The 72,089-nt window shown below is 37.6% G+C and overlaps 2 protein-coding genes across 3 annotated transcripts; one reads left to right on the top strand and one right to left on the bottom strand.

The window, feature by feature from the left end:
* Positions 1 to 40,646: 40,646 nt before the first annotated feature.
* Positions 40,647 to 51,559, top strand: LOC107822828 (hyperosmolality-gated Ca2+ permeable channel 1.2-like). 2 transcript variants are annotated; one of them, XM_016649399.2, is made up of 12 exons: positions 40,647 to 41,102; positions 41,926 to 42,246; positions 42,619 to 42,765; positions 43,713 to 43,848; positions 44,796 to 44,897; positions 45,643 to 45,762; positions 45,987 to 46,067; positions 47,426 to 47,766; positions 48,047 to 48,292; positions 49,307 to 49,631; positions 50,187 to 50,420; positions 50,939 to 51,559. In XM_016649399.2, exons 2-12 carry the CDS (start codon positions 41,933 to 41,935, stop codon positions 51,194 to 51,196), a joined length of 2,304 nt encoding a protein of 767 aa, XP_016504885.1. In that variant the 5' UTR covers positions 40,647 to 41,102; positions 41,926 to 41,932; the 3' UTR covers positions 51,197 to 51,559. The 2 variants fall into 2 exon arrangements, with proteins under 2 accessions (XP_016504885.1, XP_075106479.1); XM_075250378.1 differs by having other exon boundaries at positions 40,672 to 41,102; positions 41,767 to 42,246.
* Positions 51,560 to 65,816: 14,257 nt separating this feature from the next.
* On the bottom strand, positions 65,817 to 66,548 carry LOC142178547 (uncharacterized). Its single transcript, XM_075248306.1, has one exon. The coding sequence runs from the start codon at positions 66,546 to 66,548 to the stop codon at positions 65,817 to 65,819; it is 732 nt and encodes a 243-aa protein (XP_075104407.1).
* Between the last annotated feature and the right edge of the window lie 5,541 nt (positions 66,549 to 72,089).

Here is a 72,089-nt window from a genome sequence, read left to right as displayed (position 1 = left end):
TCAATTGCCAGGTGCATTCACTAACCTACCAAGGATGTCTAAGTCACATATTCCAGCTGCTAATGCTCCAATTCGAGTTGATATTCCGACAGAATAATTAATTAAAGCAAATGAGTCTAAGCCATGCTTGAAACGTGGTAGACCAATCGGTTATAAAGATAAAAAATCCTCGAAGAAGAAAAGGAGCAAGTGATCAAAGTGAACATAACACAGAGGTAGTGGCTCAAGAAGAGCCCCAAGACGTAACAAATGATAAGACCTTAGGGAAGGTCCAGGTACCTAAAAATAATGAAAATAAAGAGATATCAATAAGTTACGTCTCAACCGAGAAAAGATGGAACCGAAATAATATTGTTATCGATAACATTTTTGCTTATAATGTTGCTGTTGAAATAATGCAACAAGATGAGGATCTTGAACCAAAATCTATCAATGAATGTAGACAGAGAAATGATTGGCCAAAATGGAAAGACGCTATCCAGGCAGAGTTAACTTCACTTGGAAAACGTGAAGTCTTCGGACCCATAGTTCGAACACCTGAAGGCATAAAGCCAGTAGGGTATAAATGGGTTTTTGTGCGAAAACGAAATGATAAAAATGAAGTCGTTAGATATAAAGCACGACTTGTGGCACAAGGGTTTTCCCAGAGGCCTGGAATTGATTATATGGAGACATATTCTCCTGTAGTGGATGCTATCACCTTCAGGTATCTCATAAATATGGCAGTACAAGAAAAACTTGATATGCATCTAATGGATGTTGTTACAGCCTATTTGTATGGATTATTAGACAACGAAATTTTTATGAAAGTACCTGAGGGATTTAAAGTGTCAGAAGCATATAAAAATTTTCGAGAAACTTGTTCAATAAAGTTTCAGAAATCTTTATACGAATTGAAACAATCAGGACGTATGTGGTACAATCGCCTGAGTGAATACCTATTGAAAGAAGGGTACAAGAATGATCTAATTTGTCCCTGTGTCTTTATAAAAAAGTCTGGATCTAAATTTGTTATAATCGTCGTGTATGTTGATGATTTAAATATCATTGGAACTCCTGGGGAGCTTTCAAAAACAGTAGACTGTTTGAAGAAAGAATTTGAAATGAAAGATTTTGGAAAGACAAAATTTTGTCTTGGTCTACAAATTGAATATATGAAAGATGGAATATATGTCCATCAATCGACATACACCGAAAAGATTTTAAAGCGATTCTATATGGATAAAGCACATTCATTGAGTACCCCGATGGTTGTGAGATCACTTGATATAAAAAAAGATCCATTCCGACCTCATGAAAATGATGAAGAACTTCTTGGTGCCGAAGTACCATATCTTAGTGCAATTGGGGCATTAATGTATCTTGCTAATAATTCCCGACCAGATATAGCTTTCTCAGTAAGTTTATTAGCAAGATTTAATACTTCGCCAACACAAAGTCATTGGAATGGTATTAAACATATATTTAGATACCTCCAAGGGACCATTGATATGAGTTTATTTTATTCAAATGAATCCAAGCCATCATTGATTGGTTATGCAGATGCAGGATATTTGTCTGATCCACACAAAGGTCGATCTCAGACAGGCTATTTATTTACAAGTGGAGGTACATCTATATCATGGCGTTCGACAAAACAAACTATGGTTGCTACTTCTTCAAATCATGTAGAGATAATAGCCATTCACGAAGCAAGTCGAGAATGCGTTTGGTTAAGATCTATAACTCAACACATTCAGCAAACATGTGGTCTTTCTTCAAAAGAGAATATTCCAACAATATTGTATGAAGACAATGTTGTATGCATAGCTCAATTGAAAGGAGGATATATCAAAGGAGATAGAACAAAACACATTTCACCGAAATTCTTTTTCACTCATGATCTTCAGAAGAATGGTGAAATAGATATACAACAAGTTCGTTCAAGTGATAATTTGGCTGATCTGTTCACTAAGGCATTACCAACCTCAATATTTGAAAAGCTGATATATAAGATTGGAATGCGTCGTCTTCGAGACATTAAGTGATTTTTCATCAGGGGGAGTAACTACACGCTGCACTCTTTTCCTTAACCAAGGTTTTGTCCCACTGGGTTTTCCTGGTAAGGTTTTTAATGAGGCAGCAAGCAATGCATATTATAAATAATTATGTACATCCCAATATTTTTTTGTAAGTTTTTAATGAGGCACATTATCTTATATGGACATCCAAGGGGGAGTGTTATGAATAGTTTGTACATTGGATACTATATTGGATACTACTTTGGATACTATATTGGATACTACATTGGATGCTACATTGGATGCCCATATTGTGAATAACTTAAAGATTAAATTTCCTATTTTATGTCCATCATCTTTACTTTTTATGCCTATAAAAGGCCATATAATTGCAATGAAAAATTATACCAAAGTGAAAGAAGAAAACACTTCTCCATTCTCTCTATCTCTTCTTGTTTACATTTTACTGCATTGCTTTTATTTCATAACACTAACCACCTTATCCAACTAATTAAAAGATATCTCATTCCAGTCCAAACTATATGTATTCATTGATAGAAAAGAAAGGAAAAGATCTAGTACAAGGGAATATTACTTTTTGGGATGCTTAGAGTAGTTAAAAGCTCAACCTATCTTCTCCCTCATGCTGTCTCTTGAAGAATTATTATTTTCTATTTTTTTTAATAAAAAACCTATAACTGAAAAAGGTCCATTAATTCGATTAAGTTGGAGTTGTGTAACATTGGAAGTGTTTTTTCCTTTCTCTGATTATATTTTCACAAAATGCAAAATACTATAATTAAATTGAGAAAGCAGTGGAAACATGATGTTGAAGACCATAATGATTTCAATTTCCCATTGAAATGATATATGTTGTGTCTAGCGACTTATAAACAGTGATTGGTTAATGCGACATATGCCAAATACGACTTATAAATGGCTATTAAAAAAAATGAGACTCATAAACGCAATTAAAAATACGATCTATAAATCGCAATTAACGAATATGTCTTATAGGTTATAAGTATGTGACTTACTTATAATTGCCATTCGTGATTGCGACTTATTCCTCCAATAACAATTCTTTCCTAGCAACTGTCGCAGACATTACTTCACTCTTCCTAAGTCGCAATTGCCAAATCTGACTGATAAATGGATATAAATGCAACTTATCAATCGCAATTGGTAAATCGACTTGTAAATCACAGATATAAGCGAATGTGATTTATAAATTGTAATTGACTAACAGCTCACCGAATGAGATTTATAAATCGCACTTGATTAACAACTTGTTTGGATGATTGTTATATATCCTTTTATAATGTACCATATGTATTGTACCGTATCGTTTTGATGTATACAATGTTTGGATAGATTATATTGTTTGTCGTTGTTTCATGATGCCATATATCAACAAATATGAAAAATAAACATGTAATATTATAAAGAAAAAATAAAGTACGAAAGATAGGGTAAAAGATAAAATAGGATTATTTAATAATAAGGGAGGACAATATGAGAAAAAATAAGGTAAATACTTGACCACCATCCAAACAAGTTGTAATATGACTTATAAATTGCAATTCATCGTTGCGGCTTAAATTGAGAAAGCAGTGGAAAGTGGAAACATGTTCGATGCTGAAGACCAGAATGATTTTGCTGACCATGCATGCTTGTTGCTTAATCCCCAATTTCCCATTGAATAGTCTCAAGAATGTTTGTCTTCAACATAAAGCAATTTTAATCACACATTCACACTGTTTCTTATTCTTATATATAATATACAAGGACCACAATTATAGGAAGAAAAAGAGGAAAAATAAAAGGAAAACGAAACAAAATTCTAATCAATGGCATGTCTTCGACTCAAGGCCAAAGAATAACTCAGAGAAACTCGATTGAGGTGATACTACTGTATGCGGTCGAAATTAGGTATGCTCGATTTTTCAGACTCGAGGGGTTGCTCTAAGCCCGAGTTTGAGCTCGATGGTCCAGACTCGAGCTCGAAGAAAAAATGCAATGGCCGAGGATCGAAGTACATGAGGAACATCAGAGCCAATCATGACCGACTCCGAGAATAGTGCCGGTGTGAGTTTGTTACGGAAGGACAAGATTCTCGCCATGTCCCCAAGATCATGGCGTGAATTCCGGAATAGATTTGTACGAATTAGTACAAATCCATACCAGACGGTTATACAACTGTCCAAATAAGATTCCTTACTGTAAATGGAAATGTGCCTTATTTAGGGCTCCCCTCCTATATAAAGGGGACCCCAATCGTTTGTAAAAATTGTCTAATCATTGGCAAAGAATATACTATCCTACTTTTCTCTCTTATTGTTCATCAGAATCACCCTTTATATTTATTGTTCTAACTTTATTGCTCTTAGTTCATCTCGAGGCTACTAGACTCGAGGTCACCACTGCTGAGTAACATTGGTTTGTTCACTTATTTTTTCATTCCTACTTCATATTTCTTGATTATTAATTGGTATTGAACTAAATCACATATCTTTAAAACCACAAATCAAATTTAATTGTTACTCGTATTTTCGAGGTAAACAATTTGGCCCCCACCGTGGGGCTAAAGATAATAGTGATTATTTCATTACTGATACTCATAACACACATTATTTTTACACTTTTTCTTGTCAAGAATTTTTACTCAAGCTGAAACATGTCTAGCACCAAACGCACATGTTCATGACAACGAAGGTCTTGGAGAAAACAACAACATAGGGGTCGGTGTACCACCAATAAACCCTGGGGAAGTGCCAAATATGGAACCAGTTGATGTTAGCTCGCACATTGCTCTAAACGCGGATTTAGGCACAGACCCCGGAGGGAGAGTGTGCAGGAAAGCCTGATCTGGTGGTCAAGGAGCACAAGGAATAGGAGATGGGGGAATCAGCCTCCAAGTGATATTCGAGATGCTGCAAGCTCAACAAATTGTCATCGCTCAACTTCAAAGTCAGAATAAAACTCCGAGAATAGATGAGCCAGAAAACACTCGGCGTGCTGAACCAGCGCAAGAGAGGTCGAATGGAAATGATTCGGGGAGTGACCCCACCATTATGAGAATGCTCGAAGAGCTCACTAAGAGTATCGAGTCCGGGGAAAAGAAGATTGAAGGCAATGACAAAAAGGTGGAAACTTATAACTCCCGTGTTGATCAAATACTGAGGGCACCTTCGGTCTTGAAAGGTTTAGATGCCAAAAAGTTCATACAAAAACCACTCCCTCCGATTGCGGCTCTGATGCCCATTCCCAAGAAGTTTTGCATGACCGATATACCCAAATTCAATGGGACAACTGACCCTAACGAGCATATTACTTCATACACTTGCGGGATCAAAGGAAATGACTTGAATGATGATGAGATCAAATCAGTTTTGTTGAAAAAGTGGAGAAACACTGTCGAAAAGAGCTATGATTTGGTACCACAACTTGCCTCCTAACTCTATTGATTCGTTTGCTATGTTAGTAGACGCCTCCGTGAAAGCACACGTCGGGGCCATAAAGGTGGCAACGAGGAAATCGGACGTCTTCAAGATAAAACAAAGGAACAACGAGATGTTGAGGGAGTTCGTGTCCAGATTTAATATGGAAAAAATGGAATTACCACCGGTCTCCGATGACTGGGTAGTACAGGCCTTTATGTAGGGTTCGAACGCACGGAGTTCGATAGCGTCTCGACAATTAAAGCAGAACTTGATCGAGTATCCGGCTGTGACATAGTCAGATGTGCATAACCGTTACCAGTCCAAGATTAGGGTCGAGGACGACTAGTTGGGATCCCCCGGGCTTAGTCCATCCTAACAGGTTGGCGGCTAAGCCCCTGAGGGATATAGACAGGGAATCAAGGTTCAACAAAGAACAATATCAGCCATATGTCGATAGGAGAAACAACGGCTTGGGTCGTAACACTCCTCGGAATGATCGGAGAAATGATCGAGGTCAAAGTTCTTGGGGACTCATGAGTAAAAATGGGTTTGATAAACATACTTACCCCGTGGAGGCACCTCGATTGTCAGAGTATAATTTCAGTGTAGATGAATCAGGGATCGTGTCAGCTATTAGAAGTATAAAGGATACCAAGTGGCCTAGACCTATACAAACTGATCCTTCTCAAAGGAATCCAAACTTAATGTGTAAGTATCATGGCACACACGGCCATAGAAACAAAGACTGCATGCAACTAAGGGAGGAGGCAGCTCGGTTGTTCAACGAGGGTCACCTTCGAGAATTTCTTAATGATCAAGCTAAGAATCACTTCAGGGAGAGAGATGCAAGAAAAAATGAGCAGGAAGAACCACAATATGTGATCCACATGATCGTTGGAGGTGTTGATGTCCCACAAAGACCTATATTCAAATGCACCAAAGTGTCGATCACCAGAGAAAAATGGACTCGGAGCTATGTGCCCGAGGACGCCCTATCATTCTATGATGAAGAAGCAGAAGGCATATCTCAGCTGCACAACGACACCCTGGTAATTTCTATTCGTTTAAATAAAATTCAAGTTAAACGTGTGCTAGTGGATCCAGGTAGCTCAGCGAATGTCACACCTCCTTTTTCACCGCGCCCGCAGGGATATAAAGGGAGTTTTTCCAATTAAAGGACAATCGAAACGGGATTTATTATTTAATTCAGAGTCGCCACTTGGGAGATTTATGGTGTCCCAAGTCACCGGTTGAATCTCGAATCGAGGAAAAGATTGACTCTGTATTATAGTCCGCGAACCAGAAATCTAAGTAAGGAATTTTGTTAACCGGGAGAAGGTGTTAGGCATTCTCAAGTTCCGTGGTTCTAGCACGGTCGCTCAACTGTTATATTTGGCTTGAATTATCTGATTTTAACAATTATGAACTTATGTGCAAATTTTTAACTCTTACCGCTTTTATTATTATTATTATTTTAAAAGAGAATTGCAATGTTATTAAAACACGTTTTGAACCACGTCATATCAATGCACCCATAATTTTGGACACGTTTTAACATCGTTGAGATTTGAATTAGGGTCGCATAAATGTGCACCTGAGTTTAGGTAAGTAATGTTATTAAAAGCGTGCCTGCAGTGACTAACGCGTTATTATTTTGGGGAAGGCCGTAAAATTTGCTAAACGGCCCATCCCGAATTCTATGTATTCATTATAACCAGTTATTGAGGGCCCCGCAGCTTGTGCGTTTTATTTGGCGAGGCTCGTCTCATTTTTTATTTAAAAGGGTAAGCCTAAAGCAACTATAATTTTGCTATTTTTATTGTCTCTAAAGTAAAAGAAGAAGTCCTAATTAATTTGTTTTAAGAGCTACTTCCCCTTTAAGAAAGAAACTTATAATTAATCCGCATCGGGCCTCCAAGGCCTACCCGTGGGACAGCCGGCTTTCATCTCCAAATCCATGCACAACTTTCCTGATCAGTTAACTAATTAACAATGATTACAATTATTAGCTTAATAACACATTACCATTAATTTCCAATCTCGTTTTAACTATTGACAATTGTCTATTACTATCAGATTGAAAACATGTACCATAACATTATTATTACAACTAAAATATATTACTTGTCTAAACTACAACACTCACTAATGACAATATTGTCTAAAACTTACATAGATATACGCATTATAAAATATATAAAAGAGAATTTTATAAGAATACATAGATACAAGTTTAATTCTTAACAAAATATGAATAACGAATGCACTCTTAATAAATAACCACATTTAAACACATACTTACTGATTTCAGCTCAATTTTATTAGTACAAGTGAAATTCATGAATTCCAAAAACACTTTCCTGTTTCAGCTTACAGCTTGCTTCTAATTTCAAAAATTATACTACAAAACAAAACTAAACCAATATGACTATTACATAATCACATTCCAAAATCCAAACAGTCCCGGAATCAACCAGCCCAAACAACTTATAAATAGTCCTAATTATACAGTCGTCTATTATTCATGTAATATAAAACAGTCCTAGTTCAAATCCATGCAGTCCATATCATGTTAACAATACAACTGGTTAAAAACTAAATAAGTACAACATTTAACTGACTATAACTACAAATATTCAAATGAACTCGACTCTGGCATAAAACTACATTTTTCACTCCAATGTTGAACTTACATCAAGGGAATTCGAAGCATGTACCTGGAAAGGTAATCGAGAAGATGGAGAAGTTAGCAAACAGAAGGGAAGACAGCAGCAATCAGAAGTTCAAACAGCAACCCACACAGCTACTTTCAGCCCAGAAATGAATCAAAGATTGCAGGAAAGTTTTTAAATCAAACAGGATAGGTAAATCAACTCAGGGCACCACCCAAAATCAACCAAAATCACCCAGCAACAGATCAACTAAACCTTAAATGACTCGATTTAAACCCAAGATCCACATGAAATAAAACCAGTAACTTCCAGAGTAATTCAAACAGCACCAATATAGCTTGGAATCGAAACCTTACACATTAGAAAGTTTCCAGCAATCAAATCCCAGGAAAAATAGCCACTGAACTCGAATTTGAACTACAAAATCCATTGGAACAATTATTCTCTAAAAGGGTCCTAAGACTGACTCTCAAAACTGATTCAAATCTCTCCAGTTATACCTCTTTAAAAGAAGAAACTGAATACTGAAGCTCTCTCTTTCTTTTTTAGTACTGATTTCCGAACTAAAAAAAAAACTGAACTCTTTTCACTTTCTGAAAAAAAAAACTGATCAAAGTCTCCTCCCTATTGCTCTCAATATTTTCTGAATCTTTTCTCTCTCTCTCTCTCTCCATTCTCCAAAACTGATCCCCCCTTTTAACTCTGTCCAGGCCCCTATTTATATACAAACTACAACCCTTTTTACAGCTCTTAGGAGCACTCAACCCCATTAATTAAACATTTTTCCCATGATATTCTCTAGAACTCCACTAGGGTCTATTTTGTCACCCATTAACCCTTGTCTTTCCTTTATTTTATTCAATGGTACATACTTTAATTAAATTCTCATTAGACCTCCCCATGCTATTGTTGATTCTCATCCCACAATTATGGGACAATACACTAGTTTAATGGTTATATTGGTACATTTACTGTCAGACCACTCTCATTAACCATTTCAAACTTCTCAAATCCCAAACTACCCTCCTGAATGCCCTGAACTACTATCCTACCTCAACCCCCTTTCAATCTGTACCAAATCCATCAGCTATAACCGATTCAAATAAGTTAGAAATCCTAACCACTGATCAACTAAAGGCTGAACTTAAACACAACTTCAATTCCCTCGGACTCCAAACTCAAACAGAACCACATTCAGCTTCAAACCAATAAAGTCACACGACAATTGAACTCATATCAGAACGAACAGTATTGCAACCAAGATGACGGGTTTAGGGATTCAGGGAATAGACTAACACAATTCTACACTAAACCTAAATACGAGCAAATGAAACTGTAAACACACTGAATGAACAACTGAATTCATATGCCAAGTCACGTCACGGAGTAGGGTACCAAACATTACACAAAGATGAAACAATTTGGCATAACAACAAATGATTTGACCAGAACTACTGAACTACAATTAAGCCGGATTGATCGACAAAACTATTTAACCACATGTTGACTGATAAAAGAAAGCTGGACCAAGAAAAAGTTCGATGGAGAAGAAAGAAAGGAAAGTAATTGAAAAAAAAAATCATAACTATAACGAATCGCAATCAGACAAACCATGAAACAATAAAAGAAAAGGTAAAGAAAAATACTTTAGAATTTCGGTCCCAGTTTCCATTTGTTTTAGTTGAAACTCTCACTTGTGTTTGAAGACGAGAAGGACCTTAATCGAATGTTATCGACTGAGAACATACGACTAAGGTCAACCATGACCTCAATCCTTTCCCTTTAGGGTTCGCTCTTCGTTTGAGATTCGACCAACTCCGCTCTGATTCGAGCAAAACTAGTAGGGGACTTGGGACGAGGGTGGGCTAGTGGTCAGAAGGTATGAGTTTGGGAGGGTTTAGGTTAGGCGCCGCCACCAGTGATTTTGTGGCGGTGCTAGGGTTCTTGGCTCAAAATCAATATTCGAGCGGCTGGGACTAGATTCGAAGGAAGGGGAGGGTGGATTTGGAGAGAAGAGGTCAGGGCGGAGCTGTGGTGTGAAATTGGGGGTCATTGGACGAACTAGGGTTCCAGCCTTATTTTCGATCTAATATTCGAAGCAAGCGGCTGAGATTCGAGGGATAAGTGTTAGGTATTCTGATTGGGGAGGTCGAGGGGAATCAGTGGTGTAAAGATGGGGTCGTTTGGACCGCCGGAACCGCCGTGAGGCAATTTTCGGTGGGCGGAGCATGGTGGTAAGAGGCGGAGGATCTATTTGGTCTTTGAAGCTCAGAGACGAAGAGGTGAGAGGGGGTTTGGCTTGGGGGCGGGGTATGGTTTGGGAATATATAGTGGATGAAGGATTCGATCCAGTCTGTTAGATTAATTAAAATTAACGGACTGGATTAAACACTTAATAGAAACGACATCGTTTCTTTTAGGCGGGGGTTGGGTCGGTTTAAATGTAAAGCGGGTCGGGCTAGACCAGGTGAGGATGGGTTGATCTGGACCGTTGGATCAAATCGTATCAACGGCTTAGATCTATTATCCAGATACGACATCGTTTGGATATATCTGGGACCGGTCGGTTTGGGCCTGGATTGGGCATGTGAGGTGTGTGAGAGTTAGGGCCTGATTGGTTCAAATTAAGGGATGGCCTAGTCCGATTTCGTTGCTATTTTTGTTCTTACTTTCTTTTACTTCTTTAAACTAATTTTTCAAAATTAAAAACCTAAAAATCCTAAATTAAATTATAAAATCGACAATTAACTTAAAATATTAGCTCTTAATAATAATTATCACACGAAATTAAACACCAATCAAGATAAAATCACACAATTTGGACATTAAATGCTAAAAATGCAAAGTACATATTTTTGTGATTTTTCCATTTTGTAAAACAAACTTGATTGTTTAATTAATTCCTAAATTGTAAAATTAAATCCTAAATGCACATGCAACATATATTTTTGTATTTTTCTTAATTAAAGTAGAAATAAACATGCACTGACAAAATACAAATAAATCACAAATAACACAAAACCATTTTATTTTGAATTTTTGGGAGTAGTTCTCATAGGGCAAAAATCACGTGCTCACAGCTGCCCCTCTTTGTCCGGAAACACGAAGAGTTTCCGTGCAAAGATAAAGTGAGTGGATACGAGCGATTTTTGCCCATTCGGCTACTCCGTGTGAAGCATTTTTTGAAAGATTTGACCGAACCTCTGCTTCAAAGGTTTCCTACATATCCCCGGCTAAAAGGGAATCAGGTCAATGTAGTTCTGGAAGTTTCGGTAGCTGGGACTACCATGAAGCTGTGATTTTACTGTTGCTGATGTTGCTGCTGCTGCCGCTACTTACTGACCTCCTTATTACACCATGCTAAAAGAAAACAAGAAGCTAGACTAAACTGTAGTCTATGAATTTACAAAATCTTATCTAGATCTTCAGACTTGCTCTTGTGTCTCTTGTTGCTTTGATGTCTTGCTGACTGGTGTTTCCTCTGATGTTTCTTTCTTTCTGTCTTGACTCGTAGTCTTCTCTTGATCTCCTCATTTGAATTGCTTATTTCTTTCTTGTAAGCTTCGAATTATTTTTCTTCGAAGCTTGAACTGCCTTCTTCTGACTCGGGTTGCCTTCCTTCCGATTTCTGACTTGAAATTGAGTGTAGTCCTATGTTCTACAGGCGGGCTCCTGAATCCAACTTGACTTAAAAGGATAATACATCCTCCATTCTCCATGCGGGCTCCTGACTTCAACGACGACTTAAAAATATAACACCTCTATTCTCCAGGTGGGCTCCTGACTTCAACAACTTCTCAAGAATATAACACCTCCATTCTTCAGGCGGGCCCCTGACTTCAACAACTTCTTAAAGATATAACACCTCCATTCTCCAGGCGGGTTCCTGACTTCAACTACAACTTAAAGATATAACACCTCCATTCTCCAGGCGGGCTCCTGACTTCAACAACTTCTTAAAAATATAACACCTCCATTCTCCAGGCGGACTCCTGACTTCAACAATTTCTTAAAAACATAACACCTCCATTCTCCAGACGGGCTCCTGACTTCGACTACAACTCAAAAATATAACACCTCCATTCTCCAGGCGGGTTCCTGACTTCAACTTCAACTTGAAATGACAACAACCTCCATTCTCCAGGCGGGCTCCTGACTTCAACTACAACTCAAAATGTAATATCTCAATTCTCCAGGCGAGCTCCTGACTTCACTACTTCCCAAAACATAATACCTCCATTCTCCAGGCGGGCTCCTGATTTCAACTACTTCTTAAAAATATAGCACCTCCATTCTCCAGGCGGGCTCCTGCCTTCAATGACTTCTGAGAAATGCGTATTATTGTTGTTGCTCCTTCCTGCCTCCTGAACCATTTTCCTTCTAACTTGAAATTATCTTTTTTCAGAACTGCTTCCCTCAAAACTGGTGTTTCATCCCTCAGAAAACTGCTGGAAATAACACCGGTGTTTTATTCAAAAATATGTTATTTTCCTCCTTCAAAGACTACTTCCCTTAAAGCTGGTGCTTTACTTCCACTGGAACTACTTCCCTTAAGACTTGTGTTATCTTCCTTCCGAAATTGCTTCCTTTAAAACTTGTTTGGCCTTCTTCCAAAATTGCTTCCTTTAAAACTTGTTTGGCCTTCTTCCGAAAACTGCTGGGGATACCATTTCTCCCCAAACTTGTGTTATCTTGCTTCTTCCCCAAGTAGGTACCGGACTTCCAGAAAATTTTCAAAATGAAAGAAAATTTTCTGCCCCAGTTTGACAATCTTTCTTGTGGCACATCTTTCTATCATCAATAATATTTCATGTCCCTGATTCAAATCAAAGAAAAATTTTGTTAGTTTAAAACGTGGTGAATGGTCGTGTCACTCCTGCTGGGGATGGTTTTCTCTTTCTCCTTTCCCAGATTTGTGTTCCATTACACTACCAAAGCTTGTTGGGGATGAGATTATTTGTTGGGGATGATATTCCTGCTGGCGGTCATATTCCTGCTAGGGATGGTTTTCCCCATCTTCTTTCCTTGCTCTGTGTTGTCCGACCCTCTTGGAACTTGGTCGATAATCTGCCAGGGATGATCTTGTTTCTTGACGATTCTTTATTCACCAATTTTTGCTTCCCACTTTTCTCCATACTCTCCCTGAAATCCTAGACCAATCCATCATTTGGTCTTGCGACGAATGTCTTTCTCGTTCCATTGCATTATCTTTGGCCCGTCCTATCCCCATTGTGTTTTTGCACCATCTTGGCAACTGGTAATAAGCTCTGAAAATCCTTTTCAAAACAAACTGCTGGGGAGATAAAATCTTTAAAAAAAATAAAAAAAAATGATGAATTCAAGAAAATAAGAGAAGAATAGTTTTTTGAAAAATGTTGGGGAAAAGAAAAAGAAAAGAGCTTATCTGAATAGTACAACCGATCCCAATGATCACGTCGTACATTTTGGATTAACCAATCCAGTCTATTTATATCAATCAATCTTTCTGATGGCCTTACTTTGTTGGGGATATGTAAGCGCTCAATTCTTTTGTCGACTCAACATCTTTGCACTGCTTGATGCCTCGACGGATCCTTTCCGTCAATCTTATCTTGTTTGCCTCTTTTGACCCCTTTTCGCCTCATAGTGCCCTTCGAGGGGTTTTCACTAATAAGACTCTCTCATTTCCCTCAACTCTCGTCACCTTATGGTGCCTGTGAAGGTTTTCACCGATAAGACTCTCTCGTTTTATTTCTCTCAACTTCCGTCGCCTTATGGTGCCTGTGGAGATTTTCACCGATAAGACTCTCTCATTTTATTTTATTTTTTTAGCTGGGGATTGGAGTGTTACCGATATGACTCTCTCTGCTGGGGATTCTTTCGGCTATCAATTCATTTTCAGCTTATGATCCTCTTCTCTGCTGGGGATCAGAGTGTTATTCCCGACTTTCATTTGCATGACTTGGAACTTCTCAGATACTGATCGGGAGGTCTTTTTTGGACATCAATATGGGTTTTTGTGTATGGCTAAAAGAAAAGGGGTATCAAAAGGTTCAAAATAATTTTGATGGGTAAAGCATTACAACTCTTGGAATTAAACTTTCTTCCCAAAATTACAAGCACAACTTCTGCCCCAATTTCTTGCTTGGGGATTTTTATTTTTTGTTACACTATGACCGAGCCGTGAGGCACCTACGTATCCTTTTTAAGGAATCAGGTCAAACGTAGTTCCCAATTCCTTTGTTTTTCTTGTGACTTTTCTTTTGTCTTTATTATCATTATTTTTCTCTTTTCTTTTTCTTTCATTTTCATTACTGATTCCAAAAGAGGGGTATGAAAGAATAAATAAGGCTCAAAAGGGGAAACAAAGGTTGAAGTGTTTGGATGGAAGAACAAATTGCCTCCGTCATTTCATTCTCCGATACCATGCCAAATGCAAATAAACAACAATTACAATTAAAAGAAATCATACATAATATCTCTTAACTGCGTCAGAATTGATAGCCATGTCGACGCATTTCCCTTCGATATCTATTAAACATAAAGCGCCATTGGACAACACTCTGGTTACAATGAATGACCCTTGCCAATTCGAGGCGAACTTGCCCTTTGCCTCAGTCTGATGTGGGAGGATGCGTTTCAGCACTTGCTGGCCCACTTCAAACTTCCGGGGACGCACCTTTTTATTGTATGCTCTTGCCATTCTCTTTTGATATAACTGGCCATGCCACACAGCTACCAATCTTTTTTCATCAATCAAATTCAACTGCTCCAGACGAGTTTTGACCCCACTCATCATCATCAATCTCAGCTTCAGCGACAATCCGAAGGGATGGAATTTCAACTTCTGTCGGTATCACTGCTTCAGTTCCGTATACCAACAAATAAGGAGTTGCACCTACTGAAGTACGAACAGTAGTGCGATAACCCAACAATGCCAATGGTAACTTCTCATGCCATTGTCCGGACCCTTCTACCATCTTCCTCAGTATCTTCTTTATGTTCTTGTTGGTTTCCTCGACCGCTCCATTCGCCTTGGGGCGATATGGTGTGGAATTACGGTGTGTAATCTTGAACGGTTGACATACTTCTTTCATCAAACCGCTATTAAGATTAGCACCATTGTCCGTGATGATCACTGTTGGGATCCCAAATCTATAGATGATATGGGAATGAACAAAATCTACCACCGCCGTCTTGGTTACCGACTTGAAAGTTTTAGCTTCAACCCACTCAGTAAAATAATCGATGGTTACCAGAATGAACCTATGACTGTTGGTAGCTGCCGGCTCAATAGGTCCAATGACATCCATGCCCCAGGCAACAAATGGCCATGGTGCTGACATTGTATGCAATTCCGTCGGCGAAGAATGAATCAGATCTCCGTGTATCTGACACTGATGGCATTTCCGCACGAAACTGATACAATCATGCTCCATAGTGAACCAATAGTACCCTGCTCGAAGAATCTTCTTCGCCAATACATATCCGCTCATATGTGGCCCACAAACTCTAGCATGTACCTTTGTCATAACTGTCGTGGCTTGACTAGCATCTATACATCTCAGCAATCCCAAATCTGGTGTTCTTTTGTACAACTCTCCTCCACTGAGGAAAAATCCATTTGTCAGTCGCCGAATGACTCTCTTTTGATCTCCGGTGGCCTGCTTTGGGTATATCCCCATCCTGAGGTATTCTTTGACATCATAGAACCATGGTTCGCCATCCAGTTCTTCCTCTAACATGTTTCAATAAGTGTGCTGATCACGAACCTGAATATACAACGGGTCAACATGAATTTTGTCTGGGTGGTGCAACATTGATGCTAAGGTGGCCAAAGCATCGGCAATCTCATTATGAACTCTTGGGATGTGTCTGAACTCCACTAATCGAAATCTCTTGCTCAGATCGTGCAAACATTGTCGATATGGTATGAGCTTCAAATCCCTTGTTTCCTATTCACCCTGAATCTGATGCACCAGGAGGTCTGAGTCTCCCAAGACCAAAACGTCTTGGACATCCATGTATGTAGCTAGCCGTAGACCCAAAATGCATGGCTCATACTCAGCCATATTGTTGGTACAATAGAAACGCAGCTGAGCCGTAATAGGATAATGATGTCCTGTTTCAGAAATAAGTACCGCTCCTATTCCAACTCCCTTCGCATTTGCGGCTCCATAAAAAAAAAGCTTCCATCCTGGTTCCTTGGTCATTTCCAACTCATCTATATGCATCACTTCTTCATCAGGAAAATACGTCCTCAAGGGCTCATATTCTTCATCAACAGGATTCTCAACCAAGTGATCAGTCAATGCTTGGGCCTTCATGACCATCCTCGTCACATAGACGATGTCAAATTCTATGAGTAATATCTGCCATTTCGCCAATCTCCCTGTGGGCATAGGCTTCTGAAAAATATACTTCAGTGGATCCAAGCGTGAAATGAGATAAGTAGTATATGATGACAGATAGTGCTTCAGTTTTTGGGCCACCCAAGTTAGGGCACAACATGTCTTCTCAAGTTGAGTGTACTTAACCTCATAGCCTGTAAACTTCTTGATGAGATAATAGATGGCTTGCTCCTTCCTTCCTGTAATGTCGTGTTGCCCCAGTACGCAGCCAAAAAAATTCTCCAGGATCGTTAGATAAAGAATTAACGGTTTTCCCGGCTCAGGTGGAACCAACACAGGTGGATTTGATAAATATCCTTTGATTTGGTCAAATGCTTCCTGACATTCTGCCGTCCATTCTACCGCAGCATCTTTCTTCAGTAGCCGAAAAATGGGTTCACAAGTTGCTGTGAGTTGAGCAATAAACCTGCTGATATAAGTCAACCTTCCCAACAGACTCATTACTTCTGTCTTGTTCTTCGGCGGTGGCAAATCTTGGATGGATTTGATCTTTGACGGGTCCAACTCAATGCCTCGCCGACTGACGATGAATCCCAACAACTTTCCATATGGAACACCAAATGCACATTTGGCCGGGTTGAACTTAATATCGTACCTTTGAAGTCTTTGGAAAAGCTTCCTTAGGTCTGCTACGTGGTCTTCCTGATGCTTGGATTTTATGATCACATCGTCCACGTATACCGCAATCTCTTTATGTATCATGTCATGAAACACAGTAGCCATTGATCTCATGTATGTGGCCCCAGCATTCTTCAAACCAAATGCCATTACCCGGTAGCAATAAGTCCCCCACGGCGTAATGAAAGCTGTCTTTTCCGCATCTTCTTCATCCATCAGAATCTGATAATACCCAGCATAGCAATCGTCAAAAGACCCGATCTCAATTCCGACACAATTATCGATCAAGATATGGATGTTGGGTAATGGAAAGTTATCCTTTGGGCTTGCCCTGTTCAGATTGCGGTAATCGACACACACCCTGATCTTCCCATCTTTCTTCGGCACTGGCACCACATTAGCCAACCAATCAGGATATCGAGTGACCGGAATAACCTTTGCTTGCAGCTGCTTGGTTACTTCCTCTTTAATCTTCACACTCATGTCTGTTTTGAACTTCCTCAATTTCTGCTTGACGGGAGGGCATACCGGGTTAATGGGCAATTTGTGAACCACTAAATCCGTGCTTAACCCCGGCATGTCATCATACGACCATGCAAAAATGTCTTTGAACTCAATAAGTGCTTTGATTAGTTCTTACCTGATATTCGGTGCAATGTGGATGCTTATTTTAGTTTCCCTGATATTATCTGCATCCCCTAAATTGATGGCTTCTGTGTCATTTAAGTTGGGCTTGGATTTCTCTTCAAACTAGCTTAACTCTCTGTTTATCTCTTCGAAGGCTTCATCCTCATCGTATTCCAATTCATCATCATAATCGACCTCTTGTACAATTAGTTCGGAATCAGATTGATTTTTTAGACTGGGTTGAAGATCCGTTGTGCATGCCATGTCATTAGAACCAATATAAAGAGAACTGTTCAGAAAGAGAAAAGAAGAAAACAAAATTAGAACAAAATAAGAAGAGAAAAACTTTCACTTTATTAAAATACGGGATAACAGAGTTTCACACTTTGCCGAATACAAAACAAAACTGGATTACAACCCTGGAATAATCCAAAAAAACAAGAAAGAAAAATCAGAGCCCACTACCAAGACTCCCTCCGGGTAGGAAGGGGAGTAGCCATCCAATTGTTGATATTTTCCCTAGGCCCCACAAACTGTACATCTAACCTACTGGACCCTTCTCCAGCTTTTATCATGTTGACATCGGCGAACAGCCTTTCAAAGCCCTCATTCAAATCTCCATATGGCCCAATCAGTGGTCCGAGAACTTTCGGGACCGACAACTTTCTGATACCTGCTCTGACAAATGATCCGGATAGGCACGGGATTGGCTTGGGAAGGACCCAGACTCTTTTTTTCAACTTGCGGGCCCGTCTCACATCCGCTGCTGTAGGCTTGAACCCCAACCCAAAGGTATCCAGATTTTTGGGCAAAGAAACCGGCTGAACAATACCCTTAAGATTGACCCCTAAACCTTTGTCTGGCACAAACCCTTTCTTCAACATCTCCGAGGCTACCATGACAGTTGCAGCTGCTATTTTGGGAAGTGAGATACTTTCACCTTCGGGAACTTTGTCCACTAAACCCGTATCGAAAACCTGGTAAACCTACGATCCCTTATCATCACCAGTCTCTATGAAGGGTACGATGGCATCACTTACGGTGCTTGCATTATCTTCCCCATGTACTACGATCTCTTGCCTATCCCACTCAAATTTGACCATCTGATGTAATGTAGAAGGCACTGCTTTGGTGGAGTGGATCCAGGGTCGCTCCAACAGAAGGTTATATGACATTGCCATGTCTAACACTTGAAACTTCATGGTGAACTCGACTGGACAAATTGTTAATTCAAGTATGATGTCACCCACTGTGTCTGTACCACCACCATCAAACCCTCGAACATAGATGTTGTTCTTGTGAGTCCTGTCACCATCGACCTTCAGTTTGTTCAATGTGGCCAAAGGACAGATATTGGCACTGGATCCATTATCAATCAGTACTCGAGTGACTACCGAGTTTTCGCACTTCACGGTCAAATAAAGGGCTCTATTATGTTCTGTACCCTCCACGGGCAACTCGTCGTCTGAAAAAGTGACCCTGTTGACCTCGAAAATCTTGTTTGCTATTTTCTCCAGATGATTCACAGAGATCTTATCCGGAACATGGGCTTCGTTCAGAATTTTCATCAATACTTGGCGATGCTCATCTGAATGGATCAACAATGATAACAATGAGATTTGTGTCGGGGTCTTCCTCAACTGCTCCAGAATGGAGTAATCTTGCGCCTTCATTTTCTTTAAAAATTCTTCTGCCTCTTCCTCGGTAACTGGATTCTTTGTTGCTACTAGATTGGCCCTTCTTAACTCTGCGGGAGCAAAACACCTTCCCGAACGAGTTAGACCTTAGGCTTCACACACTTCTCCTTTGACTTCTTTCCCTTTGTAAATCACCGTCACCCGTTCATAATTCCAAGGAACAGCCTTGATATTGATCACTGGAAGCTGAGTTACCGGTTTTATAATAACAGTCTCTGTGCGAGCACCCTTCACGACCACAACAGGTTTACTTGCGACCCCCGGCACTACCACTTTAACTTCCTCTGGTTTCACTGTAACAATGCTTGACGACCCTCTCTCGGCTACCACAACTGGCTTATTATCTACCCCTTTCAACCGGACCACTGATTTCCCACCGGTTACTTTTTCCTTTGAGCTGGTTTCACTGGAATGGATCATTATTACCGTCTGTGAGGGCTTCCTGGGCTCCCTCTCTTTGTGTATGAACTCAATCATGTGTGTCTCATGGTGAGCTGGCAGCAGATTCTGATTAATATTTGGTGCTTCTAGGGCTTGAACCTCGATCCGATGAGTATCGATAAGCTCTTGCACAACTGTTTTCAGTTTCCAACATTTCTCTGTATCATGCCTTGGGGCCCCTGAACAGTACTCACAACTCACCGAGTGGTCAAGATTTCTAGGGGGAGGATTTGGCATTTTAGGCTCAATTGGACTCAACATGCCCAACTGCCTCAATCTGTGGAAAAGACTGGTATATGATTCCCCAGTGGAGTGAAAGTCTTTTGCTTCTGTGACCTCTCATTCTTGAGGGCTTGGTTTGGTTGGAAACCTATCCCGGGGGGATTTCTGTAGGCCCTTGGGGGTGAATATGTATTTTGTGGAGCTGGGTATGGGTTTTGTGGAGCCGGCGTACGCCATTGTGCGTGTGCCGGGGTTTGGGTATAGGCTTGTGCGTGATGGACAGAGAAATGTGGCTCTTGGGGTGGGTAGTAGGGCTGTGGAGGGCTGTATGGAATGTGTGGGTAATTTGAGTGATGGGGTCTAGGTTGGTAGTGAGGGGGGGCACCTCTGGATTTGGACCAAGTACCTGCCTCGACTGTTGCGATATCTTCCCTTTTCTTCTTTCCGAGCGCACCTCCCGTGCCGCTCTAGATGGCCTGAGTGGTTGCTTTAATTGCCGAATAGCTCAGGATTTTGTTGGACTTAAGTCCCTCTCCAATCATACCGCCCATTTTTACTACTTCGTTGAAAGATTTGCCAAATGATGTCACCAGGTGACCGAAGTAAGTTGGCTCCAGAGTCTGCAGAAAGTAGTCCGCCATTTCCCCCTCTCTCATCGGAGGATCAACTCTTGCCGCCTGCTCTCTCCAGCGGAACCCAAATTCTCGGAAGCTTTCCCCGGGCTTCTTCTTAAGTTTCAGCAATGTGAGACGGTCAGGGACGATCTCAAGGTTGTACTGGAAGTGGCCTGCAAAGGCTTGTGCCAGATCGTCCCAGGTGTACCACCTGCTAGGATCCTGTCTTGTGTACCATTTCAGTGTAGACCCGCTTAGACTTTGACCAAAATGAGCTATCAACAGCTCGTCTTTTCCCCCGGCCCCTCTCATCTTACTACAAAAACCTCGCAGATGTGCCATTGGATCATCGTGCCCCTCGTATAGATCAAACTTTGGCATCTTGAACCCTGCCGGCAATTGAATATCGGGGAATGGGCACAGATCTTTGTAGGCCACACTGACTTGGTTGCCTAACCCAAAGATATTTCTGAAGGACTTCTCCAGGCTTTTATACTTTCGAAGCACTTCGTCTTAGTATGGGCTCTTAGCCGGCTTTTTAGTCTCTACCGGGATCTCGAAGTGAGTATTATAAGTATGAGGCTCGGGTGCTTTGAAGGTTGGTTCAGGGGGTAACATTGGTTATCGTGAGCCTAAAACAACGGCTCGCTGGATGATCTTTGCAGCGTGGCTGGTGGGGCTGCCACAAAAACATGAACATTTGGTGGAGGAGGGTTCTGATTGGGTTGTGAAGCTTGGGGATCATAGGCATTTCTTCCCAGATAGTATTGGTGACTGGGAAAGCTTGTCGAAGGGCCGGGGGGAGGGTATTCCGGCGGGTGTCCTGGTTGGAGAGTGGGAGTAACGGGAGGGTTAGGCACTTTTTGTACCCTAGCTAAGGCCAGCTGCATTTCTTTCATCTCCTGTCTCATCTTATCCATTTCCTCCTTCAACATTTGATTCTTCGTCCTTTCATCCTCGACACTTTGGTCTAAACTAGTCATGCTTTTTAGTATGGGCCCTTTGGATCTTGTTTGGTAATGGTAATCTGCCAGAACATTCTAACAAACTAACTGGTTCGAAATCTCTGGAAAAACAACAAACTTGTTAGCGTTAGAGTTTAACACATATTGCAATTTCACGTTGGGGGATGCAATGTTCCTAGGCAGTTTAACCATTTCTAACATGTCTTTGCTTCGACCGCATGCATCTTTCCGGCTTACTTTGTTTGTGCCTCGTTTAAGTGACTTTCTTTATCTCTCTTTTTATTTCTTTCTTTTCCTTTCTTTTATTCACTTTGCCTTTTCTCTTTTTCTTTTTAGTGGTGGTCGAATCTTATGTGGATTGTCTACGTATCATGTCCCCGTATGAATCAGGCCGCGCGTAGTTCTGCCATAAGTACGGAAAATAAAGATACCATTTTTGGATTTTTCAACCAATCCCACTGTTCTTGCGACGCCTTGACGAATTCCTGGAGATGGGGTCTTTTAGCCGGCCTTTCGTGCTCAAGTTCTCTCATGTACCAAGCAAGGTATCATGGTTCCACTTCGCCTTTGACCTGATCCTGCACGCAAGTATCTACTTTTAAATATTGGCATTCACTCCAGATCTGACGGACTCTTACTTCAGGGAACTATCCGTCAGGGCTAATCTCAATTACTTGAGCACTAAGATCTTCCTCCTGTGGCACTGTTTGGCATCTCCCGAGTTGTCTCAAAACCCGATATGGCGCGTAAGGTTGAATGCTCTTGAGCCCCATCAATAGAAAGTGGGTCCTAGCTGCTGGCATATGGATGACCTCGTCAACGGGCAACCATCCTAGTATCCACTGTATTTGGCTGGCGGTGAGGGTTCGAAAGAATGATGTCTACGCCGTAACTCCCTCGGGTAGACAGACCCCCTTGATTCTTGTGTGGAACTCTTCTATGCAAGTTTTCTTCGAGGAACCATAACTCAAGAGCTGGGAATGGTGGCAGAGATGCTCAGTCATCCATATTTGTAGCAACAAGTTACACCCCTCGAAAAAGTTCCCTCTGGCTTTGCAGGCTGTGAGAGCTCGGAAGATATCAAATACTATCATAGGAGCAAGGGTGCTTTCATCTTGAGTGAGCAAGGTACTAATGACCCCGGCTATTTTCAGATCAATGTTTCCGTCTTTCCTTGGAAATACCAAAAGGCCCAAAAGGTTATCATAAAAGCCACTCGTCTATGCTCGTCCCATTTCTGATGGTTACTTTTGTTGCATAACTTGTTACCCGGGTTGTTGAATCTTCCGACATGACCGTATCTGTCGTATATGAAGCGCGGATTACAAAAACCTGCGGCCAACTCTGGGTTATGGACCGTCCTGGGTATCTTTAACGAATCTAAAAACCGATGCACAGTGACAGCTCTTGGAGCAACCAGGTATTTTTGCCTCAACGGAACTTCAGCATTTCCGATGTACCCGGCTATTTCCTCCAAAGTCGGGGTGAGTTCAAAATCGGAGAAGAGGAAGACATTGTGTGCCGGGTCCTAGCAGGTGACCAAAGCTCTTATGATATCCCCCCGAGGCTGGATTTCCAATAAACCCGTAAGACCTTTTAGATATTTCTTGACCTCATCTTGCCCTTCACCACCTAAATCATCCCACCATAGCCGCAACTTGAAAGGGATTTTAGTCATTATTGAAAAAGGTTCATTTTGCATCGTGCTCATCCTGCACATTTATTAAGGTGATTAAGCAAAAAATAAAATTTATTTGACTCAACCAATTGGCTATTTTAATTTTTCACAGATTAAAAGAAAGATTCGGTTCCGAACACGGCCTTTCAGCACTTCGGGAATGAAGATTTTGAGGCTGGGTGAGTCAACCGGTCAAAAATCCAAAAAATGACTACAAGTGGCCGTTTATGCAAAGTCAGCCTTCCGGCGTCCCTTTTGGGAACATTTGGTTATTTTGACAAAAACGGCGTCACCCGACTTATTTATGACGAAACTTAAAATTTTGATATTTTTGTAAAAGGGAGGTTGGACCCGATGAGGATTGTCTACGTATCCTGCACCCTGTGAGAATCAAACTGGCTTAGTTCTAAACGCTAAAACAAACTTCTTTTGAAAACCCGACTTTTTACTTTTCTTCTTTTTTTTTCTTCAAAAATTCGGCAGAGTTTCGATACTATTTGGACATTGGTTTTTTCAAAACAGACGATTAACTCTCTTTAACCCTCATACCGCTATTTCTTTTTCCTCAAAATATTCAAAAGTCGGTCGGCATGCAAGTCCGAAGCAAATAAATGCACAAGTAGCAAGTAAGATGCATCAGGATGGTCTTTTTCATTTTTGGTACACCTGTCCTAGACAGACCCAACCCCAGTGTTGAGCCTCCAAAGTCAAATGCACGTGATGCAAACAAACGTTCCTACTAGGGATCCGGCATGAAGTCACATTATTCTAGGTTCAAAGCCTAGGTATTTGTTATAGACTGTGTACCCGAGCGGACAACTCGAGTCAAGGAGGGGGCAACGTACCGGGGACCCGCGAGATCGTCCGGCTTTGTAACTTGTCCGGCCTCTTTCTTATTTCAGGGTATGACACTAACAGAATAGGGAGTCTCAACCAGTAAGCACATCCCCGGAGGTGAGAAGAGAAAGGTTTCGGCACAGTTTATATATAGTTCAGATAATATCAAAGCGGTAAAGCATTTAGTACATTTAGCGCGAAATATGTACAAAAATCAGATAAAGCCAAACATAACAATTATTGTAAGCTCGAATTCTTAAACCCTGAACCAGTATCCAGTCCCCAGCAGAGTGGCCAGAGCTGTCACACCTCCTTTTTTACCGCACCCGCAGGGGCGTAAAGGGAGTTTTTCCAATTAAAGGACAACCGAAACATGATTTATTATTTAATTCAGAGTCGCCACTTGGGAGATTTATGGTGTCCCAAGTCACCGGTTGAATCCCGAATCGAGGAAAAGATTGACTCTGTATTACAGTTCGCGAACCAGAAATCTAAGTAAGGAATTTTGTTAACCCGGGAGAAGGTGTTAGGCATTCCCAAGTTCCGTGGTTCTAGCACGGTCGCTCAACTGTTATATTTGGCTTGAATTATCTGATTTTAACAATTATGAACTTATGTGCAAATTTCTAACTCTTACCACTTTTATTATTATTATTATTTTAAAAGAGAATTGCAACGTTATTAAAACACGTTTTGAACCACGTCACATTAATGCACCCATGATTTTGGACACGTTTTAACATCATTGAGATTTGGATTTGGGTCGCATAAATGCGCACCCGAGTTTAGGGAAGTAATGTTATTAAAAGCGCGCCTGCAGTGACTAACGCGTTATTATTTTGGGGAAGGCCGTGAAATTTGCTAAACGGCCCATCCCGAATTCTATGTATTCATTATAACCAGTTATTGAGGGCCCCGCAACTTGTGCATTTTATTTGGCGAGGCTCGTCTCATTTTTTATTTAAAGGGTAAGCCTAAAGCAACTATAATTTTGCTATTTTTATTTTCTTTAAAGTAAAAGAAGAAGTCCTAATTAATTTATTTTAAGAGCTACTTCCCCTTTAAGAAAGAAACTTATAATTAATCCGCATTGGGCCTCCAAGGCCTACCCGTGGGATATCCGGCTTTCATCTCCAAATCCAAGCACAACTTTCCTGATCAGTTAACTAATTAACAATGATTACAATTATTAGCTTAATAACACATTACCATTAATTTCCAATATCATTTTAACTATTGACAATTGTTTATTACTATCAGATTGAAAACATGTACCATAACATTATTATTATAACTAAAATATATTACTTGTCTAAACTACAACACTCACTAATGACAATATTGTCTAAAACTTACATAGATATACGCATTATAAAATATATAAAAGAGAAATTTATAAGAATACATAGATACAAGTTTAATTCTTAACAAAATATGAATAACGAATGCACTCTTAATAAATAACCACATTTAAACCCATACTTACTGATTTCAGCTCAATTTTATTAGTACAAGTGAAATTCATGAATTCCAAAAACACTTTCCTGTTTCAACTTACAGCTTGCTTCTAATTTCAAAAATTATACTACAAAACAAAACTAAACAAATATGAATATTACATAATCACATTCCAAAATCCAAACAGTCCCGGAATCAAGCAGCCCAAACAACTTATAAATAGTCCTAATTATACAGTCGTCTATTATTCATGTAATATAAAACAGTCCTAGTTCAAATCCATGCAGTCCATATCATGTTAACAATCCAACTGGTTAAAAACTAAATAAGTACAACATTTAACTGACTATAACTACAAGTATTCAAATGAACTCGACTCTGGCATAAAACTACATTTTTCACTCCAATGTTGAACTTACATCAAGGGAATTCGAAGCATGTACCTGGAAAGGTAATCGAGAAGATGGAGAAGTTAGCAAACAGAAGGGAAGACAGCAGCAATCAGAAGTTCAAACAGCAACCCACACAGCTACTTTCAGCCCAGAAATGAATCAGAGATTGCAGGAAAGTTTTTAAATCAAACAGGATAGGTAAATCAACCAAGGGCAGCACCCAAAATCACCCAGCAACAGATCAACTGGACCTTAAATGACTCGAATTAAACCCAAGATCCACATGAAATAAAACCAGTAACTTCCAGAGTAATTCAAACAGCACCAATATAGCTTGGAATCGAAACCTTACACATTAGAAAGTTTCCAACAATCAAATCACAGGCAAAATAGCCACTGAATTCGAATTTGAACTACAAAATCCACGGGAACAATTATTCTCTAAAAGGGTCCTAAGACTGACTCTCAAAACTGATTCAAATCTCTCCAGTTCTACCCCTTTAAAAGAAGAAACTGAATACTGAAGCTCTCTCTTTCCTTTTTAGTACTGATTTCCGGACTAAAAAAACCTGAACTCTTTTCACTTTCTGAAGAAAAAAAATCTGATCAAAGACTCCTCCCTATTGCTCTCAATATTTTCTGAATCTTTTTTTTTCTCTCTCTCTCTCTCTCCATTCTCCAAAACTGATTCCCCCTTTTAACTCTATCCAGGCCCCTATTTATATACAAACTACAGCCCCTTTTACAGCTCTTAGGAGCACTCAGCCCCATTAATTAAACATTTTTCCCATGATATTCTCTAGAACTCCACTAGGGTCTATTTTGTCACCCATTAACCCTTGTCTTTCCTTTATTTTATTCAATGGTACATACTTTAATTAAATTCCCATTAGACCTCCCCATGATATTGCTGATTCCCATCCCACTATTATGTGACAATACACTAGTTTAATGGTTATATTGGTACCTTTACTGTCAGACCACTCACTAACAATTTCAAACTTCTCAAATCCCAAACTACCCTCCTGAATGCCCTGAACTACTATCCTACCTCAACCACCCTTTCAATCTGTATCAAATCCATCAGCTATAACCGATTCAACTAAGTTAGAAATCCTAACCACTGATCAACTAAAGGCTGAACTTAAACACAAGTTCAATTCCCTCGGACTCCAAACTCAAACAGAACCACATTCAACTTCAAACCAATAAACTCACACGACAATTGAACTCATATCAGAACAAACAGTATTGCAACCAAGATGACGGGTTTAGGGATTCAGGGAATAGACTAACACAATTCTACACTAAACCTAAATACGAGCAAATGAAACTATAAACACACTAAATGAACAACTGAATTCATATGCCAAGTCACGTCACAGAGTAGGGGACCAAACATTACACAAAAATGAAACAATTTGGCATAACAGCAAATGATTTGACCAGAACTACTGAACAACAATTAAGCCGGATTGATCGACGAAACTATTTAACCACATGTTGACTGATAGAAGAAAGTTGGACCAAGAAAAAGTCCGATGGAGAAGAAAGAAAGGAAAGTAATTGAAAAAAAAATCATAACTACAACGAATCGCAATCAGACAAACCATGAAACAATAAAAGAAAAGGTAAAGAAAAATACATTAGAATTTCGTCCCAGTTCCCATTTGTTTTAGTTGAAACTCTCACTTGTGTTTGACGCCGAGACGGACCTTAATCGAATGTTCTCGACTGAGAACATACGACTAAGGTCGACCACGACCTCAATCCTTTCCCTTTAGGGTTCGCTCTTCGTTTGATATTCGACCAACTCTGCTCTGATTCGAGCAAAACTAGTATGGGACTTGGGACGAGGGTGGGCTAGTGGTCAGAAAGTGTGAGTTTGGGAGGGTTTAGGTTAGGTGCCGCCACCAGGGGATCTTGTGGCGGCGCTAGGGTTCTTGGCTCAAAATCAATATTCGAGCAGTTGGGACTAGATTCGAAGGAAGGGGAGGGTGGATTTGGAGAGAAGAAGTCAGGGCGGAGCTGTGGTGAGAAATTGGGGGTCATTGGACGAACTTGGGTTCCGACCTTATTTTCAATCTAATATTCGAAGCAAATGGCTGGGATTCGAGGGATAAGGGTTAGGGGTTCTGATTGGGGAGGTCGAGGGGAACCAGTGGTGTAAAGATGGGGTCGTTTGGACCATCGGAACCGCCGTGAGGCAATTTCCGGTGGGCGGAGCACGGTGGCAAGAGGCGGAGGATCTGTTTGGTCTCTGAAGCTCAGAGACGAAGAGGTGAGGGGGTTTGGCTTGGGGGCGGGGTATGGTTTGGGAATATATAGTGGATGAAGGATTCGATCCAGTCCGTTAGATTAATTAAAATTAACGAACTGGATTAAACACTTAATAGAAACGACACCGTTTCTTTTAGGCGGGGGTTGGGTCGATTTAAATGTAAAGCGGGTTGGGCTAGACCGGGTGAGGATGGGGTGATCTGGACCGTTGGATCAAGTCGTATCAACGGCTTGGATCTATTATCCAGATACGACATCGTTTGGATATATCTGGGACCGGCCGGTTTGGGCCTGGATTGGGCGTGTGATGTGTGTGAGAGTTTGGGCCTGATTGGTTCAAATTAAGGGATGGCCCGTCCGATTTCGTTGCTATTTTTGTTCTTACTTTCTTTTACTTCTTTAAACTAATTTTTCAAAATTAAATACCTAAAAATCCTAAATTAAATTATAAAATCGACAATTAACTTAAAATATTAGCACTTAATAATAATTATCACACGAAATTAAACACCTATAAAGATAAAATCACACAATTTGGACATTAAATGCTAAAAATACAAAGTACATATTTTTGTGATTTTTTCATTTTGTAAAACAAACTTGATTGTTTAATTAATTCCTAAATTGTAAAATTAAATCCTAAATGCACATGCAACACATATTTTTGTATTTTTCTTAATTAAAGTAGAAATAAACATGCACAGACAAAATACAAATAAATCACAAACAACACAAAACCATTTTATTTTTAATTTTTGGGAGTAGTTCTCATAGGACAAAAATCACGTGCTCACAGCGAACATAATCAGATCAAGGTCCGTAGAGCAGCTTGGCCTACAGGATCAGATTATACCTGCATCTCGGGTCCTAAACGACTTCAATATGGCAAGTGAAACAACAAAAGAGGAGATAATCTTACCAATGAACGTAGCCGGGACCATACAGGATACAAAATTCCATGTCATCGAAGACGACATGAGGTACAATGCACTTCTCGGGAGGCCAAGGATCCACAATATGAGGGCAGTACCTTTGATCCTTCACCAGATGATGAAATTCCCAATAAAGGATGGGGTGAAAACGGTCTATGGATAACAACATGCTGCAATAGAGATGTTTGCAGTCGAGGAAGTGATTCCGTCACCATTTCCATCGACCTTAGAAAAATCGGGGATCAAAGATAAACCAGCGGCCAAATAACAATCACCAATCCCAGTCCCGATCGAACCAGAGGAACAGGTAATCGAGGAAGAAGAAAAGGATTTCCTCACCCCTCGAACTTTTGTCGTTCCAGAAGAGTCCGATGCGAACAAGTCAATGATCGAGGAACTACAGCAGGTTATACTGATCGAATACATGCCCGAAAGAAAGGTATACCTGAGAACGGGATTAACCCCCAAACTCAGGAAAAAACTCATTCAATTTCTTATTGATAATATGGATTGCTTTGCTTGGTCCCATTTAGATATGAAAGGAATTCTACCGGAAATAACAACACACTGGCTAAGCACCGACCCCACCAGTGAAGCAAAAGAGAAGGCCCCAGTCCGAGGTGAAGCATGCATTCATAAAGGACGAGGTAACCAAACTTCTGAAATAGGGTATATTCGGGAGGAAAAAAACCCCGAATGGTTAGCCAACGTAGTTGTAGTTCCTAAAAAAGAAAACAAGCTTAGAATGTGCGTAAATTATAAGGATTTGAACAAAGTGTGCCCGAAAGACTCTTTTCTATTGCCTAATATCAATCGTATGATCGATGCCACGGCCGACAACGAGATCCTAACTTTTTTCGATGCCTACTCCGGGTACAATCAAATTCAGATGAACCCGGAGGATCAGGAAAAGACATCGTTTATCACTAAGTTTGGAACATACTGTTACAATGTAATGTCCTTCGGGCTAAAAAATGCTGAAACCACATATCAAAGCCTAGTTAACAAGATGTTTGAAGAACAAATAGGTAAAACGATGGAAGTTTACATTGACGATATGTTAGTTAAGTCCCTGCGCGCAGAGGACCATTTAACTAATTTGCAGGAAACATTCAAAATCTTGAGGAAGTACAACATGAAGCTTAACCCAAAAAAATGTGCCTTCAGAGTTGGCTCGGAAGTTCCTCGGCTTCATGGTATCTAATTGAGGAATCGAGATCAACCCTGACAAGATCAAGGCCATCGAAGATATAACGAACGTGGATAGTGTAAAGGTCGTGCAAATATTAACAGGACGTATAGCCGCCTTGGGTCAATTTATCTCGAGGTTATCGGATCGAAGTCACAGGTTCTTTTCCTTGCTCAAAAAGAAAAAGGACTTTGCATGGACCCCGGAATGCCAGTAGACCTTAGAGGAATTGAAACGATACTTATCGAGCCCGCCTTTGCTTCACACCCCGAAGGTAGATGAAAAGCTTTACTTGCATTTGATAGTGTCTGAGATAGCGGTAAGTGGAGTACTGGTTCGAGAAGAGCAAGGTACGCAATTCCCTGTTTATTATGTAAGTCGAACTCTGGGAGATGCTGAAACTAGATACCCTCACTTAGAAAAATTAGCACTTGCATTAATCAACGCATCTAGGAAGTTAAAGCCATATTTTCAATGTCATTCCATATGTGTATTAACCACTTATCCTCTTACAAATGTCTTGCATAAGCCCGAATTGTCGGGCCGATTGGCCTAGTGGGCAGTCGAACTTGGCGGGTACGATATCGAATATCAACCCCGAACGGCTATCAAGTCCCAAATCTTGGCTGACTTCGTGGCCAACTTTACGCGACCCTCTTATCCAAAGTAGAAAAAAACTTCTACTGGGATCGGGTACATCATCGGGGGTATGGACCTTTTCACGGACGGTGCCTCGAATATGAAAGAGTCTGGGCTCGGCATTATTTTGAAACCACCAGCTGGTAGTACTATTAGACAATCTATCAAAACTTCAAGATTGACTAACAATGAGGCCGAGTATGATGCCATGATTGTAGGTCTCAAGCTAGCTAAGAGCTTGGGTGTAGAGGTCATCGAGGCCAAATGAGACTCTCTATTGGTGGTGAACCAAGTAAACAAGAGTTTCGAGATTCGAGAAGATAGAATGCAGAGGTACTTAGACAAAATACAGGTGATGTTGCACCGCTTCAAGGAATGGACCCTGGATCATGTGCCTCGAGAGCAAAATAGTGAGGCCGATGCGCTTGCAAATCTGGGATCGTCAGTCGAAGAAGACGATATTGTACCGGGGACTGTCGTTCAGTTATCGAAAAGGTCATGCTGAAATAAATTCCATGAGCTTGACTTGGGATTGGAGAAATAAGTATATCAATTATTTGAAAAATGGAAAGCTCCCATCGGATCACAAAGAATCGAGGGCTCTACGAACCAAGGTTGTTAGGTTCACACTAGATGGGGATGGGACATTATACAGAAGAACGTTTGATGGACCACTGGCGGTATGTTTATGACCGGGGGATACCGATTACGTTCTACGAGAAATCCACGAAGGTACTTGTGTGAACCACTCCGGCGCCGAGTCTTTGATTCACAGAATTATCAGAGCAGGGTATTACTGGGACAACATGGAAAAAGATACTAACGAGTTTGTCAAAAAATGTGATAAATGTCAACGGTTTGCACCGATGATCCATCAGCCTGGAGAACAGCTCCATTCGGTCCTATCCCCGTGGCCTTTTATGAAATGAGGGATGGACATGTCGGCCCCTTACCAATGGCCCCAGGTAAAACTAAATTTATTTTATTTATGACTGATTACTTTTCTAAATGGGTAGAAGAACAGGCCTGCGAGAAGGTCAAAGAAAAGGAAGTTATTGACTTTATCTGGGACCACATCATATGTCGGTACGGGATACCTGTCGAGATTGTATGTGACAATGGAAAATAATTCATCAGTAGCAAGGTGACGGAGTTCCTAGAAGTACACAAGATAAAGAGGATCTTATCAACACCATACCACCCAACTGGATATGGACATGCCAAATCAACAAACAAAACCATCATTCAAAACCTGAAGAAAAGGTTGGACGATGCAAAGGGAAAATGGAGAGAAGTTTTACCCGAGGTCCTTTGGGCATGTCGAACAACATCGAAATATAGCATAGGGGCTACTTCGTTTTCTTTAGTTTATGGCTTCGAGGCCCTTATCCCTGTCGAGGTCGGCAAACCCAGCGTCAAGTTTCGACATGCATCGAGGAGTCAAATCACGAGGCTATGAATACTAGCCTCGATCTACTAGATGAAAACCGAGAGGCAACACTTGTTCGAATGGCCGCACAGAAGCAAAGAATCAAGAGATACTACAATAGAAGGACTAATCTTCGACACTTCGGAGTCGGGTACTTAGTTCTACGGAAAGTCACCCTTAACACTTGAAACTCGAACGAAGGGAAACTACACCCGAATTGGGAAGGACTGTACCGAGTCCTAGGAGTTATCGGTAAATGATCTTGCAAACTTATCACAATGGAAGGTGGACAACTGCCAAACAATTGGAACGTATCGTTACTCAAACGATACTATTGCTAAGGTATGATTTTCTCTTCTGTCCACTTGAAACTAACCCACTGTAGATGTTTGATCGAAGCTATCGAAGACAAATTTTTACATGAAGGCCTTATGTTTTAAAGCATGTGTTGCACTCTTTTTCCCTTAGATCGGATTTTGTCCCAAATGGGTTTTACCGGCAAGGTTTTTAACGAGGCAACAACTATATGCTACATAAGGAGAACTTAATAGTATCCAAGGCTTCTTTTCAATCAACCTCAAATACTGAGGGGCATCATCCTCGGAGGTTATATCTTCGAGGAAAATACTTCACATCAAAGAGGGCCTCGATAGGAGAACTTTGTAATGGGCCAAATGGTCAGATGGACCATGTCCGTATAGAATAATCGAGCCCCGATGGCAAAACATGTATGCATGTATCAATTATTCAAAGAAGCATTCTTTCTATACCAAAACACTTTGTGTCTTAAAAGAAGTCTATTACAATATGAGCTCTGCATTTATAAAATTTTTACGAGAAACAGCCCAAGGGCCAGAACACAGATACACCCCGAATACTCGGGGACTGTCATCGATAGTCAACACATCCAAGTCATCAAAAACTTGGACTCATAAGACCTCAAAGAGGCATCCCCTCGATATAAAGGCCAAGGCCAACATACTCGGGGACTAACCTTCCGAACAAGTTCGAAAGGTTATCGGGAAACAAGTCCAATAGACATACCCCAAGGCTATAGTCATATTAAAGGCTACAACTATACTAAAGACTACGGTCATATAAAAAGGCTACGACCGAAATAATGTGGCTCGGATACGTCCGACTTCCGCCATAAAATTAAAGGCCTTCAAACACTTTGAAAAAACTGGTTAAATCAGGCTACCCTCGGCAAAAGCAAAGATAAAGGGTTTCGATAAAATCAGTTCTCGAATAATTTAAAAGCTTCGATAACATCAGCCTTTGAACAAACCTCAAGAGGTATTCGATTACGTTTACACAAACAAATTACTAATAAGGCTCCGATCCGTCGGACCTTTAAAAAACCCAACGGGTACAAAAAACACATGCTAAAGCGTAAATAAATTTTTAGTAAGTCTTTTAGCCGAAAAGAGAGAAATATTATAGCCGTTTTAGAGGCCAAATTAGCACAATTTAAAGAGCCTAAGGGCCAAACTAAAAAAGCCTACGGGCCAACCTAAAAGAGCCTAAGGGCCGATATAATAAAGCCTAAGGGCCAAAATATAAAGGGTTCAAGACTTTGCTCTCATTCAACTCAGACTCAAGAGTCCCGACATCCCAAGATCGCATCAAATCAATTTAATCTTAGCTCGAGAATTAACAAAAACCTTCAGTGGTATTATATTGATCCATAAAAAACCTAAGGATTTATTATGTTCTGAGTCCAAACCAATATTCGGACTGATCATTAGATTCATACAATCAAAATTTTCACAAATGAAGACGAAACATAATTCAACACAAATCGAAGATGAAGCAAAGAGGTTCTTTATATTTATAAGAGATATTTGCAAAAGATATTTACAATACCCACAAGGGGTCTTTAGGCAAAAACAAAAAAATAAAATAAAGAAACCTAAATCTACTCCAGGGCCACATCTTCGGTAGCTGCATCTTCGGGAACCTCATCTCCAGGAACCTCCTCCTCGGGGGACTCCATCTCCGTCTCCTCCGCTCTCGTAGCTACTAGCTGAATCATCGTCAGAAAGCAAAGCGGCAACCTCTTCTTCCAAATTCTTTGCTTTTTCAAAGTCAGCTAAGAGGTCTGGACCACACCGAGAAACCAAGAAACAACTACATCATCGGAAATGGGTCAGACAGAGAAAAAGATAATGTCAAGGAAGAGAAGGGAAAACTGGGTATAAAAGTCACTATCAATAAGCATCTACTTACGTTTCATGTTCCATTTCTCAAGGAATGGCATCCTCTCAGCATGAATCAGTTCAGAGCTCCTGACTCGAACAAACCGGCTCATCCATCCTCGGTCTTTGTCCTCATCGATACTGGAGAAGAGAGATTTCGAGGATCGGCGTTGCAGCTTTATCAGGCCACCTTGATAAAGGCGAGGGCTATACAACTTGATCAGATGGTCGAGGGTAAAAGGCATCCCCTCGACCTAGCTCGAGAAGTATCAGATCAGATTGACGATTTGCCAAAATGAGGGGTAGATCTGGCCTAGCGTCACTTGGTATTGTTGGCAAAAATCAAGGATAGCTGGATCTATGATACCCAAAGTTGGGTCGGCAGGACCCAACGTGAATGGGTAGGTATACGCTTAAGTACCCCGCTTTTTGAGTAGTGATATCCTCTTCAGGGGCAGGGATCACTACGTCCTTGTTCTCCCAGTTGCAGTCCTTTTACACTTGCTCGAGCTCATCTTTGGTTATCAAACAGATGTATCGGCACATGGGCTCCCATCGGCCTGGTGTCGACGCAGGTTTATCAATCTTGAAATCGGATGTTATTTTGCATGATAGGAGAATGCACTCCTCGATGTGAGGAGGCACCACCAGTTTACTTCTGGACGGCCGTGATGACGAAGAGGCTTTTTCTTTTTAGGGAACAGTTTTAGATGTTTTAGCCATTGTGGTGTAGAAATTCAAAGAGAAAGGGTTGATGATGAAGTAAAGGAAAACTAAAGAGAAGGATGAACTCAGAGAGGTTGAAGGAGCTAATGAGATTTTGAAAACGATTAGAGAAGTAAAGTTTGTAAAATGATGAAGTTGGTCTATTTATAAGGGACACTTAAGCGTGTTAGGGAAGCCAAGTAGCCGACCGTCAGCCTCCTCCAATTAATGGCCATGGAAAACTGTGCAGACACGACCCTTCAGTCACTTCAGTCGCTGATATCACAATATTGACACCATGATCGAGGCATTGAAGGATCGAGAATCAAACAGTTTCTTATTATTTTATTTTATGAAATGCGGGGACTATCTGTATGCGGTCAAAATCAGGTATGCCCGATTTCCCAGGCTCGAGAAGTTGCTTTAAGCCCGAGTTCAGGTAAGGTCGAGTTCGAGCTCGATGAGCCAGACTCGAGCTCAAAGACAAAATGCAATGCCCGAGGATCGAAGTACACGAGGAACATCAGAGCCAATCATGACCGACTCCGAGAATAGTGTCGTTGTGAGTTTGTTACAGAAGGACAAGATTCTCGCCACGTCCCCAATATCATGGCGTAAATTCCGGAATAGATTCGTACGAATTAGTACAAATTCGTACCAGACGGTTATACAACTGTCCAAATAAGATTCCTTACTGTAAATGAAAATGTACCTTATTTAGGGCTCCCCTCATATATAAAGGGGACCCCAATCATTTGTGAAGACCATCTAATCATTGGCAAACAATATACTATCCCATTTTTCTCTCTTACTGTTCATTAGAATCACCCTTTACATTTATCGTTCTTACTTTATTGCTCTTACTTCATCTCGAGGCTACTAGACTCGAGGTCACAACTGCTGAGTAACATTTGTTTGGTTCACTTATTTCTTTCATTCCTACTTCATATTTCTTGGTTATTAATTGGTATTGAACTAAATCACATATCTTTAAAACCACAAATCAAATTTAATTATTACTCGTATTCTCGAGGTAAACAACTATATTATTTCTCATTACATTTGTTTCTTAATTGAATGTAACATCTTTTGGGGCATCAGAGTAATATTCATTATTTATAAATGAAAATATCTGCCCCTACTAATAAGTGTAAGTTTTAGAAAGCAAAATAAATCCCAATAAATGTCATATTTGGTTTAGATACACGATATTATAATATTACTTGAGATGAAACGTGTTCTCAATACAACTTAATTGTAATGAAGAAGTATAAAACAGTTAGATTATTGTTGACCAACTATAACTAACATGCAAAATTAAGATGCCAAAAAATATATTATATTCTTTAATAGTTTTCTAAGATAAGATAATGGGAACAATATACCAAGGAAATCATCAAATTTCCGAGTTTAAGGGTGTGTTTGGTACGAAGGAAAATATTTTTCGGAAAATGTTTTTCAATTTTTTCATGTTTGATTGACTTAAATGTTTTGGAAAATATTTTCTTTATGAACTCATTTTCCTCCAATTGGAGAAAAATATTTTCCTTATCAAGAGAAAGAAAAATATTTTCCAAAACTCCTTCTCAACCTTCCTCACCCTCACCAATCCACCCCACCCCTCTCTCCAAAAAAGGCTCTTTTTTTTCAAATTTCAGTTTTTCCGTTACCACCCACCCTACTTACCCCTCCACCCCACCCCACCCCACCTCTCGCAAAAAAAAAATTACCTTTTTTTTGTAATTTTAAATTTCTGTTTTTTAGTTTTTCTGCACCATCCACCCACTCCCCTCGTAAAAAAATATTTTTTAAATATATTTTTCAGTTTTAGTTTTCTTATTTATCGGTTTAAAGATTCAAAATTTTACAAGTTCCAAAGTTATGAGTTCGGAGGTTTATGTGTTTGGAAGTTTATGGGTTTAGCAATTATAAAGTTTATGGGTTCGAAATTCCGCGATTTCGAAAGTTTAGCGGTTCGAAAGTTTATGAAATTTGTGGGTTCGGAAGGTTGTTGATTTGAAAGTTTATAGCTTCATGTTTATTATATCTAAATAATTTATGAATACTCTTGAGAAGTCATTTTCTTTAATTTGCATACTAAACACCGAAAAATAAATAAAATTACTATTTATTTTCCAAAAAAATATTTTCTTGGAAAACATTTTCCGTTATACCAAACACACCTAAGTAGTGGAATATTTTCCTTTAGAGAAAAAGTAGAATAATTGAAACTTTTCATGGAGGGCATCCTCTTTATGACTAACCACGGTTAGAACACACAATTGACGCGAGAGATCGAACCATGGTTTTTTTCACAAATAACAGAAAAGTCCAAAACTCCAACTGCCACACCGTTCACCAAACAAGAATCCACGAGCATTGGATGTTCAACTGCAATTGTTTGATACAATTTATTTATTTATCCTATTAATTCACCTCTATTTTCATTTCAGTCCCACGCAAGCTGTGAAAATATTCTTTTGCTGAGATTCCGAATATACACGTATAATTAGTAACTCTAAGGTGATCTTAAAAATTGATATTCTACCAACTTACCATCAAATAATGTGGCGAGAGATAAATAATATTCCTCAATTATTAATAAAAAATCGTAGATCGAATTTGAAAAACAGAAAACTTTTATAAATATAATTATTTTTCAGTAAACTTACACAGCCCGAATACGAAATAATGGAATTACCAATTCCGTGTGTCGGATGATTATTTATTAAAAAAAGATATATGCTAACAACATAAAATGTTGCATTATTCTAGTTCAATAAAAACAATAAAAAGGCGGTGACATGTCGGCACGCCCTGGAAGACTCCAAATCTCGTTTCTGACTTATCATTATTTTTTTTTTCGCAAAACACAAGTTTAATGTGAGATAATATCTGCCAATTTTTCATATTTGTCAGAAGCTCTATGGTATTCCAAACAATTTCTTATATATCATTGAATCATTAAAAGTTTTAGTGGTGGATACTTGACTGGTAAAAGCTTAGTCAAGTTTTTAATTATTTAGTAATTAATTAGTCAATTTTACTACGGTTACGCTACGTAGAAAAAATTAATGTGGACTAATTTACTGCAGAATTTATATAACCATATATGAATTTTTAAGTAAACTTTTTCTCACTCAAATATGTTTCTATTTATGTTGTTTATGGAAGACATCGAATCAAGTACACCGGAAAAAAAAAACTTTTGTGATTGTATCTAGAACAGGTTAAATATCCAATCTCGAAATTTAACTACGCACAAAGAAGTTCTTTATGTGACTTTTCCAGTGTTTAAATACATTGTACAGTACTTTTCTGGTCTTAACAGATCATATGCTTCTTCTATATAATACATGAGTTCTTATTTCAAGTTTTATTTATATTAAAAAATATCGTAATACGCAAATAAACAGATTGCCCCTTTGCGCACAATGCACATTTTTACTGCCATTGTATGCACGTTAAATCATGCATTTAGCACTGCGTTGTATTCACATTTTTAAATAATAGTAATAATTTTACACTTCCAAGGATGAAGAAAATTAAAAACAAAAAGGAATAAAGGTAAACAATGAAAGACAAGGTTTTCTTTTTTCCCAGGAAGCTAGGAAGGGGAGGTCGGAGGAGGCTAAGGATAGAGAGAAGGAAGAACAACCTAACAAGGTATTGTACTTCCAATATCAAGATATTTACATCAAATCAAAATGAATACATAATACTAGTTTTATTTAATTTACTTTTAAAGAATAAATATTCTCACTTCAATTTATTTTTTTACTATGATATAAGCATAGAGGGGAGCCTTGACATAACTGGTAAAGTTGTTGTCATGTGACCAAGAGGTCACGGGTTCAAGCCGAGGAAACAGCCTCTTGCAGAAATGCAGGGTAAGGCTGTGTACAATAGACTCTTGTGGTCCAGTCCTTCCCCGGATCCTGCACATAATGAGAGCTTAGTGCACGGGGCTGCCCATTTTTATGATATAAGCTTAAACCCTAGGTACTATTTGAAAAATCAAACTTCTTTTACTCGATCATTATTTTTCATATATTTTCTAAGTATTTTAAAAATTAAAAGATTGTTATTCCATGTTATCTAGTTTAATTTATAATTATGCAAAGTTTTTTTTAAAGAAATAAAAAATAAATATTCAATTTGATATCGAATATTAAAATGTTTTGACCTTCGACCTTCAAATCCTTTCATTCTTTTTTTAAATAATCCATAAGAGATAAGTTCATCTGTATCATATGTAAATCACAAACATACAATTTATTCTTATTACATAAAATTACTGGAAAGGTGTGAGTTATATGTTAGTAAACAATAGAAGAAGTCATTTATATTTTGTGCTAAGTACTACGGTGCCGGGCATATCCATTGAAGAGGCTATAGGTTCATCGGAACTCATATGTTTCGGTTATATCTTATATTTTTTTCAAAAAAATCATTAAATTTGTATAAATAATAAATTTTGAACTCATTAAATTAAATAGAATGTGGTAGAATTATAAATCTAAACTCACAAAAGTTCAAATTATGGATCCGCTCTAGTAATGAGTCGGTGCTGTGTTTACACTACTCATTCGTTTTCATAGTGCCGGGCATTATTTACTGGTCATTATCTCTGTCTTTCATCTATTCACTGGTTCTTGTGTTGTTATTATTTCCATGTTGGTACTGATATATTTTTTCTTTTTGTCTTTTCGTCTTCTTGAGCCGAAGGTTTATCGAAAACAGACTCTCTACCCCATCCGGGTAGAGGTAAGGTCTGCGTACACACTACCCTCCCCAAACCCTGCTTGTAAGACTATACTGGGTCGTTATTGTTGTTGTCTAGTAATGAGTCACCGACACGGAGCATTTTCCCTTCGTAGTAAGAATTTTTTGCACGACTTCATTCCCAAAACGAGTATTGATCATCGGGTGAGAAATCAAAAAGTCTTTTCTATGTAATTTTCAAAACATTAGGGGCTCAACTTAATATAAGATATAACGGGGTCCGGGCAAAGAAGTAGCCGTTATACCCACGTGGTCTTTTGCCGACACCTAAAGTAAGTAAGAACTCTTAATTTCACAACTCAATAAATAAAAAAAATTATTCCAGTATTAAATATTTATTTTATTTACTCCAGATAATAATAGAAGATCGATTTGCTTTCCACAGAAAAAAAACGTCAACATCACGCCCCTTCAAAAGTGTCACTGTGTTGAAAAATACATTTGCTTTCATCTTCTATCTGATCCTAACACAGTACTTGAATTTTCTGGGCAAATAAAGCTTCAATTTTCCTTCCATATTTTTCCAAATCATAGTGTAAAAAGTTCCTTACATATTATCCAGAACAGTGCAAGAAAATATCTATATTACTACATATATTATTTTGCTTGGTGGGTGGATTTCTGGGGGAAAAAAGAACTTGCCCTTTTTTTCTTTTTCTTGCATAATTTCCTTTTATAGTGTATAAATTTTCATATTATCCAAAATAGTGCGAGAAAAGCTGCATTACATAATTGTGGCTTGGTGGGTTTTAGTTTTATTTTAGAGTTATTTCGCTTGGAATTTAGTTAAAGCAGGAGAAAGAAAGTGAAAAAGGCCATTTCTTTTGGCTTTGATGGAGCTCTGAAGTAATTCTTACTCTCTCAGATCAGCAACTGTTACAACTAAGAAGAGTATGATTTTTTTTTTTTGGCTTTCATGAATTTAACTGTTTTATCAAATGTTTTTATTTCAAGAAAGAATGGGGTTTTATTAAGTCTTGATGTTAGGACTTATGTTCATGAAAGGGTTAGCTTTTATGAATTTAAAGTGCTTCTGAATGGGTTCTTATTAACATAATATGTGCATAAGAAAGGTTATTTTTGATGAATTTAAAGTGCTTTTATTTCATTAGAGAATGGGGTTTTATTAACTATTGATATCAGGAGGAAACTTTGTATCCTTTCCTTTTTTTTTTTCCTTTTTTTTATTGTCTTTTTGTTTCATGAAGCATTCATCATGTGGGATTTTACTTTTGCTTAATTCCAGTTGAGAAGTAAGTAGTTTTCTGAATGTGTATGAGATTTCATGTCTTTCTCAAGCTCTGAATTGTGTTGATCTTTTGTGAATTCTGACTGTTAAAAAGATCCTTTTTTTCCCTTCAGATTCTCAGAGTTAATTGTAGTTTCCCTTAGTTCTCTTATCAATTATATGGTATTTTTTCACCTAGATGTGTACATGCATGTATAGTCTATTGTTTGCTTCGCCATTGACTGCATACCTGCCAAGCTTGTCTTCTTGAGAAGTATTTATCTTTGTCCGTACATGTTGATACTAGTATAAATTTGTTTGGTGCAGACTGGCAGAACCTTCTGTAATTGTGTTTCATAGCGGGTTTAGATTTATTCCGATTGTTCTTTCTCGTGGGTCTTAATTTCCTTTGGGAGGGCAGGAAGCCGATGGAAGACCTGGAAGTGTATGTTTTCCTTGTAGATTAACATGACCTTCTGTTTACAGATACTAGATGGCGACACTTCAAGATATAGGCCTTTCAGCAGCAATAAATATTATATCTGCATTGATTTTTCTTGTGGCATTTGCAATTCTGCGGCTCCAACCATTCAATGACAGAGTTTATTTCCCCAAATGGTATCTTAAGGGGTTAAGGCACAGCCCAACCCACTCTGGGGCATTTGTCACAAAATTTGTTAATGTTGATTGGAGGGCGTATATAAGGTTCCTGAACTGGATACCAGATGCACTAAAAATGCCCGAACCTGAGCTTATTGACCATGCGGGGTTGGACTCTGCCGTTTATTTGCGGATATACTTGCTAGGGTATGTCTTTCTAATTATTGATATCACTTTTTGGAGTCATAAAGCAATTTGTCTTGCGTTATCATATCTGTACCATTGCTTAATTACCACGCTGTCAATCAAGATAAATATGTGAGTCACTTTCTTAAAGTAATATCTTTTTCATCTCTTTAAAAGAAAGGACGAGGAGGATCCTTACAGTCAAATATGCCTCAATCCCAAGCGACGTTGACGACAGAAACAGGAAAAAAAATCAGCCTAATAGCAATTTCAATGCTGTATACTTTCAAGCTCCACTGTTTTCCTACTAAAGTGTATTGCCTTTGCTGGTTTTGGTCTACTGTGAGAAGCTGGACGGTCTATATGATATTTGCTGTTTCTTGATTTCTGCAGGCTGAAAATCTTTGTTCCTATAACATTGCTTGCATGGGCTATCCTGGTACCTGTAAATTGGACAAATAGCACTCTGGCAAAGTCCAACTTTACTTACAGTGACATTGATAAGCTTTCTATTTCAAACATTCCACTTGGATCACTCAGGTTTGGAGATTTATCTTTCAAAGCGTTTGAAAATTTTGATGCAGTGGATTTGCCATTACGAAATTGTTTTATCGATATTTAGTCTTCTTGGGATGTAGATCTTAAGCCTTGAAAACTTTTAGATGTCTTCCTCTTTCTTAGTTATTTATTAATTATTTTATCTTAAATGTTTTACTAAGCTATTTTGATGACTTTAAATTAGAGTAGTTTCGAGCATTTGAAGACTTTGATGTGTTGCTCATCTCAAGTTGTTATCCTAATGCTCTGTATAGTTTTTACTGTATACCTAAGTGGGTCTTCTGCCAATATTTTACTGTTTATTACAGCATGACGGCGTCTTCCTGTGCCAATGTTTTAAGCGCCCAACTTATAACTTCACATGAATACTTCTATTTTCCGTCTCTCATATTTACCTTATTCAGCTACCTATACTAAAGATTATAGACTGGTGAAAGAGCGTGTTCAGGATTTCTTCTGTCATCATAGTATTACTATACATTTGCTTTTGGCATGATATGTTTTGTTTCTTATTTTTCCCTTCAATAGTCAAAGTTCTTCAGCCAGCTTCTTATAATCATTCTCCTAGTTAAGCTAGCATGATGCTATATGTAGCCTGCCTTTTTTTTTTTTTTGCATCACCTTTAGATTTCTGCTTGGGCTATAAATTAAAAGTTGCAATTGATGCTTCAAGTGGTTTTTATTTCTGCGCGGGATCACCAAGCAACTTGCGAACAAGAATGCCGTGGACATGTTTTGAGAATCAGTCGTGTGTGGGTTTGCGGTCCATATTTAATATTCCAGCTTTGAAGTGTGTTAACCATTTTACATACTAGCTTAAAAGTCCATACTACACATTCAAGTAAAATCATCTGCCAGTAAATGGCAATACATTTTGGGTTGCATTAAAAACTCCATGGTATAATTCGTCTTGACCTGGACTCTTGCAGGTTTTGGACTCATATTGTTATGGCCTATGCCTTCACATTCTGGACCTGCTATGTCTTACAAACAGAGTATGCAAAAGTTGCAGCCATGAGGTTACAGTTTGTCGCCTCTGAAAAACGTCGCCCTGATCAATATACGGTGTGTCACCTTACTTTAGAAATTGAACGTCTAACATTCTCCAGCATTGACAAATTTTCTCTCTAGATAGAGTATTTAATCATTGAAGCATAAACACTATACAAATGCATAATGTTTTCGAAAGTTCATATATAGAGATTGAGGCTGGCATGGTACCTCTTCTTAAGTGTTCGAACTTAAGAGAGTAATCAAAGTTTCTATAGTTTAATCTATTTTGTTTATTATAATTATGATCTTCATCCTTTGCTTGATTTGTGATATGCACAAGCTAGTTTGTTTGATTTAGCTAATGTGTGGACGAAGATCTTTTGAGCTTTCTGAAAGCAGTTTACAGAATACAAAAATTTGCTTTTTACCTTTTTGAATTATATGGTGAAGCGAAACATGTTGGTGCATTTTTTACAATGATATTCATAACAATACTCCTTTATGTATTTGATTAAGCAGTAGAAAGGCAGCTCAATAGCAGAGGATCTCACTATTTCTATCTCCCCCCTCGATGGTGTTAACTTTGCGGCTTTGTGGTGCATTTTGTTCATATCTTAATTAATTCGTTATTAAGAGAGTTGATGGTGTATGGGTAATTTGTTAGAAGGGAGTATAGAGTAAGTGTATTTGCATGGGTTTTTCAATTAAAGTTTTACATTAGTGTACAAAAAGTGTATTTGCACGGATTTTACTTGTGTCATTTTTTTCTCTTTTCTGGAGATCGCTAATCATAGTAGCATTCTTAGATATTGACACAGGTCCTTCTGAGAACTTTCTTGAGGAACATATCTGCTAGTATGTGGATTCTCCCAAAAAAAAAAAAAAAAGAGCAGTATACCTACAATTGATTAGAGACCTCATTTCCTAGTGCCATCTAGATTTTTCGTTCCTACTATCTTGAACAATGTGACTGCAGCTTTTATCTACATTACTTCTTGCACTAAAATTGATTGCAACAGGTCCTTGTTAGGAATGTTCCGCCTGATGCCGATGAATCAGTTAGTGAATGTGTGGAGCACTTTTTCCTGGTTAACCATCAAGATCATTATCTCATGCATCAGGTTTGCACTTACTGGAATACAAGTATATCATGCTGTTTTACTGATAAAAACGACAAGTATCTGATGCTGTTTAGGTGTTAAACATTTGAGAAAAGTGATATATTTTCCAATGTTGAACATATGCTCCTTGTTGGAGCCCTAGGGCTTTGGGCTAGTGGTAATAGCGAAGGGGTGATGTGTGGGTTAGGCGCCCGTCATGGGTTCTCGAACCCTGCCACAAACAAAAGCATGGTATTTAAGTGGAGAAGGACAGAGGGGCAGGCTTCCGTTTCGAACCGTGCACCACTGGCCCTTGGGGATTTCTCGGTTATTTAAAAATTAAATATACTCCTTTTTGAAATGTGTGACCAAGGAATCTATAAGTCTAAGCTATTAGAAAGGGCACACTTTTAGAAGGTCGAATCATCCGGGGAGGATATTTATGTTTAAAACCTTCTGAAAGTTATGAGTCATCATAAAAACTATGATCTATTTTAGTAATTGAAAATTCAATGAACAAAATTAGCATCAAGGCTTTTATTCTCCCTTGTAGAACAATTATATGCTTCATTTTGTGCTGTTAGGATGATCTTAAAGTTTAGTATCCCCGCCCTATATGAAAAGTCACTGGCATGTTTGATATTTCAATTAGGATGAATTAAGATATTCTATTACTATATGGCATATGCAATTTTGTAACCTACGCTCTATTTTTTATGTTGATACACTAATTCATGTTTATTAACATTGTTGGATTCTACTATAGGGTGTTTATGATGCCAATAAACTAGCAAAGCTGGTGAAGGAGAAGAAGGGTAAGCAAAATTGGCTCGACTATTACCAGCTTAAGTACTCTAGAAATCAGTCAAAACGTCCTATGATGAAGGTATGAATGTGTAGTTGTGTGAGTCGCAAATCCTACAGATTGTTATTTCTAACTTCCGATATCATGTGTAGTTGTGTGAGTCGCAAATCCTACAGATTTTTATTTCTAACTTCTGATATCATAAATTATTCTGTGAGGCTCAGTTAGTACCTTTTTAACAAGGTTTTGTCTACCTTTAACGGGGTAAGGTGTTTCAATGCTCTTTTTGTTCTTCATATTTGCAGACTGGTTTCCTTGGCTGCTTTGGAGAAAAAGTAGATGCAATTGACCATCAGACTGCTGAAATTGAAAGATTGTCAGAAGAGGTAGATACCACTTCAATAAGTTGTGAAAAGCTTTGAATAGGCATGTTTGACCTCATTATCCTTCTTGGATCAGAGCTAGAGTGTCATGGATAATAAAGAATGAATTACTTTCAGCACTACTGAACATTGATAGGTTATATCTCTTTAGAATTACAAGAAAATACACGTGACTTCACACCATAATGGCCCATATTTTTAAGTTTTACCTAACCTAGCTCATATTGTACATATTTTGAAAGCACTAGCAAATTCAAAATTTGTGGTCTTACATCCATTGTTTCTACAAACTATGGAGTTAAGTCTGTGTTCTTACAACCATTGCTTTCATTCTTTCTTCTTCTCACTTCTTCTACATATGCTTCAAGGGGCCGTTCGTCATTGCTGGTTCTTACCCTGTGTCACCTGGTTGCAATGTAAGAAAATTAAAGAGTGGAAGTCCACCATTGAAGGCCATTCAAAGCTTCGCTTTCGAAACTAGGATTTTTTGAGTTTGTTAGTTGTTTGGATTGGATGTTGTTCCAATTGATTGAAAATATCAAAAGGAGTTCAAAATTTGAATTTGAAGTGATTTGGAGTAGATTTGAGTTAAATTTTAGAAAAGACGCAAGTAAGAAGACGAAGTCACTATTTTGTATGATTATGTATAATCTTGTATAATAGTGTATATGAGTGTATAAATGCATCTTATATTGTATTATACACCTTTATACAAGTGGTCGTAGACGAACTTCTTCTTGTTCAAAACCAGTCCAAATCTCCATTAAATGACTTCAAATTTTATATACAAACTCCTTATACTATTTCTAATAAGTCTAAATAACACCCACTCCAAATTTCTCACAAAATCAAATTCGGAATTTAAACCCACATATTTAAGCTTGTTAAAAATCTAATTTTCATCATCCAAATGGATTTGGTTTGTTGAACTAATATTTGAGTCACAGTTACTGATTCGAAAATTAACTTAAAAGCTTGAGCAATCTTTTTTAAAAATTAAATAGTAATTTCTAGAACCTATTGGAGTTGTATGTTGAATCTTAGCCTATTATTTTTGGGTTAGTTGGTTGTAAATTGAAATATGGGCTATAAAATTGGAAAGTAGGGGAGCCCAGTTGTTCTTGTGTGAAATTTTCCCTTCTTTATAATAGGAAGAATCTCCGCTAGATTTCCCCCCTATTTACTAGAAAAAACCTCCTATTGGACATAACTTTCCATTTACCAGGCCTTGCTGCATTCAGAATGACTCATTCTCTTTTTCTTGTCTTTTGCCTCATTCATTTTCTCTGTTTTTTGTTAATGCTGTTGACTATAAATCAGCTCGAATTTTACTAATGCCTTGGGTCTGACTTTACTTGTAGATAGCTGAAGAGATACAAAGGGTGAGAAAGGACCCAAAATCTATCATGCCTGCGGCTTTTGTCTCCTTCAAAACACGGTGGGGTGCCGCTGTTTGTGCACAAACACAGCAATCCAGAAATCCAACCATGTGGTTAACAGAATGGGCTCCAGAGCCACGTGATGTATTTTGGAACAACCTGGCGATTCCCTATGTTTCTTTGACAATTAGGAGGCTCATAATTGCTGTTGTCTTCTTTTTTCTGACATTCTTCTTCATGATTCCAATTGCATTTGTCCAAACCCTTGCCAGTATTGAGGGGATTAGGAAGAGAGCACCATTCCTAAAAGTTATCATTGACGAGTGAGTAACATATTATATACTTGTTATTAAGTGAGCACTGTATCTCATTTTTAGTATTTTCTGTACTCATGATACTTGATGGTGCTATGATACCTTTGTTTGTGTGTTTTAAATCTCTTTATCTCTTAGTGACAAAACAATTTCGAAAACGAAATCTAGTAGTTTCGTATTTATGAGTACTTACTGGAACTTGTTTGACATTGAAGCTAGGACAACTGTGAGTATGTGCATAGTGAATTCAGCTCTTTTATGCTAAAAATTCTGCTGATCTATCATGCAGACCTTTCATCAAGTCATTCATCCAAGGATTTCTACCTGGGATTGCTTTGAAGATCTTTCTCATATTTCTGCCGACTATATTGATGATTATGTCCAAATTTGAAGGCTGGCTTAGCATTTCAGCTCTAGAGAGGAAGTCTGCATCTAAATACTACATCTTCACTATTGTGAATGTGTTCCTCGGGAACATAATTGCAGGAGCTGCATTTGAACAACTAAATGCCTTTCTCAATCAGTCAGCAAACCAGTACGTTGTTTCTGCAGAAATATGTTACTAGATTTGCTTATCAGTCTTGATTTCTTCAACTTGTGAATCTACGGGGAAATTTTGGAAATGCAGTTAGAGTATTTCTCTACGTGGACATTGTTCTCGTTGATGCAGGTAGAACGATGTCCACTTAGAGATTTACGCTTTCAGGTCTGCTCTAATCAGTTATTCAGAATTGTAAAGCAACATCTTTGAACACATAGGAGTGAGCCTGAGGCCACTCACACTTTGTTTTCACCTATCCTGAGAGATGTCTATAACTAAAGGGAAACTACGTAGCACAGTCATTCTCTTATTGATCCTAAACATGTTAATCTCCTAGGTCAAATGTTAGCTTTCCGGAATGTCCACTCCGATGAATCAAATTAGAGTGCACAAACGTTAGCCCTGGTGTTTATAGCATAGGGAATCAGCTACAATTAATATGACCTATTAGAAAAAAAGGAGAAGGAAACAATTCATATAGGCTAGGCTTCCTCGTAATAAGTGGCTTCATCCTTATTTGTGAAAATGCTCCTGTACTCCATGCATGCCATCATGTACTTATGCTCTTTTACTGTCCTAAAATCCCACCCTAATTCAGAAGATCGTTCTTGTTCAGCATGTCATGCCTGAAATTCAGTTAATTTAAAGCTCTAAAAGTACGACACAGGGAATTCAGTATGAGTGTTGAATACAGTATTCAGTTCCGAGAAGGTTTTCTTCGCACTTGAGAGGATCCTTAAGTTGTCCTATAGCTTCGAGAGATTAAGTTTAGCATGTTTAATAATGTCTTATGAATGCAAGGAAATACATCATTATGTGTCAATGCTTGTCCTATCGATTCCAGCCAATATATAATTGGTTCTTTATGTGCACGTTCGTATTGCCGAGTGTTATCCTATATTCCTATTACGTGATATTACAAGCTTTCCATTGTTTGGCAATTCTTTGATCGTCCATATCCTTTTGCCAAAGAGCATAATGCAATAAAATTCCCTTTATTTATGGCAGAATCCCTAAAACAATTGGTGTCGCAGTCCCTATGAAAGCATCTTTCTTCATAACCTACATAATGGTTGACGGGTGGGCTGGTATTGCTGGAGAGATCCTAAGGCTGAAGCCACTTATATTTTACCACTTGAAGAACTTTTTCTTGGTAAAAACAGAAAAAGATAGAGAAGAGGCAATGGATCCTGGAAGTGTTGGTTTCAACACAGGAGAGCCACAGATACAATTATATTTCTTATTGGGGCTTGTCTATGCTGTGGTCACACCATTTCTGCTTCCCTTCATTTTGGTCTTCTTTGGCCTGGCATATGTAGTATATCGTCATCAGGTTTGTCTTTTCTCTTCTTCTTTTTTATTCGTTTAGTTGTTAGACTATATGGTGCTTTTACATCATATGGGTTTCAAGTGTTACAAACTTACTGAAATTGCAATAACATCACGTGCACATGAGAGTCTACTCATAATAAGTACTCCCACCGTTCCATTTTATGTGTCTTATTTTGACTGGGCACGGAATTTTAGAAAGTAAGGAGGACTTTTGAATCTTGTGATCTTAGGCTACATATATAATTAACAAGTCTACCTCAGCAAGTCTATTATCGTTGTAGTGTTTTCCATCTCATTTGCTACTTCTATGGTATGTTTGTGTACTTAATTTCTATAAATGATCATTGTTTTGCATGAAGCTGAGAATATGTTGGATTATAGATGAGTTTGCTGATGCTTGAGAAACTTTTCCATGACCAATCCCACATCTCCGAGTAAAATTTGTTCAGTCTTGCATATGCTACTATCTAGAGATCTCACCAACTTTTATGATTAGCTACATTTGCATGTTCCAATTTGCTTTTTCCTGATGGATTCCTTTTCTGAGATTTTGCAGATTATAAATGTGTATAATCAGGAGTATGAAAGTGCAGCAGCATTCTGGCCAGATGTTCATGGACGTATAATTTTTGCTCTGTGCTTCTCTCAATTATCTCTACTGGGCTTGCTAAGTACAAAACATGCTGCTCAGTCAGCCCCTTTCCTGATTGCCCTTCCAGTACTGACCATCTCATTTCACTTATTCTGCAAAGGACGTTATGAGCCAGCTTTCACCAAATATCCTATACAGGTGTGTAGAAGTACAGCTTGCAAATAAGAGTTTCTACTGTTATAATAGTATTTGCTCTTTTTTTTAATAACATTGGCGGCATTCCATTTTGTTTTCTTCAAGAAGGTTAAGGTTGAATGTTACAATTTCTGTGCCACTAGAATGAAGCCTTTAGAGATATTAGCAAGCATACAGAGCTTGAGCACCATGTGCTTATAGTTTCTCTTCAGTTTCCTTTATGAACTACATGGGCGTGGAATGCTTCTGCTAGATGTCACAAAACAGAGGTTCTATTAAAATTATTTTGAGAGGATTTAACCTATACACTCTGTCATTACACAGATTTTTACACTACCCGATAGTTAGGATAGTTATATTTTTACCAGGTTATCAATTAATGCTTAGCATAGAGATTTACTTGTAATTACCTTTGTGATGCCGTCAGTGCATAAAGCAATGAACTCATGTTGAAATTATGAGATTAGTTCAACACAAAGGTTTCTTTTTCTATATGAGTAATGTCTTCTTCTCGATTTCAGGAAGCAAGGATGAGAGATACTTTGGAACAAGCAAGAGAACCGAACTTTAATCTGAAAGGCTACCTTCAAAATGCTTATGTGCATCCTGTTTTCAAAGGTGACGATGAGGACGAAGATGAGGACTTCATGAACAAACTGGAGACTGATAGCGTGATTGTCCCCACAAAACGCCATTCAAGATTAAATACACCAGTGCCCAGCAAAGTCAGCGCTGGCTCGTCTCCATCACTTCCTGATGCAGTTATTCATGAACATTAAAACAGCTTAGAATGTTAGGTTGGAATATTTCACTTCTTTTTGCATGAGAGTTCGACCGTGGAGCTTCAACGTTAGCAATGGCACAGAGGTCACTTTAACACGGCATATTCTAGCTGGCTGTAGCTATGGTTTACTTGGACCATTGGCATTGAGGTTCATTGAAGAGTTGAATGTACAACAACACTGTAAAGAACTCCACTCTCAATCATTTAAGGTAATTAATAGGTGTAGCATTAGAAGTTTTGTACACTTAACAATGTTCATATTTTTAACACTTGGTGGTTGTTTAATACGAGGATCTTGTATACAAGTGTTGTAGGGGAAGTTTTTTTTTTTTAATCGATTAGTTAAAAGGAAACAAAATCTGATTTTTTTTTTGGTCTGTTTATTTATTTTTTAAATCGTTGAAATCGTAGATGATTCAATAAAATAAGCAAGACTTATGGCATAGATCAATGGGCATTTTTAACTTTTAGGCTGCACGAAAGACTTTATATTTGATAGCTGGAAAAGTGTATAAAATTTGTATAATTTTTGCCTATAACATATATAATGTATATATATACAAAATATATACATTTTTTGGCTATTATTTGAAAGTGGCTATACAAATGATCAATATGTGACACCAGATCATAAATGATCAATATGTGACACCAGATCCAATTATCTATGAGGTAAGATAATATGCCATTACATAATTGGCATTTTATAACCTCCCAAATTATAAGTAAAGTTTTCGTAATATAATTTGCAAATTATTGAACCTTGGTTATGGATAACCGATCTTTTTTTAAGCAGTATGGCTAAAGAAAAGGAAAGTCTAAAATTAACTTAACGTTGTCACAAACGAGTAATTGATATGGTGGTATTTAAAATTATGAATACTTCTGGGCACCAATCGCGTCTTTTATTTGAATATGTCGTCCTTCATACTTGCCTGCACATTCCATCTACAGTAATACACAGCAAACTTTTGTCTTAATTCCAATTTTGAGAAATTTGTTACGATAAAAATCAAAATATGGTGGATGTCTACTCTTCCTCCATGATCTTTCTCTCAAATGGTTAATGACATATTCAATGACATATTTTCTATGTTCAATGACATATTCCATGACATATTTTCTTCACTTTTCATGCCTATATAAAGGTCTTGTAATAGATAGGAAAATACACACAATTTAAGAAGAAAATCTCTTCCTTTCTCTCTATCTCTATTTCTTGTTCATGTTTTACTAAATTATCTTTATTTCTTGTTCATGTTTTACTAAATTGCTTTTATTTCATAATACGTTATCAGCACGAGTCTCTAACTAATTGTATATATATATCTACAAATTTTTTTCTACATCCGGAAAGATTACAATTAGAAGCCATACATATCATCACATGGTTAAATGTAAAGAGAAACTACATATGGTAAGTAATGAAATGTAAGAAGGTATGATTATCTTATACTTGTCATTCCTTTAAAATCGCATATGCACACAACTTAGTACTACACTTGTATTGCATAAGCACATATTAATATTACATCTTTTATATCACGTGAATGGAATAAAATTTTCGAAGTTCTATATGTGAAAATCATAGTAGCAATTAATTGTTGATATGATGCATGTCATGGTAACCAAGGATATTTTATATAAATTGTCCTATATTTATGTGTTAACTATCTTCAATCTGTCCTGCCGCTTTAAACATTTTCTTTTACTTGGATGAATATTTTTTTTCCTTTTGGATTTTTACACTTGCATATAGTACCAAAAAAAGGAATAAAAAATAAAATAAAATTGGTCATACTGATTAAAAGCATAAATCATCTTGAAGAAAACAAGAAATACTTCACATCTTTATCTAGGTTGATTAATTACTTCTTTGAAGTTTGGAAAACAAACCAGCTATTGAGAAAATATACTTCATAATTTATGGTGGTATCATTTGAAAGCAAACAATGATTAGTATGACTACTAGAAGAGGTATTTTTGAGTATCCATAACCTACTTGATATTTGCTACTGACTTACCATTTTCAAGTATTTTATATGAATGATGCACAAGCTACAACTGGTAAGTTGTTACCTATAATGTCACTTTTCAGGTAATATAAATGCTGAATTTATGTATTAGTACTATATATGTGTTGTTACCTATATGATATACTTTTGATAAATTTATTCACTAATTGCCTGGTTGAATTGAGTGAAAGGAAGTCATGGCGTTAAATCAAATCCAATAGGTAGGGTATACCCCGAAAACAATAATATTTTTGAGAGAGACTCAATAAATATTATGACAATGATTTTATGATCCTTTTAAACTCTAATAGAATTTAGAAGAAATATTCTGACTACAAACAATTGTATTTCATATAGATGCTACAAATAATTAATAAAGCTTTATGTTGATTTGAGATTTGTACACTTATTTAAGAAAGCAAATTTGATTTGCTAAGTTGCAAATTAGTTGTGTATAACTTTCTTGGCATGTGATTGAAATTAAGGCTTGAGAATGAATCTCAGTATTGTTTAGCCTATTATGCCATTAATTGAGGATAAGACATCGGGATCAAGTCTTGATGCTCCATAATGATAAGAGTTAGGTTTGAATCCCAATTTATTATGACCTAACATGTCTTTATATTGGTAAGACATTGGGTTTGGGTCCCAATGTACCATATTGATGATATAATAATGACTAAAGAAAAATAATATATTTTTCATGAAAAGGCATGAAAATTGTCCCACTTGATTTGCTCCATTCTTGAAGTGAATGTGATAACAATGCATAATAAGTTTCAATGAAGACAAGTGGTTGAACAATGAACATAGGCGTTCCAAATATCAAAATAATAATAATCATCACTATGATCATAAAAGGAAAACAATAAGGGTTCTCAAAATAGTCCTTCAAAATGTGAAGGCATGATTATGATTCATTCCTTGAAGAGAATGTGACTTATGATAAGCATTGAGAATGCAAACCCATTCCTAAAGTTGAATGTGGCAATATGTGATAAAAGCAATGAATAAAGACATGCAATTCATGATTATATGAATACCACACAACTCACCTCTAAGGGAGATTTGAGTAAACTAAAGAGAATAAATATTATTGTGTGGTTACATGAATATTTCATTGGTCGCGTACAAGTGATATGCCAAATATTATTTTGCCATGCTTTATAAAAGTTATTAAAGGCAAAATTAAAGCAAGAAATAATTTTGCTTATGATGATTTTGACCATGACAATTTATTATGATATAATTTTCTCCGTGAAGGAGACATTTACCATATGAATGGTATGATAAAAGATCTTGTAGTACAAAAGTTGTTAAGAACTCCGGAAAAACTAATTTGTTACTACCCGGATGAATAAACTTATTCATGACATTGATATTGTAAAGTCTCAAAAGAAACTTTTTGAGTTTCAAATATATAAGTCAAAGTGATTGGCATATTGAGACTATAAACGAAAGGAAGATTGAATATCTTCATATTTCTATAATCATACCGGGTAAATATGAAAGGTTACCCGATCTTCTTTCTATTTGTACTACACAAATATAAGCATGATGCTGGAATCATATGCCACAAGTAAACTAGAGATTTACTAAAATAAATATTAATTGGCATGACCGCTTGACCATATCGGTTCAATTATGATGCTAAAAATTAATTAAGAATTACATTGACACATATTGAAGAATAGAAGATTCTTCAAGAATTCTCTTGTGCTGCTTATTCTCATGATATACCAGTTAAAGGTTGGGATTGAATCCTTTGATTTCTGGAAGGAATAAAAGGTGATATATATATGGGCCCAGTCACCTGCCATGTGGATCGTTTACTATTATATGATTTTAATAGATGCATCTATTTTATGGTCACATGTGCATTTGTTATCAACTTGCAGTTTGGTTTTTGCAAGATTGCTTGCTCAAATTATTACAGCACAATTCCAGAATATAAATTATGATGATTTATCTTAATAATACTGGTTTAAATCCAAGTTGGTTTAGCAGAAATTGTATGCCTTCAATTATAGCTAAATCATTGGTTATGAGAACAAAACTCCCAAAACGAAATTTGGTATGAGATTTATTATTTAATATACAACAGCACTTGTACGCATCTAGCCAAGTTATAAAAATTTCTCCCTATCACAATCGGTTCAGGGTCAGGAACCAAATAATTTCTATATAGAAATATGGATGTGCTATATGATTTAATTATGCCACCAAAATGCACAAAGATGAATTCCCAAAGATGGTTGGGAAATGTGTTGGTGATCCCAACATTAGGGGGAGAAAATGGGCAGCTGAGAAAGTGATACGTGAAATGAATTATTATGAATACATATAGATCCTCGTACAAGAAAATATAAACTTGAAGTTCAAGTGATAATTCATTTACAAATTATTGCCAGACGCATTTGTTGACCCAAAGCTAAATGTCATATTTCAGCTGCTAATGCTCCAAATAGAATAAAGTCCATGAGGGACAGAGTCTATGGCACGCATGAAGTGTAACAGACCAATCGGTTCCAAAGATAAAACTCCTTGAAGAAGGAGAGGGGCAAAATGGTCATAATAAGGAGGCAAGTGCTCTAGAAGAGCACCACGACATAACACTTCGTAAGACCTCATGTGAGAGGCTCAGGTACCTGAAAATAATGAGATAAAGAGATCTCAATAAGTTATGTCTTTATTGTGTAATAATTGAACCGATATAAAATGATTGTCGACGATACTGTTAACATAATGTAGTGCTTAATATTATTAATATTGACGAGGATCTTGAGCTCAAATCTGTCATGAAATTTAGACAGATAAAAGATTGGCCAAATAAAAAATACGCAATGAAATTAACTTCACTTGAAAAATGTGAAGTTGGACGGATAGTCCAACACCTGAAAGTATAAAGTCAATTGAGGTATAAATGTGTTCTTGTGCGAAAGGTTCAAGTCGATAGACATAAAGACGACTTGTGGCACAAGAAAATTAGTAAATATCCTCACATTGATTATATGGAGACATGTTCTCTTATAGTGGATATTGTCACTTCAGGTTTTAATCTGGCAATATATGAAAAACTTGATATGCGTATAGTGGATATCGTTGAAAGATTTAAATTGTCTTGGAGCATATTAAGGTTTCCAAGAAATTTATTAAATAAAGTTTCAAAAATTCTTATACGGATTGAAACAATCAGAGCCCATGTGGTATAATCGCCCGAGAGAATACTTGTTGAAAGAAGGGTATAAATTCAATTTGTCCTTGTGTCCTTATAAAAGGATATGGATTTGAATTTGTTATAATCGCCATGTATGTTGATTATTCAAATATCATTAGAACTCCCGGAGAGCTTCCTAAAGCAGTAGACTGTTTAAAAAAAGAATTTGAAATGAAAGATCTTGGAAAGACAAAATTTTGTCTTGGTCTACAAATTGAATATATGAAAGATGGAATTTTTGTCCTTCAATCAGCATACACTAAAAAGATTTTAAAGAGCTTCTATGTGGATAAAGCACATCCATTAAGTACCCCGATGGTTGTGAGATTACTCGATATAAATAAAGATCCACTCCGACCTCATGAAAATAATGAAGAGCTTCTTGGTCATAAAGTACCATATCTTAATGCAATTGGTGCGCTAATATATCTTGCTAACACTACAAGGCATGACATAACTTTTTCAGTTAATGTCTTAGCAAGATATAGCTCTGCTCAAGGAGAAATTGTAATAAAATCAAGCACATATTGCGTTATCTAAGGGGGATTACCGATGTGGGCTTATTTTATGGCAATGATTGCAATACCGATCTTGTTGGTTATGTCGATGTGGAGTATTTATCTGACAAACACAAGGCTTGATCTCAAACATGTTATGTGTTTACATGTGTGGCACTGTCATATCTTGGCGATCGACTAAGCAATCAATCGTGGGTACTTCTTCTAATCATGCTGAGATAATTGCTATTTATGAAGCAAGTCGAGAATGTATATGGTTGAGGTCTACTATACATCTTATTCGAGACAAATGTGGTTTGAAGTGTGATAAACTACCCACAGTTTTGTATGAAGAAAATACAACATGCATAGCCCAATTAAAGGGAGGATTCATAAAGGAGTTAGGACAAAGCACATTTCACCTAAATTATTGTTCACACATGATCTTCAAAAGAATGGTGATATTAATGTGCAACGGATCTGTTCAAGTGATAATATGGCTGATTTGTTCACCAAATATCTACCGGCGTCAACCTTCAAGAAACTAGTGTACAAGATTGGGATACGAAGGCTCAACGATGTGAACTGATGATCTCATCAGGGGGAGTTAATACGCGTTGTACTCTTTTTCCCTTACAAAGTTTTGTCCCATTGGGTTTTCCTAGCAAGGTTTTTAACGAGGCAACCAAAAGGCTTATTTCTAAAAATGTGTACTCTTTTTCCTTCATTAGGATTTTTTCCCATAGGGTTTTTTCCTAATAAGGTTTTAACGAGGCACATTATTAATCGACATCCAAGGGGGAGTGTTATGATAAAAATCAAAATATGGTGGATGTCTACTCTTCCTCCATGATCTTTCTCTCAAATGGTTAATGACATATTCAATGACATATTTTCTATGTTCAATGACATATTCCATGACATATTTTCTTCACTTTTCATGTCTATATAAAGGCCTTGTAATAGATAAGAAAATACACACAATTTAAGAAGAAAATCTCTTCCTTTCTCTCTATCTCTATTTCTTGTTCATGTTTTACCAAATTGTCTTTATTTCTTGTTCATATTTCACTAAATTGTTTTTATTTCATAATAAAATTAGAATCTTTACATTTTTGCGTTTGGACATAGATTTGGTTGAAACTTGGAAAAAATGAGTTTTTGAAGATGAGATGAAAAATGGTTTTTGAAAGTTAAAATTGTATTTGGACATGCATTTTACTTGAAAAAAATTTGAAGTTTTGTGAGTAAAAAACTTCAAAAACTACTCTAAAGCTGTTTTTGGGATTTGAAGATTTTGTTTTTAGAATTTGCAAAAAATGGTTAAAATCTATAAATAAATATATATTTGAAAACTAAATTTGAAAAAAAAAACTCCCAAATTTTATGGTCAAACGGGAGCTTACTTCATTTTATTTTCTTTAGCATGATAATGATATTAGCTGAGTTTAAATGAAGAAGTAAAGATTTATACAACTGATATCAATTTGTTTAAGACTCAAGCATTGTTGTTGTTGTCGTCATTAAAATCTTCGCACATAGCACCAAAAAGAGGTTCAGTGTTGTTGACATAGAAAAGCCCCATATGACTGAGGATCGTCTTCATTCTCTGAAGAAGAAAGATATCCTATCTGATGAAGAAGAAAGGATCAAAGGAAATGAAAGACAGAGAGCAGAGTGTTTTCGGAGTTAACAAAGTTTTATTATCTATGCCCGATATTTTGTTTATTAGTAGTGTCACACACGTGGCTCAATCTCAGCCTTAGAAGTATAATAATGGGCCTTTTCTCTCAGCCATTAGATATGAGGAAAGGCAACTATATGTTGGATTTATTCTAGAAAGATCCAAGTATGTACTTGGCACATGTGTGCACATAGTAGGGAATAAATCTGTTATACAGTTACATTACAGTGGATAGGAATAGTACAAGTGTAAATAGGATTTTATTTTACACTTTTCTTTTGTATCAATTACTTGTATATATACAGTCTTGAATGATGAATACAATCGGTGGAAAATTCTCACATTTCACAGTCTCTTTCTTTCATGGTATCAGAGCAACAATAGCTCGATCCATTTACAATCAACTATCAATCATTTTCTCTGTTCTTTACTTTTTATTTCACCTTCAGCCATGACAGGAACTGAACCTTCACCCACCCTTTCTCTAGCTGGTTCGATCAGTAGTGGAGTCACAACAGACACAAACCATCCTTATTTTCTGCATTCATCTGATGCACCAGGAATGACTTTGGTGAACTCACCATTTGATGGAAGAGGATATCCAGGTTGGAGAAGGTCTGTTTTGATTGCTCTGTCAGCCAAGAACAAGATTGGCTTCATCAATGGAGTTTGTGTTGAGCCAGATCTGGGATCTAAGGAACATCCCCAATGGAGCAGAACAAATGACATGGTCACTTCTTAGTTGCTAAACTCCCTTTCCAAAGAGATAGGAGATAGTGTGATTTACTCAAAAACTGCACAAAGCCTTTGGAACAGCCTTGAACATAGGTTTGGGCAATCAAATGGGGCCAAACTCTATCATCTGCAAAAGGAAATTGCAAAATCAGTGCAGGGAAATAGCAGTATAGCAGGATATTTCACAACACTCAAAAGTTTGTGGGATGAACTGGACTCTCTCAACTCTCACCTAGGGTGTACCTGCAACTGCACATGTCAAGGGAAGACAAAGATGGCAAAGTTCTTGGAAGATCAGAGAATTATTCAATTTCTCATGGGTCTCAATGATTCATATGCTCAGGCAAGGGGACACATTCTAATGATGAACCCACTTCCTAGCATAGATCATGCCTATTCAATACTCTCACAAGATGAAGGACAGAGGGAGATATACCTCAGCCGTCATTATCCAACAGATGGAGCAACATTCATGGCAAATACACAGAACAAGATCCCACAAAGAAACAACAATCAGAAAGGATGGAATCCACCACAAAAGTATGGTAATCAACAGCAGAAATTCAAGGGAAGAAAGACCAAATTCAACCCTAATGTGAGCTGTACTCACTATATGAGGACGGGGCATACTAGATCAGATTGTTATAGGTTGATAGGATTCCCTGAAGATTTTCAGTTCACCAAATCAGGTAACTACCAAGGAGTAATCAAAGGAAATGTTGTGATGGGAAATTAGGAAGGAGCATAAATGGAAGTCACTCCAAATGAAGCAACTGGGAACAATCAGACTCAATTCTTTAGCAAAGAGCAGGTTTCAGAACTAGTGAATCTGATAAAACAGGTGCAGATTGGAGGAGCAGAAAATACAGGAATAGAAATTAATGTAAATGCAGTGGCTGGTACTATACTTAAGTATTCTGGCACTTGTCTTGCTGCTTTTAACACTAAGACTTGGATAATTGATTTTGGAGCTTCAGAACACATGTGTTTTGATTCAAATTCTTTCCTTAGTTTGACACCTCTTTCTATTCCTTTACACATTAGTTTGCCTAATTCTTTTCAGTTACATGTCACACATATTGGAAGTGTTTCTATTCAGCCTGATATGACACTTAACAGAGTTCTTTATGTTCCCTCTTTCAGATATAACTTACTGTCTGTTCATAAGCTATGTGTCCAGTTCAGTTGTTCTTAGAATCTCACTTCTAGTGCATGTCTGATGCAGGTCCCTTTAATGAGGAGGGGACAAGTTTTTGGTGAAGTGAGGGATGGTCTGTACCTGCTCCAGCCAGCTAGTATAGAGTCTAGTTTTCTACCTAATCAAAAAGTAGTTTCAATTCCAAAAGGAAGCAATTCCACCCTAGTTTCTAGTCCTGTTTCTCTTTCAAAAGCTATGTATGCTAATACTATTTCAGATGTAAAGGATTGGCATGTAAGGCTTGGGCATTTGCCCTTTCAAGTAATGAAGAAATTCAATTTCATTCATTTTCCCTCAGATTTTGATTATGTGTGCAATGTCTGTCCTCAAGCTAGACAAACTAGGATTCCTTTTCCTATCAGTCAAATCAAAACTTTTGGTGTTTTTGATTTAATTCATATTGACACTTGGGGTCCTTTCAAGAACACAACATATAATGGATTCAAGTATTTTTTAACCATTGTGGATGATTACAGTAGGGGAACTTGGACTTTCCTGTTAAGTTCAAAAAGCAATGCATTTTCAGCATTAAAATCTTTTCTAAGCTTGGTGAAAAGACAGTTCAACAAGAAAGTGAAAAAGAGTAGATCAGATAATGCACTAGAATTAGGGACAGGTACACAAGAATCCAGTTTTCTACTTGAACAAGGAATCCTGCATGAGACTTCTTGTGTTGCTACACCCCAACAAAATGGGGTGGTTGAAAGGAAACATAGACATCTTCTTGAGGTTGCAAGAGCTTTGATGTTCTAGTCTAATGTTCCTCTACAATACTGGGGTGAGTGAATTTTAACCTCTACTTATTTGATCAATAGGTTTCCCTCCAGAGTTTTAAAAGGAAAAATACCTTATGAGGTTTTGTTTGGTAAGCTTCCCACTTATGAGAACCTAAAATCTTTTGGGTGTTTATGTTATGTGTCCACCTTGAGTTACAATAGAGGAAAGTTTGCTCCCAGGGCAACCAGTTGTGTTTTCTTGGGATATACTGCTCATCAAAAAGGGTATAAGGTGTTGGACCTATCAAACAAAAGAATGTTTGTCTCTAGAGATGTTAAATTCCATGAAACTCATTTCCCTTTTCTTACTTCTACTATGCCTTCTGTTCTGCCCTATTTTCCTTCTAACCCTTTCATACCTGATACTTCTCCACAAGTTCTTGCACCATCTATCATAACTCCAAACTTATCTTCTTCAAGTCCCTCTTTCACTCCTGACAGTTATCCTTCCTCACCAGTTGTCCAACCAGCTGAACACAATTCAGCTTTTCCACCTCACCTAACTCCTCCAACTCCTTCACATAACTCTTCACCAATCTCCACTTATCCCTCTACTTCCTTACCTAAACCAGCTGTTTTAATTCCTACTCTACCTCCAGCAATTAGAAAATCTGACAGGGTCAGTAAACAACCAGCCTACTTACAGGACTATGTCTGCAGTTCCATTATTCTTTCAGACCTGACCTCTACCTGTTTCACTCACCCTGCCCAGCCTAATGTTTTCTCTTTGGGAGCATTATCCCTCACTAATCAAAAACTCTACCATTCCTTGTCCACTATCTCAGAACCTAACAGCTTTGCTCAAGCTTCCAGTCACCCAGGGTGGAAATAGGTCATGGACGCAGAGACTGTTGCACTTGAATTGAACCACACTTGGGATGTGGTAGATTTGCCACATAGGAAAAGGGGTCTACCTTGTAAATGGGTATACAAGGTAAAACATAATTCTGATGGGACTATAGAGAGGTTGAAGGCAAGACTTGTGGTTAGGGGAGACATACAAAGAGAAGGGATAGATTATTCTGAGACTTTCTCCCCTGTAGTTAAAATGACCACTATTCGATGTCTATTGATAGTAGCTGTCAAGAAGGGATGGAAGGTCTCACAACTTGATATCAATAATGCATTTCTACATGGAGAACTACAGGATGAGGTATATATGAAGTTTCATGCGGGTGTTTCCCCTCCTAAACCTGGCCAAGTTTGTCTTCTAAGAAAATCACTCTATGGTTTGAAGCAGGCATCTCGCCAATGGTATGCTAAACTTGCAGGGGCTCTAAGTTACAAGGGTTATTCTAGTTCATTAAATGATTACTCTTTATTCTACAAACAGACAGGTGCCCTATCATCTATTATTGTTGTCTATGTAGATGATATACTATTAACAGGAGATGATGTCACAGAAATCACACAGATTACTGACTTCCTGAGCACAGAGTTCAGAATCAAACATCTAGGGGACATTCATTATTTTCTGGGCATGGAAATTCTAAGGGGAAAACATGGTTTTATCATTAGCCAAAGACAATTTAGAATCCGAGGGTTTTCTGGAAACAACCTCTTTATCCTTTCGGTGTAGGGGTAAGGTCTGCGTACGTTCTATCCTCCCCAGACCCTACTAATGAAATTCTGTTGGATTGTTGTTGTAAACTGAACCTTTGTCAACAGTCAAGTCCAAAATTAGCATCTCTTTATTTTGGACAACGAAACAGTTAAATGCAAAAAAGGTGTTTTATTTGGAAGGTACGTATGCACCCCTCAAATACTAGATAAGGTTATAATGAGTCTCTGATATTTTCCCTTGTCTTCTAAGCGGTCATCACCTTCAGCTCCTGTAATCTCATCCAACCTTTTATCAGTAAGTTTTTTATTGTACTCCAGCGGAGTGTAGGATGGCTTGGATGCACTCAATCCCAAATATCTAATGAGTTCCAATGCATATTTTCGTTGATTCATTAAGATTCCTTTCCTCGATCTACTAAACTCAATTCCAAGAAAGTACATTAACTCTCCAAGATCTTTTATCTTGAAGGCTATATGCATGTTCTTCTTAGTTTCTTCTATGATCTTCAGGTTGTTTCCAGTGATCAACATATCGTCAACATACACTAGAATAATCACAATATTGTTTCCCTGCTTCTGTGTGAACAAAGAGTAGTCTAGACTGCTTTGTGTAAATCCTTGTGCTTACAGGGCTTCTGTTAATTTTACATTCCATTGTCGACTTGCTTGTTTCAATCCATAAAGGGATTTGACAAGCCTACAGATTGTATTCTCCCCCTGGCTTGCAAAAGCCTCTGGCAATTGCATGTAAACCTCATCTGGTAGGTCACCTTAAAGAAAGGCATTGTATACATCCATCTGATGTACATGTCATCCTTCTGTTGCAGCAATCGAAAGCACAGATCTCATAGTCACAATCTTCACAACTGGAGAGAATGTTTCATTGTAATCAATACCCTCTTGTTGATTGTAGCCTTTAGCGACAAGCCTTGCCTTATATCTTTTTATGGAGCCATCTACTTTGTGCTTGATTTTGAACACCCATTTACATCCAATAGGCAGCTTCCTTGGTGGTAGAGTGACCAGCCGCCATGTTCTGTTATCTTCTAAGGCCTGTATTTCAGCTCTCATAGCTTCCACCCAAAGTGGATCCTTGCAAGCCTCCTGAAAGTTTCTAGGTTCCACATCAGAGGTGAAAGCAGCTATGAACTATTGGTAATGGAGTTGTACATTAGCATAATTGAGTGAATGATGCATAGGATAAGGTAATGCATGATCATAGTTGACATTGGTTGTCACATAATCTGTCATCCAATTAGGAGTCTTTTTGTCCCTAGTTGATCTTCTCAAAGGTTCTGACACAGCAGGAGGAGAGAGGACTGAACTATCTGGACTTACATAATGTTGTGAATCAAGCTCAGGACCCATATCAGGCAGGGATTCATTGTCAATGACTTGTATGGAATCACTTGCAGCTTCTGTTGGAAATACTACATCATTATGTGCTGTAGGAATGTCTTCTATGTCAGGATCATAAGGTGCCCCATCTGGAGTGTGAGAATAAGCTAAGTCATCTGGAGAAAATAATGGACACTGACTATCCTTCTGGTGTTTAAAAGGAAACACATTTTCCCTAAAGCTTACATTTTTGTTCACAAAGAAAACATGATTAGTTAAATCAAACAAAATATAGCCTTTGTTGACTTCTGAATATCCCATCATAACTGATGCAATAGCTCTGGCTTCAAACTTATCATGAACATTTGGTCTCTTTGCAAAACAGAGGCATCCAAGTATTCTTAAATGATCCAAACTAGGCCTTTTGTGATGAAACAACTCATAAGGTGTCCGTCCTTACAGTGCTACAAAAGGCATTCTGTTAATCAAGTACACAGCTGCTAACACACAATGACCCCAATATTTCAAAGGAATTCCTCCTTGAAACATTATAGCTCTCCCCACTTCTAGAATGTGTCTGTGTTTTCTCTCTACTACTCCATTTTGTTGAGGAGTATAAACACAAGACCTTTGATGTATAATTCCCAAAGATTGAAACAATTGAGAACAGTCTGAATTCACAAATTCTGTGCCATTATCAGATCTTATTACTTTGACATTCTTACCAAATTGAGTATGAACCATTCTAAGAAAATTCTTTAGTGCCACAATAACATCACTCTTGTGTTTCAGCAAATATAACCAGGTCATTCTAGAATGATCATCAACAACTGTCAAGAAGATTTTATTTCCATTAAAAGTTTGTACATGGTAAAGCCCCCATACATCAATATGCAACAGATTAAAGGATTCAGTAGTTCTACTATTACTGATATTGAAAGGCAACCTGGTATGTCTTGCTAGAGGACACATCATGCATTTATCAACTACAATTTTACATTCTTCCTGGGACAAGCACAATAGCTGCTTTATTGTCTTGACTGAGGCATGGCCTAGTCTTTTATGCCAAAGCTCAATGTCTACCTTTTCTTTTACTGCATTCATCACTTTAGTTCTAATGTCATCCTCTCAGCAGGTGTTTGTGTGAGCCAGTAGAGTCCATCTCTTTCTCTACCAATCCCCTTGACCTTTCCACTGTAAAGGTCCTGGAATATACAAAAATGTGGAAAGAAGCATATTGAGCAACATAAAGCTTTTGTGACTTTAGATATGGACAGCAGGTTGTAGTTAAACTCTGGTATATATAAGACATTATCTAAAATTTCTTTGTCGAGTATTCTACAAGTACCAATATGTGATATGTTTGTTTTTCCTCCGTTAGGTAAGTGTACCTTTCTCTTATCAGAATTTTCTACTTCAAGTTTGTTATCTAGCATAGTCACATCAGAAACCATATGATTTGTAGCTCCGGAGTCAATTATCCATTCCTTTTTATTTGAGTTTACCAGAAATGCTTTGATTTTACCTGCCATATTAGCTGAAGTCTCACCCACACTGTCCTTGCTCAGTAACTTGAGAATCTGATTATATTGTTATGGTGTGAAATATGGACCTCGAACAGCATCATCAGGGGAACACTTATCAGCTTCATTGATATTCCCTACTCCTGTGTCCTGCCTTTTATGATCTTCAATTGTAACATTGTGAGCCGCAACATTGGCTCCAATTTTCTTCTTAACCTTGAAGTCAGTGGGGTAACCTATCAGTTTATAACATCCTTCACGAGTGTGACCTTTCATTTTGCAATAGTCACAGTATAGATTGAAATTTCTCCTTGGCATTTGCCCTGGTCCTCCCTTCATAGTCATCAAAGCTGTCAGTTTTCCTCCTTCGTTTGTGCACAAATTGTTTGTCATACTACGTTGACTTTCTCTTTCCATTAACATGGAATAAGCTTTGTTGATTGTAGGTACTGGAACCATCATGAGCAGCTGACTCCTTGCTTGTTCATACGATTCATTCAGTCCCATAAGAAACTGTAAGAGTTTCAACATTTCCATGAAGACAACAAACTCTCTAGATTTAGCACAATCACATCCTAGAACAGGTGCTAAGCTATCAAATTCAACCCACAACAGACGCAATTTTGAAAAATAACCTGATACAGAGCTGGTTCCCTGTCTGATTGTAGCGATTTCCTTATGGATCTGGAATATCCTTGAACAATCGATTTTATCAAATCGCTCCTTCAGGTCTAGACAAACTGTCGAGGCACTTGAAGAATACACAATTCCACTGTATAATTCCTTTGACACGCAATTCATAATCTATAGGACAATTGCGTTGCATCTCTCCCACAAATCAACCAAATTTGAACTATAATTCTCCTTTTTGCATGTACCGTCAATAAACCCTAGTTTATTTCTTCCTAGGATCGCAATTCTCATTGCACGACTCCATATGGAGTAATTTTCTGGTCCGGTCAATTGGAGAGAAATTAGGACAGTACCTGAAGTATCTGTGGCATGCAAGTACAGCGGGTGGTTGTGGCTTAACTTTTCCTGCACTGTGTTTTCAATCGTTGCATTCGCCATTGATGAGCTTAATGAAGAAGATGATACAGAATCGAGTTACGAAGATCTAGCTAGCGAACGCTATGCTCTTATACCATATTAACTTCTATGAATTGAGGCCTAGAATTATGGTGATGAAGGAAATGTCGGTGAGAGGAACAAAATTACAGAAATGAAATCTGAGAAAATGAGCTCTATCGCTCTCAACTTGGAAGCTACAGTATATATATACAATACAACTGTCTCTAACTAACTAATTGGTCTAACCATAATTAACTTGTGACCAATCTACACTAACTCTATTTAAGGTTTAACTCTAGCATATTTAACTTCAAGTAACCTCATTCTCAACACTTTACGATATGAGTGAAGAAAACCCCAATAAGAGCCGACTCCAAATATTGACTGCACACTTTACTACTCATCAAAAGAAGCCTGCTGAATGGCTTCCGAGAAAGAAGCTGCTCTTCTCGTCGTTCCTTTAGATTCCCCTACCATGTATTCAACTTTTGTGTAAATAGTTGAGTTTTTTAATTGATTTTTGTTTTTCCAGATTTGACAAGATCATTAAAAAGGAAATTCCAGCAAACATTGTTATATTTAGCTATTATTTAGGTATTTGGTGGAATAGTGAGGTATATGCAAGTTAGAGCGGATGCCACTTGTTAGTAGGGAAAAAGATAATTTTGAAAATTCGGGTCGGGTAATGGGTAGCGGGTTGGCTAATTAAATTTGGTTGGGTGTGAATTAAAATGTTTGGGTGTAAATTAAAATTTCATATGTTAAATTATGAGTGGATAACTTATCTACTGTGGCAGCTATTTAAAATTAAGGGGGTATCCGAGCCAAGAGTGTCACGGCAAGGTGGATAATGGGTCAAACTTCTAACGAGGGTTATTTGTAGACTTTATCATAAAGTTCAGGGGGGTATTTGGAGCTTTTCTGATATTAAAATGAGAATACATATCACTTAACCATAGAAAAATATGAATATAAAATACATCATATCTTGTGTTCATTGGATCGTGTGAGGATCACTATATATTGGATTGGTATTCTTTTTTTTTCCTTTCCCTTCTCTTATTACGCATTATGGTCACTGACCATAACAGAGAGAAGAAGAATACCGCTAGCAAGCAATGCACCATAATGGGAGAAACCCACATAGATCCGCAATCCTCCCCGCTTCGCATCTTTTTTTAATCTGTCTCGGCCCGTTTGCCATCCCTATTGGTCAGCTTAAATATATTGATATTCAAAATTGTGCTTCCTTATTTTGATTCTTAGGGGACGTTTTGTTCAAGGGGTTAGATGAAAATTTTGAAATTAAATATAATTTGTGTTTGGTTGGAAATACTAGTTAAAATTAATATTATTTTTATACTAAAATCTTGATATAACTTACTCATATAAAAGATGGAATTACTTATTTCTGATTTTAATTCCAGGATTACAATTCTAGATTATCCTAGTTTTGAATCAAACAAGCCCTTAGTCCAGTTGGAGTGACTTCTTTCCTTTTACTATATTATATATTATAATAATAATATTAGGATAAATGAAATAAAGGGATAACATTTACCAGTAAATAAGGTTAGTTCATCACAAATCTACAAGGTTTTTTAAAGATATTTTAAATACCAAATATATTAAAATGAGAACAAACAAATTGATTCACCAGAAGTTCACGTCACAAATTTTATCTCTTGCAAAATTCCAAGTTATGGGTGAAACAGAAATCTATTCAGAATTCTACAAATATTACTATTTTATATTCGAAAATTCAATCATTTGCATTAGCAGAATATAGCTACATATCATCTGAATAAACTTTGTGAAAAAGAAGGATTGAGTTGTTTACTCAATTAAATAAATACTCCCTCCTGTTCATTTTAACTTTTTGGCCTTGTTTTTATGATCCATAATATTTAATTTTTTCAAATATCAAGAAGGAATTAACTTCTTTTTTTTTCAAAATTGCCTTAGGAGTATTTATTATATTTCCAATGAAAAAATTAAGGTTAATATGATCAATTTTATTGTTAATTAACGCTAAAAGGTAAAAAAAAATTATGTGTAAAAACAGCCAAAAATCAATTTAAATGGACCACATGGAGTAAGTATTACACAATAAAAATTATATTTCTTTAAATAAAGAATATATAAGGGAAGGCAAAGCACCTTCTTGTCGTCACGTGTGCTTTTTAGATTAAACATTTAGCTTGAAGGTGTTTCTATAATTTTATGCGGCTGAGTTTGGCATTTACTAAAAACAGTGCATATCAATGATACTAGATTGATAATTTGGATTATTACGATAATCGACGGTAAAACTATGTGGATTTCATTTAATTATAGGTGTACCCCTCGCTTATGAGGTTACTTTTTTAGCTGCTTTTCATCCTTGGTTTTTCAATTTATTAGTACGTTATTTGTTCTCATACAGTTTAGTAAATACATGCAAGTATGAGGACTTTAGTTGACTAGAAAGGTCATGCCCAACGACACGTGGAAGAAAATTACGTCAGCCAAATTGTTTGGATTTAACATGTGAAAGTTGAGGGATCACAATTTTATATCTACCAACTCCATTCTCTTTCTTATTTCCATCATTTTGTGTTTCACCAGCCCTTCTTCAAACATTTCAATTCAGAATGTATTTGCTTTATATTTTATATATACTTAGGGATTCCTTTAAGCCTGATTCTACTCTAATTCCTTCCACTCTTTTGTTCAAAGAAAATGCTCTTAAGTGGAATAAACATACCTTTGGAAATATTTTTCAAAAAAAAAAAAAAGTTGCTAGCAAGGATAGCAGGGATTCAAAAATCTCCTCTTTATCCCATTAGCACCTCACTACAAGTCCTTGAAAGCAACCTTATTGAGGAGCTTAGCTCTATCTTGAAGAATGAAGAGGACTTTTGAAAAATGAAGTCTAGAATATACTGGCTCTCAGATGGAGATGTCAACACAAAATTCTTCCACACCTCAACTCTAAATAGAAGAAGGAGGAACAAAATCCTTTCCCTCAAAGATGACTCGGGTCAGTCGATGTTTGAGCCTGGGGAAATCAAACAATCAATCTCAAAGTTCTTCCAAGAACTTTATACATCATCCCTCCCCCAGTCCTAAAATGGTCTGTCCTCCACTGAAATTCAGGGGCATTACCTCTCTTAGCTTCAACAAATAACAATTAGGATGGCTCTTAGGGATAGTGAAATCAAAAGTGTCATATTCTCCTTCAAGCCTTTCAAAGCTCCTGATCCTGATGGCCTTCATCCTTTCTTTTATTAAAAATACTGGAACATAGTGGGTAAGGAAATCATCTAATTCTGCAAAAACTGTTTCTACACATCAACTATGAACCCAATTATGAATGAAACCCTCTTGTGCCTCATTCCAAAATGCCCTCAAGCCTCAATGATAAAAAAACTTCAGGTTCATAGGCTTATGTAATACTGTCTATATGACAGTAACAAAAATCATTGTTAACAGAATTAAGCCTTACCTCTCTCACATCATTGGACCTAGACAGACTAGCTTCCTCTCCAACAGGAAAGCTTCAGACAATGCCATTATAGTCCCAGAATACATCTCTCACTTTGGAAAAATGAGAGGCAAATCCTCTAACATGATTTTAAAGATTGATCTGGAGAAGACTTTTGATAGACTAGAGTAGTATTTGATTAAGCAAACCCTTCATGCTTTCAAATTCCCAAACACAATCACCGAGCTCATCATGTCATGTGTCAACTCCTCCACCGTCTCTGTAATTGTTAATGGAGAGCAAACAAATTTTTTCACACCTACTGTGGGCATCAGACAGGGTGATCCCCTATCTCCTTACCTATTTATCCTGTACATGGAAAGACTTTCCAGAGAAATTGACAATAATATCCTCCAGGGTAAGTGGCATCCCATCAGCATTAGCAAAAGTGGCCCTAAGATATCTCACATATTCTTTGCTAATGATCTAACTCTTTTTGCAACAGCTAACCAAGCCAGTTGCAACACAATCATGAATATTCTCAACTCTTTCAACTTGGCATCTGGGCAAAAGATCAATCTTACCAAGTCTAAAGTCTGTTTGAGTGCAAAGTGCCAACCTCACCAAATAGAACTCATCTCAAACACCCTCTCCATAAAAGCTTCAGCAAATTTTAAAAAATATCCGGGGTTCCCAATCTTCCACAAAAGACCCACTCATAGTGATTTTCAGTTCATCATTAACAATCTCCACTCTAAAATGGCTGGATGGAATACAAGCATGCTAAACATGACTGGGAAAACCACATTGGCAAAAGCATCTCTGAACTCAATCCTAAATCATGTAATGCAATACATCAAATTGCCAGCAAAAACTACCAAAGAAATTGATAAAGTTCAAGAAATTTCATCTGGGGCACTACTGCCACTAAAAGAAAGATGCATCTGGTCTCATGGGATACAGTCACTATGCCTAAGGATAAGGCGGGTGTTGATACTCAATTTTCCCTGTATATTTTTATATGCAAAATACTTTCAAAATAGCATGTCCAAATGTTTTAGTATTTTTTTTCCTAATTTTTAAAAGATTTTTAAATCAATTTATTGCCCTATTTTATCAGTAAAAACCCCCAATAATTATTCCCCAAATTATCATATTTGGTGATTCATTTATTGTGTTCTCATATTTATACCAAAATATAGCTAAGATAATTTTGCACATTTTTTTTACAAATTTATTTAGTATTTTAAAGCTAAATTGCATATAATTGCAATATTAGCCTATTTTAAGATTTAATTGCGTTTATAATTACAAAATTGATTTCAGTATTTTTAATTTAATATTTATATATTATTAATTAATTTAGTACCTTTAATTTATTTTCAGAAATTATTTTACTATTTTTTATAAAAATAAATAATGGAAAAGTGGCTATTTAAATACTAGCCCTACTTATTTCAATGTTAGCCTAAATTCTACCCCAATTAAACCCAATTGAACCCCAGCCCAATTCCTAAAATTACCCGCCCCTGACCCAATTAAATCCAACCCGCCCGGCTCCCCGTTTAATCTAGGTCGTTGATCAAAATGATCAATGGTCACATTCTCTCCTTTCTTTTTTTAATTCACCAACCCCATTAACCCTAAGTCATTTTCACCTACCTGCCGCCTCTGAAACCCTCCACTCTCTCAAACTCTCTCGAGTCTTCTCAGAACCCTAGTCGCCTCTTGCCTCTTTCACCCTGAAAGCCATCGGAAACCATGGATTCCAAGGTTATGGGAATCTTTTACCTACCTCTTATTGC

The sequence above is a fragment of the Nicotiana tabacum genome, chromosome 3 (assembly GCF_000715075.1).
Source record: "Nicotiana tabacum cultivar K326 chromosome 3, ASM71507v2, whole genome shotgun sequence".
NCBI classification, from domain to species: Eukaryota; Viridiplantae; Streptophyta; class Magnoliopsida; order Solanales; family Solanaceae; genus Nicotiana; species Nicotiana tabacum.
This window is presented reverse-complemented; position numbering and strand designations above follow the sequence as displayed.

Coding starts and splice junctions, on each gene's coding strand:
- LOC107822828 (XM_016649399.2), top strand. CDS start 41,933: ATGGCGACACTTCAAGATATAGGCCTTTCAGCAGCAATAAATATTATA. Junction 42,247..42,618: donor TTGCGGATATACTTGCTAGG/GTATGTCTTTCT, acceptor TGATTTCTGCAG/GCTGAAAATCTTTGTTCCTA. Junction 44,898..45,642: donor ATCATTATCTCATGCATCAG/GTTTGCACTTAC, acceptor ATTCTACTATAG/GGTGTTTATGATGCCAATAA.
- LOC142178547 (XM_075248306.1), bottom strand. CDS start 66,548: ATGAATTGCGTGTCAAAGGAATTATACAGTGGAATTGTGTATTCTTCA.